Genomic DNA, 72,089 nt, shown 5'->3' on the forward strand with positions numbered 1-72,089 from the left:
ATTCCCCACACACTTCTTAAATCAATCGAATTCAACCAATGTTTATAACCTCCTATGGCCAATCGGGAAACAAAGGAATCAGAATATATATAAATATTATGTCTGTCAATAGAATATGCAAATCTTCCATAACTGGCAATTTATAATAATATGATTCAGCATTTTTAACATTGTGCCCAGAAAAGAAAGCAGATGTTTCAGTATACGTTTTAACCGGACAGTGTTCCCATTGTGCATATTTCAAAATAGTCTTTAGGGTACTGGCTCTGGGAATTAAATTATGCCCACAATGATTGTAACAGAACACATCTCCATAGTTTTCTTTAAACTGGTACACATCTTCACTTTCAAAAATTATATAATACTCTAGATCAGACATCATAGCATCAACTGTTTTTACATCCCAAACATCAGAAACCACTCCAGGTGTACTTACATTAGTTAATGATAGCTTGAATACATATGGAATTTGAATGACCTCTGTAGGCCCCTATATATTGAATAATACTTTATCCCAAACAATCCCACCAGGAATTGGTGTAGCTAAAATATTCACTAGGGACAAGTCTCTGCAAATTTTCTGTGATGAAAAATGTGATTTTAAAACTTCATCCACCAGTTCAACTGTAGAGCGTACAGGAAGGTAATGTCCATGTATAAGAAGAAAGAAAACAATGTCAAAACCCATCCAAAAGAGAAAAGTAACTATAGTTAGAGAGAACCATAGATAGTTTGATGGACGAATGAAATAGTTATTTTTTAGCCAATGTATTAGCTTACGTGCTCTTTATAGTTCTGAGGCAGATGAGTATGTGAAGAAGTCAATAATGTCTGCAAAATAACCAGAATATGTGTGTGCAAATATTGGAGTTGCATTTGTGAAGAGGAGAAGTTGCGGGAGACTCCCTCAGTGGTGCATAGTATATTATGTCCTCTGCCTGGGTGTAATTTTTAGGATTTGACTCAGTTTCAGCAGAAATCAGTGTAGAAGTAGTTAGTGGAACCAATGAAAGTTCATTTTCCACCCTTCCCAAGCTCTGAGAGGTGTTAGCATTGTTGTTGATGACTTGCAGGGGAACATCCTGGTTTGTAGTGGGAGGGATTCGGATACTACCCAGTAGTCCCCTAGGTCTGTTGTGCAGGATCGGCCACATGGTGTAACTTGACATTATCAATGGAGACAAAGCGATTCTCTTTCGAACCAGGAAGTGGTGGTAATATAACAGTTCTGGTACCGTGTATTCCCAAGACTGGAACCGGTGCACAAATGTATTTTTTGCAGCAATCTTTTCACATACTAGATCCCCTAGCTTAGGAGTCCAGCCAGTAGATTTTACTGGTACATCCCTAATTCCAGGATAGCAGCACTGGCAGATGCGTTGTCATCACAGAATTGTTGTAACAACTGCAAGACAGAGACAAGCTCATTTATGTCAAAAGGTGTATCTGCTGCCTCCATATCAGGACCATCAAGATCTGGAACATACATTTGAGTTCCAAACAAGCACTCATATGAAGTACGCCCCTCCTGGGTCCTTCTGGGCAGATTAGCCTAAGTGCTCTCTGAACTCCATACAGGTGTGTAAGCCAACTACGGCCTGTACCTAATACTCTAGCTATTAAGGATTGTTCTAAATCTCGGTTTTGTTGCTCCACAACACTATTTCCCTTGGGATGAAATGGAAATGAGTAATGCAGGTGGACCCCTAAAGAAGCCATGGCATCCCTGTAAGCCCTAGAGGCAAAAACAGGGCCCCAGTCTGAGTGGAAAGCCGCAACAGCACATGTAGTAATAAAGACTTGCAAATATTCCGCAACAGCAGATGTACCAATAAAGACTTGCAAATATTTAATAACAGTTTGAGCGTCAGCCGAGCATTGTGGCCAAACCCATAGAAAACTGGAGCATGGGTCATCAGTGACTAAAATGTATTTGTATGCACTGTCTGGTGTCAGGGGACCGCAATGGTCCAAGCACATACATTGTAAAGGTTTGTTGGAAATTAGGAGGGGTGTCTGCGATGGGCGATTAACACTGAAGCCTTTAATTTGTTGGCAAATCTCACAGCAAAGGACATACTGTTTGGTCTGTTTGTAAAGACCTGGTCACCAATAGTGTGATAGTAATATTGAAATTGTAACCACCACATCAGCATGTGCAGAAGCAACTCCCTCATGCGCTGCTTTCACTTACTCTGGTCTTTATTGGGAATCAGACTGATTCCCACTCTGGGAGTTTTACTTCTACGTCAAACATGCCTGCCATCCGGTAGGAGTATTTAACAGAATAGGCTTTAGGCAAAGGTGTGCCATCAGCTAAAGCTTTTACAGCTGCTAGTGTTTCATCATCCACTATTGATCTAAAATGAGTTACTGCTGCGACAGAAAACATAGCCACTGCCTACTTTGCTGCTTCATCAGCCAAAGTGTTGCCGTCCACGTGTATTCCAACACGTTGGTGTCCTACTGTACATACAACATGGACGTTAGGTCGCGTTTCTTTCAGGTCCGCTACTTTCCCTCACAGAAGTCTACGTTTAATGGTATTTCCTTTTGGATCTCTGAACCCATTTTGTCGCCTGTAATCCATGTGTTCATTGAAAGACTGGACACAGTATTACGAATCACAATCAGCGTCATGTGTTCAGGATCTGTATGTTCCAGTGCCATCACCAGAGTCTTGAGCTCCTCAAGTTGTGCGGTACAGTATCCTAGAGTCTGTGTGTAATCATTTTGTGAATGGAACTTGCCATCCTTCATGTATTCACGCACAACTGCACAAGAAGCTGAGTATTGGTGTTTGGTGCCTATAGCAGGTTGAGCTGAACCTTTGGTATACAAGATGGTGTGATATTTTTCAGTAGGTAGTGTATTTGCTGGAACAAGATACTCAAGTTCATATTGTAGGAATTCTTGGGTCTGCAATTTGGAGTCAAAAACGTAATCAACATCAGTGGCCATCAGAGACATGGCCCATTGAATCCAACATGGATGTAATGCTTTAGCATTAGAAACGCTTGCTTTGGTAACAGCCTCAAGGGCTGCAATAGGGGATACGACAAATATGCTCTTCCCCTGGGCCAGAGGTCTCTCTTTAAGGACCACCATCTGAACAGCAGTGAGAATTTTCTCAGTGGGAGCAAAGCGTTGTTCAGCTGTGGAGTATAAGTGTGCTCTGTATGCACTTGGGACTGTTTCACCCTCATTGAAAGTCACATAGGTGAAACCAGTGGCACCAGCAATTACACTGATGACCAAATGTGTTTTGTTGTCCCTTGTATGTAGGTGTTTTGCTTCAAGTATGTCTTTTTGTAATGCTCTGAGAATGCTTTTGTATTGTGTTTGGTAGTTGCATTAGTGCGCATGTTCCTAAAAATTGGGGGGCAAGGCTCTTGACTTTATCCAATAACTCGTATCCCAAAAATAGGACACTGAGAAAGACAATTTTTTTTTCTTGAATTTGTAGCCGGTTTCAACAAATCCTACAACAATGCGGGCTACCTGTCTTAGATGTTGTTAAGTCCCTACTTTCAGGCGCTATGTTGTGGCAGAAGAACCCATTGGATATATCCAGGGTTGTTTTGAATTTTTTCCCACACAATGTTGTTTATCAGGGCTGTGCTGTGTGCATTTTGTATAGCAAATATCTTTCATTGACTGTTTAAATGTCTGTAGTCTAAGACCATTCTATATGAGTCGTCGGGTTTAGCGACTGGAAATAATGGATTATTCATTGATGAGTCCGAGGGTTCAATGACACCCTGGTACTCTAATTGATTGAGGATCTCCCTCACTGGGGCTTTTGCATCATATTTTATTGGGTATTGAGGTTGAGGCTGAGGTTGCGATTTGATTGGTATGACGTGCTAGGCAGAATCTTTGTTCCACCCTACATGACTGTGGTATAATGCAGGTACCTGCACCACTGCCCAATCAACAGCATACATTTCAGCAAGCTTTTTTGGAACAATGGGGGAGAAGGACTTTTCAATAACGTCCTCCCCATATGGAAGATCACAGACAAACACTGGTAGCCAATCTTTTTCGGCCAGCAATATATCATTAATAGAAATGTCGCGGTCCCAAAAAATTGTGTCAATCATGCGTTCAATGTCCCCCTCTAACTGAATAGTTACTTTATACACTCTATCGGGTATGGAGATACTCATGCCCGCAGTTTCTACTTGCAGTTTTCATCAGTTTCTTTCACCTCCAGATGCTCTAGAAGATCCTGGTGAACTATTGTGACTTCTGCTGCACTGTCCAGCACTGCCAGTGGCCATTTCTTGTTCTTTAGTAAAGCCCTCTTCTTGAGTGGCATTTTAAATTGCAATTGCTGCCTCTTTTTTCTTTTTAAATTGGGGTTTCTGTTGTGGAAGTTTCTCTTCTTTCTTAACTGAAACTTCAGTCGAGTGTTGTGAGCCCTTTCTCGGTTTCACCTACTCGATTCATTGCTCTGACTGACCACGTCTCTCACTGCGTTTTTCAGGTGAGTCCTGAAAGGAACGAGATTTGCGTGTATCAGTATATTGATATCTGTCAGGCATTTTTATATTATCCCCATTTCTAACGTCATATCTGTTTTGTGTGGTCTTCGTATGCGGTGATCGTCCACTTTCTTTTTTAGGTGTTTGTTGTTTTTTATCTCAGTATTTTTTGGAGCCCTCAGGTGCTTTTTTGGCAGTATCCTTATTGAATCTACCTTGTAGCTATGGTTTTGTTGGTCTGGCTCCCAGACTATCTCGACCAATACTAGAGTAGGTCTCAGTGATAATCTTTGGCAGCTCACGTTCTTGATCCTGTCCTCCTGACGTCACAGAGCCGCATGCGCACTGTTAGTGCAACTGCTTTTCTTTGAAGGTTGCCTAATTTGATTCAGGACATTTTGGAAAAATTGCCCATTAATTGCACCCCATATCTAGAACCAGAGAAGCCCCATATTCATCTTGAATTTGTTTCAACACCTCTGGTAGATTGGCAAGTGTTGATGTACCATGTGCGGTAGTATATAGGGTGGCAAATACCGTGCCCCATGTATTGCAGTTTTCAATTGTGGGGAGTATTCTGAATGACAAGCACATTGTCAGAATTCTATGTTTATCCTGAGGTCCCGTATGGTAAAAGACTGCTTCCAGTGAAAAGGACCTGACCTAACAGGTAGTATTGTATGGGGTAGGTGTGTAAGAATGGAATGTTTGTGTGTTCCCATCTGCTGCTGGAAAGGTGACCCAAGAATAAAATAATTCTGTTCTGTAGGCTGCATGGACCTCAACAATAAATGTAACTGGCCCCCCTGGGCCGTAAGGTTGTGTGGCAATAAATATGCAGTAAAGGGTGGTCTCATATTTACTGCAATTGCTTCCCGTTGGGGGTTCACCATATTACTGATATTTAAGTGTTCAGAGATCAGGATACCAACTGGGGATTAATCCTTTTAAGGTTCAAGCTTGAACAACCTACAGCTCAAGATAGATCCTACCTACCTAGCTGAGAAGGAAATCCTCAATACCAGGGATGTCTCTGTATATAGTATTGAGGTATGTTTTGCCTTTAGTGAGACAGAGATACTTAGGAGGACCTGAATATTAGTGCCTGACCAAACGTTGCTGGCACCGTATCGTTTAGGTACACATTATGCTAATGAGGCTACTGGATTTGGGCCTTCAGATTTCATGGATTACGGGTACTAAGTACACTTCCGCACCACGTGACACCTGTTGGCCTTAAATGGGTTTTCCGGCTAACCAGCAGCGCCTCATCTCTGGCTAAGATGATTGTGGCAACTGAGCACATGGCAAGATGGACTACTCAGGGAATCATGGTTAATTAGATCACATCCCTTTCTTTCAGCTACCAAAACTATCACTCAGGCAAAGACAACAGAGGCAGAATGTAGTTCAATGAGCGTTTATTGAAATAACTGCATCTTATATAAAAAAAATATGTATAGCAATAACTAGGATGATAATTCACAACAAAAGCAAGCATGAGACTAGAAGTGTAAAACACAAAACAGTCCTACCGTACTATCAAAAGGGGATGGATTTATAATCCTCCTGCCTACGCTAAGTATGAGCATTGCATACTAAGCCTTTGGGTTACCCCTTGGGAGAATATCACCCCTCAATACTGGAGAAGAGGCTTGTAGTCTAGGAAAACACCATCCCCATATAGCTCAGGGGTTCAGCCATCTAAACAGGTAGCTGTAGCGAAGCTATCAGCAATCAGCATACAGTCGTGGTCATCTGGCTGGAATCTCCCTCTAAAGTGTTTGGGACAAAAGGGTGTTTTTATAATAAAACAGCTGACATTCTAAGAAATAGTCCCCACTTCTGACTGTGTGTTTTCTGTGAATGTTAGAGACACAGCATACCACGTTTGTCGGCAACCCCATCTGACTGTAGCCTTGGAAAGAGCACAGAGTCTCTACTAAGAACACAATGTTTCCCTAGGCGAAAGGACAATGCGATAGAAATATTAAAACAGCTCTGCAAAAGTGTGCACTTGCTAAAAAATAAGAAAATGTATCTAGGTGAAAGTGCATAGCTTCAGGCCTAGGTAGCTAAAATCACATGTATAAAATATGGGTAAAATAACTGAACAACACAGTAAGCTGGTTGAACCTTTGTGGTTTAAACTACAATTCATGATATAGGAAATCTTTGAGATACACTTTACACTAGACTTCCTGATGATTGTGCTGAGAATATCTGCAAACTCAAAGACTCTTTGTTCTATTTCCAACCCTAGATACTGAAATTATTCTGATGGATTGGAAATCGGCATCCATGATTTCATTCAAAAAAATGTGGTCCTTGCTATGTGCCACTAGAAGTGTGGTTAACATAGTGGATTTGCAGTTACACTTATTTTGTAGCTCAAGACAATTACGAGACATCTTTGATGAACACCTATAGAAATGCAAACCATTATAAGCAACACTCTTCTTTACATTGTAAGATTATGGTTGCTGATCTATGATGGTGACCACTTGCTCAGACCCACTGTGGGTACACAAGATACATAATGCAAATTTGTACGTTTTATCCAGATTTAGGATCTTGAAGGTCCTGCTTACCAGAATATAATGTGGTTACCTGCCTCTCCCTCTTTCCTCCTCCTTTAGTTCCTGTCTGACTTTCTTTCTGTCTTTATTTTGATGTAAACTTCTATTTGGGTACTTCATTCTTAACAATCATCGGTAGACTATGCTTGCTCTCTATAATAGTTACCATAAAATGTGTAATTCTTTAATATCCAAGTATTTTCTTTATAGTTCTTTATCTTATATTTGTTCATTATTAGTGCATAAGCTTCAAAGATCAGACTTTTTTCCTTGAGTGTACTCCCCGAAATATACCTGTCCATTCGAAGTGTAGCCTTTTTTCAATATAAATTTTTTTAAAAAGCTGTCAAAATTTTAAAAAGTAGTTTTTACTGTCTTTCCAATTGTGTTGACGCTTTCCCAGGGGCGTCTCCTCTACTATTGCAGAGGAGCGTTGCCCCCTGCCAGGAGTAGGAGCTGCAAAACTTTCACAAGAAAACAACAATAAACTGTGTTTATTATCGTTTTCTTGTCAAAGGTGGGGGGCACGGGCTGTGAAGAGCACTGAGGGGAAGTGCACAGAAGTCCCTCTCAGTGCACATGTATGTTTGGCCATCCGTCTTGGGCCGACCAAACACACATGCACACTGGGTTTCACTCCAAACCAGCAACGCAGACACTGCGTTGCTGGATTGGAGACAGCAGGCAGAGACTTTCACTATACCTCGGAGCACCCTGGCTGGGTGCTCCATCCAATCCTAATGCTGCTTTCATGCTGCCAGTAGCATGAAAGCAATGTTAGAATTGGATGCAGGGCAGGCTGAAAACCTGTGCCTGCACTTCAGTCTGCAGTCAAGGACCGAGGATCAGCGCGGCAAGAAAGGTAAGTTTTTATTTTTTTATTATTATTATATTTTGTTTTTTTTTTGTGTCTCCCCCCACACCACACGCCGCGTGTCCCTTTTCCCTCCCGCCAGCTGACACTACGCGTTCCAATGTGTTCTGGGAAATGTAGTTCTCAATTAATTTAGCTGCAATGCAAACTAAAGGAGGAATAAGACAGTGAGGATTTTCCACATCCAGAACAGATTATACAATTGGGCACATGATTTGAACTGTGACAATCAATACTAATGCACAAGTTTTATGATCAAGTTCAAAAAGACTGTTCATTAATTTACACTTATGGTATACCCATTCTCAACATATTTGTACCAATAAAACATTGTATAACACAATAATAGGCCATGCAAATTTCAAAGGATTTTTTAGGACCCATCTTTATATTTCAATATGCAAACTAGGGGCTGGACTAGTGTTCATATACTATTCTATTATAAATTTCTTCCTTTCCTTATTTACTTTTTTAACTAATAACTTGACATTAAAAGGAAACATAAACCGCATGCCTTTGTTTTTTAATTACATAGCGAACTTGACAGGAATGGGTAGCTTTCAATGATTGAAGATTCATTTATGTCTACATAGTATTTTGCCTTGAAATATTAAGACTAAGTGAGGAAAAGAGATATATAGATATTTTTCATAAATGCACGACAGTTTGTTAAACCCAACACACATTCTTGCTTCAGCTGTCACTCCAACTAAACATTATGAAATGCAAATTACCTCAAATTCCATTAGAAATCCAGTGAAAGGAAAATTAATTTGTCTAAAATGATAAACTGACAACATTAGTTCTACACCTGAATTTAAATTATTATCTAATTAATATGTTTAAAATGACAATGCCTTGCTGAAATACAAATTATTGTAGGATAAAATGAGTTTCTTATTTATGCATTCGAAGATTATATTTCAGCAAAGATCTATGCTCTTCATTAGATTACAAGCATTAAGCCACTGTTTCCTAAGGCATCCACTTTATTACAAAGCTGTGACTTTGTTCCAAAGATTTCGCTTAAGAAATTGGCCTCTGACAGAATATTCTGGACAATACATTGCCATAGAAAGGACAGGAAGGGAATATTTTCCAGTATTTGTGAACTTTGTGATCTTGCACAACGCTACACGGTTTCTAAGGGTTGCGTGGTTACGGTTACCACCCAATCGTTTCACGTGCGTCACACGTAGTTGCAGTGAGGGCACGTGGACACTGCACAACGGGGCTGCAAATAACAAATGAGCAAAGGGAAACGAATAGAGAGGCAGAACAGTGTTCTTCTGTCAGAGTTAGATGGACTGCGCTACTGCCAGCTAATCAAGCCTGGAATATTCCTGCGGGTACTGCAATGTTTTATCCACGATCCATTTATGAGTGATTTGCGAAGGATAGTAATGTGCCTGGTGTTTGTGCCTGGCTTTTTTTATTGGACTATTTCTCTTTATTTAGACCTGTGAACCGTATGGGTATTTTCCAATGTTATGGAAAATTGTTCAGTAAAATTATGTTTTGATGCGTTTTTATTTTTCCCATCCATAACCGCCCTGGTGGGAGTTGGGGTACCAGGGTGATGGCCTTCCTCCAGTCCATAAAATAAACTTTTCCCATTCCTTGAACTTTGAGTGATAGTCTAATGTATTCCGGAAGTTGTAGTCTTGTTCAGGACTGGAGGCAATGTCCCTCTAGACTTAGCGTGAGGTGGTCACCACACTTGATGCAGTGTCGAACTATTTTTTACTAGTATTTTAGTTCCCAGTAGAGCTTATTTTGCACGTGATCGTACAAAGTGACATGGCTTATTCTTTTAATTTTCCTAACCACCGAAGTTGGATTTGTGCTTACAATGGGCTACAGAGACGTATCCTGATTGACTTTTCCTAGATTTCGGTATGTTTGGATGTATGTGGGATTTCTCTAGTGTAAAATTAGCTGAAAGTCAGTGGAACGATCATATCAGTAACATTTTTTCCTTCAGTCTGACACAACAGCTTCTGATGACTTTTGCATTGCGACTCTTTTAAAGGTTTAAGCTCTACAAAAAAATGCTTTTTGCAAAAGTACTATTAGAAATGGGGTTTCTGGTTGGCTAGGGTATGCACCTCAGCCAGGCAGAACTTACCCACTCTAGTCAGGGCAAGGGAGTTACACGTCCAAGATAACCCCTGCTCACCCCCTTGGTAGCTTGGCACGAGCAGACAGGCTTAACCCGGAGGCAATGTGTAAAGCGTTTGCACAACACACACACACATGTGACGCAATACCCCCACCACAAAGGAAACACAACACCAGATTATATGAAAATATATTGTATTGTACACAACGTAATTATTAGACCAACCTCACATAACAGTACTATCCTGCTACCTTAGCAGTTGTCAGAACGTTACACATTAGTTACTCTGCAAACTAGCAGTAGTCACACATAACACACAGGTTACTCAGTATTCTGCAACATAAGCAGTAGTCAGGAAACACGTTATCACATTAGGACACTTGTCATAAGAATATCATAAAACGCCCATAATAGGAACATTAGAAAATCTATGGCAAGTTAAGCAAACATATTAGCAAGTCATGCCCATAAAAGGAACATGTGCACACATATGTAAAAGCATCCTAGAACAGGTAGGCAATAAATCACAATTAGCAAGGTCTGTAGAAAGAACTTGGATTATAATACTATTGGTCCGTTTAAAAGTACCTGGTAAAGGATAGAGGAGGCACTTCCAGTGCCTAAAACAACTATTGGGCCCCCCAGCGCTCTTCTGCGCAAAACGGGGGCCTCCCTAAACCTGGCAGATAGAGAGGGGCGGCACGCACCCTCTCTGACTCCTTGACGGGCCCCTTCTGGGACCCGTGATCACTGGGGGGCCCCCCGGGCCTCCACCGGCCCTCCTGAGGGGGGCCCAGGTCAGGGAAAACCTTCAAAGGGGGAGGGGGGCGCCTCGCGCTCCCTCTTCTCGGAAACGCGGGCCCCTCCAAGGGACCCGCTAACTCCTGGGGTCTCCCTGGACCTTCGTGGGTCCTGCCACCATGGGAGACCCCGAAGTTGAATAATCCTGGCCCGCGAGGGAGCCAACACGAGCGGTAGGGGCCAGGGCAAGCCTCCAGTGAGGCTGCGGCCCGGCGCTGGATAGCAGGAGAGTCCTCCGGGACTCCTGCATGCGAGGGAGAGGCGTCCTCCTCTCCCTCGACGTCGCGGCCCAAGGTGGGGCCTGCTGGTGCCCCGCGGGCGCTCAGAAAAGCGCGCGTCCCCCGGGAGCACGATAGGAGCGGACTAGCTCCTTCCTTCACTTCTCCCAGTGCCCCGGGGGCACTAAAGTCAGCGCGATCCTCGCGCTTGAACAAAAAGCCCTGCTCAGGCTGCGGCGGTGATTCCCAGCGCTTTTCACAGCGCTTAGGAAAATTATGCAGCCTGGGCTGCGGCGGTGATTCCCAACAAAGCGCTTTCCACAGCGTTTAGGAGAATTATGCAGCCTGGGCTGCGGCGGTGATTCCCAACGAAGCGCTTTTAACAGCGCTTAGGAAAAGTATGCAGCCTGGGCTGCGGCGGTGATCTGGGCTCAAAATAAAGCGCTCTGCACAGCGCTAAGGCCAAATCTGAGGCCCGGGCTGCGGCGGTGATCCTCTGCAGCAGCTATAAGAAAGAGCGCTTTTCCTAAGCGCTAAGGCAATGCTGTAGGAGATCGGTGCAGGGGTCAGGGGCCACAGCACCCTGCCCCTGGGAACAATAATCAAGGAAAAGGTACAGGGCTGGTGGGCCCAGCTACAGGCCAGCACAAGGGGTGCAGATGGTGGCAGTTCCTCCTAGTGACCAGGCAGGTCACAGGTCAGCACAGCAGCAGCAGTCCAAGGCGGTTTCCTGGTCAGTCCATTCATCAGCGTTCTGTGTCCAGTTTCAAGTTCCAAGAATGTTCAAATTGTGGGGAAAATTCCCCTGTACTTATAGTCCTGTTTTACAGTGTTTTACAATGATAGGGAGAGGAGGTTCCAGCCAGTTACAACTGGTTCTGGGAGTGCCCCCTCTCTCCTTTCAGCACAGGCTCCAAACATCAGTGGGGGCTTAACGACCCTATTGTGTGAGGCCAGGGCACAGCCTTTACAAATGTAGGTGTGCCCCGCCTCTCCCTTCTCTCAGCCCAGGAAGACTATTCAGTATGTAGATGCACCTCAGTGACACCTCCACCCTCCCTGGGTACAGGCTGTCTGAAAAGTATGCACAAAGCTCCAACTGTCACTCTGCCCAGACGTGGATTGGAGTCAAGCTGCAAAACACCAGAATCATAAGCACAGATAAATGCGCACTTTCTAGAAGTGGCATTTCTGTGATAGTAATAAAAAATACACCCACACCAGTAAGCAGTATTTATCATCACCATCACAACCATACCAAACACGCCTACGCTACCCCTCATAAATCAGACAATACCCCTTACACATAAGGCAGGGCATTTCTAATGCAATCCTATGAGAAGGCAGCACTCACAGCAGTGAGACACCAAGTTAGGCTGTTTGTCACTACCAGGACAGGCCATGCAATATGGCACATGTCCTGCCTTTCTACATACATGGCACCCTGCCCATAGGGCTAGCTAGGGCGTACTTTAGGGGTGACTTACATGTAGTAAAAGGGGAGTTCTGGGCCTGGCAAGTAAATTTAGATGCCAGGTCCCTGTGGCAGAAAACTGCACACACAGGCCATGCGCTAGCAGGCCTGAGACAGGTTTGAAAGTCTACTTCAGTCGGTGGTGCAAGCAGCGCTGCAGGCCCACTAGTAGTATTTAATTTACAGGCCCTGGGTATAGAGATACCACTGTACAAGGGACTTATAGGTAAATTAAATATGCCGATTAGGTATAAGCCAATCATACCAACTTTAGATGGGAGAGCACCTGCACTTTAGCACTGGTCAGCAGTGATAAAGTGCTCAGAGTCCTAGAGCCAACAGCGAGAGGTCAGAAAAACCAGGAGGAAGGAGGCAAAAAGACTAGGGATGACCATGCGTATGGCCAAAAGTCCAACACAACCCCCTACCAGCCAAAAGCCAGGGGAGAACAATCAATACCTTGATGTACTTCCCTGATTGGGGCGATAGAACAAGGACCCAGGCCCACAACAGCAGGGGCATGTTCCAGTTCTACGCCTTCCTGACTCCACTGGGATCTCTCTGTCAATGCGTCCCAGGCAGCCTAGACCAACCCACGGGGATTCTCTAACTGCCAATGGCCAGAACCAGGCCCCAGGCCATCTAGGAGGCTCTGGTCTCTCAAACCATAATGAGTGGGGGGCGGTAGCCCCAGGTGCAAAGCAACCTGTCTCCACTCCATTTCTGATCAGTTCAGGGGCTCTACCCTGCCACTGATCCACCAACCTAGGGTCCGCACCCATAGGTTCTACAGGGGCTAGAGGCAAGGCTCTCCTCCCTCTACCCCTCCTTCTAGGATCCCGCCCTCCTCTCCTCGGAGGGGTATCACCAGAATCCACACTTGCCAGGGTGCTGGGTACAGCAGCCCTGCACAACTTTCTCGCCAGCCCAGGATCACTACCTGGCGACTGACCACCCAACCTAGGGACGACACCCTTGGGTTGCACCGGGGTCCGGGGCGGGCTTCCCCCTCCCTGAACCCCACTTCCAGAGTCCTGCGTCCCCCCAGCTCGGGAGAAGCCACCAGAAGTTTCACACGGGGGGTGAGCACACTAACCGCCCCCCAACCAGATCAGAGTTTACCCCCTGAACCTGTCTATCTAGTCCAGGGATGACACCCTTAGACTGGACCATTGCCCAGCGAACCAGGACTTCCTTGGGAGCACACCTACCCCCTACCAGATCAGAGCTTACCCCCTGAATCTGGCAATCCAACCCAGAGTCACTACCCTGCGGTTGAATCACTGCCTGGCGCACCAGGACTTCCTTGGGAGCACACGTACTCCCCATCAGGTCAGAGTTTACCCCTGAACCTGATCATCCAACCCAGAGTCACCACCCTGCGGTTGAATCATTGCCTGGCGCACCAGGACTTCCTGGGGGGCACACCTGCCCCCTACCAGGGAAACACTTTCCCCAAGGGCCACACAAGAGTCTGGCTGGCGCAGGTCTCCTGACCTCTGCCCATCGGACAGAGTCTGGATTCCCCCCAGCCCAGAAATGGTCTCACCAAGGTCATTCCTGGGGGGCTCTGCTCTCAGAGCTGACCCCTGACCCTCCAGGTTCTCCACTGGGGCCCGCAGCCCCCTCTCAACCCTATGCCTGGTTTCCGCCTCCTCCGCTGTAGAGCGAGACTACCAGACACCAGGACCGGCGGAACGCTATCACCAGCCACCCGCCTAAGTCCTAATGACAAAATGGGATCCTTCTGAACAGCTGGCCCTACGGCACAGGTTAGTCTCACCTCCTGGCGTTCACTCATGGAACCTTCCAGGACCTGGGACGGTATCTTGGGCACCTTGGGCCTCAGCCCAGCCCCATTCCCTCTCCTCAGAGACGGGACATGGGGTCCCTCACCCATCCCAGTCCACTGGGACCTACCTGGGACACTCCATTCCTTTCCCACCACACCTTGTTGGGAAACACCTAGACCACTCTCATTAGGAACACCCCCTAATGCCACACCAGACCCTCTGGTACGCAACCAGAAGTCTGCCTCCTTTGCGAGCTCCCTGGGGTCAGAGAGCTCACACACTGACAAGTGTTGGCGTAACTCTGAAAAACAACAACGAAACAGGTGCTCTCTGAGAATCAGATTAAACAGCCCTTCAAAATTGTTTACTGTGCTACCCTTCACCCATCCATCTAGTGCAATGCAGCAATCCTCCACAAACTCCTCCCAAGACTGGTGGGACAGTTTCTTACCACCCCTAAACCTTTTTCTGTATTCCTCAGGGGAAAAACCATACTTCACAATCAGTGCGTTCTTCACAGCGGAGTACCCCTCCCTGTCACTCTCTTCTAGAGTCAGTAGGGCATCCCTCCCTTCCTCAGGAATAAAACTCCCTAGGCCAGTTCCCCAATCCTTCTCAGGGATCCTGCGCTCTACCAGAGCCTTCTCATATTCCTTTAACCACTGACGTATGTCACCCCCCTCTTGGAACCTAGGTACCAGATCTATGGGTATGTGAGGAACATCTTTGCTACAGCACTGTACATTGCTGCCACCACTGGACTCCACCTGCAGCGCTGGTGAGTCCAGAACCTTCAGACTGCGCTCTAGAGCGAGTCTTTCTCTGGCAAAGGCCCTCTCTGCCTCTGCCATTCTCTCCTGTAATAAGGCCTTCTCTACCTCAGCCCTTCTCTCCTCAACAGCTAGGCGCGCTAACTGCAACTTCAGGTCCCTCTCTTCCCGCCTATCTCTTAGCTCATCAGGCGTCAAGGAATGAGAGGTAGCCCTGCTTCTTACACCTGACCCAGCAAGGGACTCCCTATCACTGGGGCCTTCCCTGTCAACTGGCGTCCCCAACCGGTCATTCTCACCCTCCTGATCAGTCTCTCTACCACTCTCTAGGGATGAGGTCTGGGAGCCCTCCCATTGGGAACCCTCGCTACACTCAGGATCCTCTGGGTACCCCCTAAGCACACTCCCTCCCTGGGTAAATGTCACAAACCTTTCAAAGAAATTCAGAGATCTCCTGAGGTCCCCTTCTACAGGCAGCCCTCTCTCTCTACAGAACCCCTCTAATTCCTCCTGTGTGTAAAAAAGCAGGTCCTCTAAATCAAAGGTAAGCCCCATCTTGAAAAGGTACAAGTAACTCAACTGTGACAATCACAATACCCAAGCGTGAGAACTGAAAACAGGAAAAATGACCAAAGAGAGAAAGTTAAGAGAAGCCAAACATGTGATGGTCTAAACGCAATCCTTGTAGTGAAATAATGAGACAGAATGGTATTGTGCAAGCGCAAGTCCAATCCTCACCGCTGACTTCCAATGTTAGAAATGGGGTTTCTGGTTGGCTAGGGTATGCACCTCAGCCAGGCAGAACTTACCCACTCTAGTCAGGGCAAGGGAGTTACACGTCCAAGATAACCCCTGCTCACCCCCTTGGTAGCTTGGCACGAGCAGTCAGGCTTAACCCGGAGGCAATGTGTAAAGCGTTAGCACAACACACACACACATGTGACGCAATACCCCCACCACAAAGGAAACACAACACCAGATTATATGAAAATATACTGTATTGTACACAACGTAATTATTAGACCAACCTCACATAACAGTACTATCCTGCTACCTTAGCAGTTGTCAGAACGTTACACATTAGTTACTCTGCAAACTAGCAGTAGTCACACATAACACACAGGTTACTCAGTATTCTGCAACATAAGCAGTAGTCAGGAAACACGTTATCACATTAGGACACTTGTCATAAGAATATCATAAAACGCCCATAGTAGGAACATTAGAAAATCTATGGCAAGTTAAGCAAACATATTAGCAAGTCATGCCCATAAAAGGAACATGTGCACACATATGTAAAAGCATCCTAGAACAGGTAAGCAATAAATCACAATTAGCAAGGTCTGTAGAAAGAACTTGGATTATAATACTATTGGTCCGTTTAAAAGTACCTGGTAAAGGATAGAGGAGGGACTTCCAGTGCCTAAAACAACTAATGGGGCCCCCGGCGCTCTTCTGCACAAAACGGGGGCCTCCCTAAACCTGGCAGATAGAAAGGGGCGGCACGCACCCTCTCTGACTCCTTGACGGGCCCCTTCTGGGACCCGTGATCACTGGGGGGCCCCCCGGGCCTCCACCGGCCCTCCTGAGGGGGGCCCAGGTCAGGGAAAACCTTCGAAGGGGGGCGCCTCGCGCTCCCTCCTCTCAGAAACGTGGGCCCCTCCGGGGACCCGCTAACTCCTGGGGTCTCCCTGGACCTCCGTGGGTCCTGCCACCATGGGAGACCCCGAAGTTGAATAATCCTGGCCCGCAAGGGAGCCAACACGAGCGCTGGGGGCCAGGGCGAGCCTCCAGTGAGGCTGCCGCCCGGCGCTGGATAGCAGGAGAGTCCTCCGGGACTCCTGCGTGCGAGGGAGAGGCGTCCTCCTCTCCCTCGACGTCGTGGCCCAAGGTGGGGCCTGCTGGTGCCCCGGGGGCGCTCTGAAAAGCGCGCATCCCCCGGGAGCACGATAGGAGCGGACTAGCTCCTTCCTTCACTTCTCCCAGTGCCCCGGGGGCACTAAAGTCAGCGCGATCCTCGCGCTTGAACAAAAAGCCCTGCTCGGGCTGCGGCGGTGATTCCCAGCGCTTTTCACAGCGCTTAGGAAAATTATGCAGCCTGGGCTGCGGCGGTGATTCCCAACGAAGCGCTTTCCACAGCGTTTAGGAGAATTATGCAGCCTGGGCTGCGGCGGTGATTCCCAACGAAGCGCTTTTCACAGCGCTTAGGAAAAGTATGCAGCCTGGGCTGCGGCGGTGATCTGGGCTCAAAATAAAGCGCTCTGCACAGCGCTAAGGCCAAATCTGAGGCCCGGGCTGCGGCGGTGATCCTCTGCAGCAGCTATAAGAAAGAGCGCTTTTCCTAAGCGCTAAGGCAATGCTGTAGGAGATCGGTGCAGGGGTCATGGGCCACAGCACCCTGCCCCTGGGAACAATAATCAAGGAAAAGGTACAGGGCTGGTGGGCCCAGCTACAGGCCAGCACAAGGGGTGCAGATGGTGGCAGTTCCTCCTAGTGACCAGGCAGGTCACAGGTCAGCACAGCAGCAGCAGTCCAAGGCGGTTTCCTGGTCAGTCCATTCATCAGCGTTCTGTGTCCAGTTTCAAGTTCCAAGAATGTTCAAATTGTGGGGAAAATTCCCCTGTACTTATAGTCCTGTTTTACAGTGTTTTACAATGATAGGGAGAGGAGGTTCCAGCGAGTTACAACTGGTTCTGGGAGTGCCCCCTCTCTCCTTTCAGCACAGGCTCCAAACATCAGTGGGGGCTTAACGACCCTATTGTGTGAGGCCAGGGCACAGCCTTTACAAATGTAGGTGTGCCCCGCCTCTCCCTTCTCTCAGCCCAGGAAGACTATTCAGTATGTAGATGCACCTCAGTGACACCTCCACCCTCCCTGTGTACAGGCTGTCTGAAAAGTATGCACAAAGCCCCAACTGTCACTCTGCCCAGACGTGGATTGGAGTCAAGCTGCAAAACACCAGAATCATAAGCACAGATAAATGCGCACTTTCTAGAAGTGGCATTTCTGTGATAGTAATAAAAAATACACCCACACCAGTAAGCAGTATTTATCATCACCATCACAACCATACCAAACACGCCTATGCTACCCCTCATAAATCAGACAATACCCCTTACACATAAGGCAGGGCATTTCTAATGCAATCCTATGAGAAGGCAGCACTCACAGCAGTGAGACACCAAGTTAGGCTGTTTGTCACTACCAGGACAGGCCATGCAATATGGCACATGTCCTGCCTTTCTACATACATGGCACCCTGCCCATAGGGCTAGCTAGGGCGTACTTTAGGGGTGACTTACATGTAGTAAAAGGGGAGTTCTGGGCCTGGCAAGTAAATTTAGATGCCAGGTCCCTGTGGCAGAAAACTGCACACACAGGCCATGCGCTAGCAGGCCTGAGACAAATTTGAAAGTCTACTTCAGTGGGTGGTGCAAGCAGCGCTGCAGGCCCACTAGTAGTATTTAATTTACAGGCCCTGGGTATAGAGATACCACTGTACAAGGGATTTATAGGTAAATTAAATATGCCGATTAGGTATAAGCCAATCATACCAACTTTAGATGGGAGAGCACCTGCACTTTAGCACTGGTCAGCAGTGATAAAGTGCTCAGAGTCCTAGAGCCAACAGCGAGAGGTCAGAAAAACCAGGAGGAAGGAGGCAAAAAGACCAGGGATGACCATGCGTATGGCCAAAAGTCCAACACAACCCCCTACCAGTCAAAAGCCAGGGGAGAACAATCAATACCTTGATATACTTCCCTGATTGGGGCGATAGAACAAGGACCCAGGCCCACAACAGCAGGGGCATGTTCCAGTTCTACGCCTTCCTGACTCCACTGGGATCTCTCTGTCAATGCGTCCCAGGCAGCCTAGACCAACCCACAGGGATTCTCTAGCTGCCAATGGCCAGAACCAGGCCCCAGGCCATCTAGGAGCCTCTGGTCTCTGAAACCATAATGAGTGGGGGGCGGTAGCCCCAGGTGCAAAGCAACCTGTCTCCACTCCATTTCTGATCAGTTCAGGGGCTCTACCCTGCCACTGATCCACCAACCTAGGGTCCGCACCCATAGGTTCTACAGGGGCTAGAGGCGAGGCTCTCCTCCCTCTACCCCTCCTTCTAGGATCCCGCCCTCCTCTCCTCGGAGGGGTATCACCAGAATCCACACTTGCCAGGGTGCTGGGTACAGCAGCCCTGCACAACTTTCTCGCCAGCCCAGGATCACTACCTGGCGACTGACCACCCAACCTAGGGACGACACCCTTGGGTTGCACCGGGGTCCGGGGCGGGCTTCCCCCTCCCTGAACCCCACTTCCAGAGTCCTGCGTCCCCCCAGCTCGGGAGAAGCCACCAGAAGTTTCACACGGGGGTGAGCACACTAACCGCCCCCCAACCAGATCAGAGTTTACCCCCTGAACCTGTCTATCTAGTCCAGGGACAACACCCTTAGACTGGACCATTGCCCAGCGAACCAGGACTTCCTTGGGAGCACACCTACCCCCTACCAGATCAGAGCTTACCCCCTGAATCTGGCAATCCAACCCAGAGTCACTACCCTGCGGTTGAATCACTGCCTGGTGCACCAGGACTTCCTTGGGAGCACACGTACTCCCCATCAGGTCAGAGTTTACCCCTGAACCTGATCATCCAACCCAGAGTCACCACCCTGCGGTTGAATCATTGCCTGGCGCACCAGGACTTCCTGGGGGGCACACCTACCCCCCACCAGGGAAACACTTTCCCCAAGGGCCAGACAAGAGTCTGGCTGGCGCAGGTCTCCTGACCTCTGCCCATCGGACAGAGTCTGGATTCCCCCCAGCCCAGAAATGGTCTCACCAAGGTCATTCCTGGGGGGCTCTGCTCTCAGAGCTGACCCCTGACCCTCCAGGTTCTCCACTGGGGCCCGCAGCCCCCTCTCAACCCTATGCCTGGATTTCCGCCTCCTCCGCTGTAGAGTGAGACTACCAGACACCAGGACCGGCGGAACGCTATCACCAGCCACCCGCCTAAGTCCTAATGACAAAATGGGATCCTTCTGAACAGCTGGCCCTACGGCACAGGTTAGTCTCACCTCCTGGCGTTCACTCATGGAACCTTCCAGGACCTGGGACGGTATCTTGGGCACCTTGGGCCTCAGCCCAGCCCCATTCCCTCTCCTCAGAGACGTGACATGGGGTCCCTCACCCATCCCAGTCCACTGGGACCTACCTGGGACACTCCATTCCTTTCCCACCACACCTTGTTGGGAAACACCTAGACCACTCTCATTAGGAACACCCCCTAATGCCACACCAGACCCTCTGGTACGCAACCAGAAGTCTGCCTCCTTTGCGAGCTCCCTGGGGTCAGAGAGCTCACACACTGACAAGTGTTGGCGTAACTCTGAAAAACAACAACGAAACAGGTGCTCTCTGAGAATCAGATTAAACAGCCCTTCAAAATTGTTTACTGTGCTACCCTTCACCCATCCATCTAGTGCAATGCAGCAATCCTCCACAAACTCCTCCCAAGACTGGTGGGACAGTTTCTTACCACCCCTAAACCTTTTTCTGTATTCCTCAGGGGAAAAACCATACTTCACAATCAGTGCGTTCTTCACAGCGGAGTACCCCTCCCTGTCACTCTCTTCTAGAGTCAGTAGGGCATCCCTCCCCTCCTCAGGAATAAAACTCCCTAGGCCAGTTCCCCAATCCTTCTCAGGGATCCTGCGCTCTACCAGAGCCTTCTCATATTCCTTTAACCACTGACGTATGTCACCCCCCTCTTGGAACCTAGGTACCAGATCTATGGGTATGTGAGGAACATCTTTGCTACAGCACTGTACATTGCTGCCACCACTGGACTCCACCTGCAGCGCTGGTGAGTCCAGAACCTTCAGACTGCGCTCTAGAGCGAGTCTTTCTCTGGCAAAGGCCCTCTCTGCCTCTGCCATTCTCTCCTGTAATAAGGCCTTCTCTACCTCAGCCCTTCTCTCCTCAACAGCTAGGCGCGCTAACTGCAACTTCAGGTCCCTCTCTTCCCGCCTATCTCTTAGCTCATCAGGCGTCAAGGAATGAGAGGTAGCCCTGCTTCTTACACCTGACCCAGCAAGGGACTCCCTATCACTGGGGCCTTCCCTGTCAACTGGCGTCCCCAACCGGTCATTCTCACCCTCCTGATCAGTCTCTCTACCACTCTCTAGGGATGAGGTCTGGGAGCCCTCCCATTGGGAACCCTCGCTACACTCAGGATCCTCTGGGTACCCCCTAAGCACACTCCCTCCCTGGGTAAATGTCACAAACCTTTCAAAGAAATTCAGAGATCTCCTGAGGTCCCCTTCTACAGGCAGCCCTCTCTCTCTACAGAACCCCTCTAATTCCTCCTGTGTGTAAAAAAGCAGGTCCTCTAAATCAAAGGTAAGCCCCATCTTGAAAAGGTACAAGTAACTCAACTGTGACAATCACAATACCCAAGCGTGAGAACTGAAAACAGGAAAAATGACCAAAGAGAGAAAGTTAAGAGAAGCCAAACATGTGATGGTCTAAACGCAATCCTTGTAGTGAAATAATGAGTCAGAATGGTATTGTGCAAGCGCAAGTCCTATCCTCACCTCTGACTTCCAATGTTAGAAATGTGGTTTCTGGTTGGCTAGGGTATGCACCTCAGCCAGGCAGAACTTACCCACTCTAGTCAGGGCAAGGGAGTTACACGTCCAAGATAACCCCTGCTCACCCCCTTGGTAGCTTGGCACGAGCAGTCAGGCTTAACCCGGAGGCAATGTGTAAAGCGTTTGCACAACACACACACACATGTGACGCAATACCCCCACCACAAAGGAAACACAACACCAGATTATATGAAAATATACTGTATTGTACACAACGTAATTATTAGACCAACCTCACATAACAGTACTATCCTGCTACCTTAGCAGTTGTCAGAACGTTACACATTAGTTACTCTGCAAACTAGCAGTAGTCACACATAACACACAGGTTACTCAGTATTCTGCAACATAAGCAGTAGTCAGGAAACACGTTATCACATTAGGACACTTGTCATAAGAATATCATAAAACGCCCATAGTAGGAACATTAGAAAATCTATGGCAAGTTAAGCAAACATATTAGCAAGTCATGCCCATAAAAGGAACATGTGCACACATATGTAAAAGCATCCTAGAACAGGTAGGCAATAAATCACAATTAGCAAGGTCTGTAGAAAGAACTTGGATTATAATACTATTGGTCCGTTTAAAAGTACCTGGTAAAGGATAGAGGAGGGACTTCCAGTGCCTAAAACAACTAATGGGGCCCCCGGCGCTCTTCTGCGCAAAACGGGGGCCTCCCTAAACCTGGCAGATAGAGAGGGGCGGCACGCACCCTCTCTGACTCCTTGACGGGCCCCTTCTGGGACCCGTGATCACTGGGGGGCCCCCCGGGCCTCCACCGGCCCTCCTGAGGGGGGCCCAGGTCAGGGAAAACCTTCAAAGGGGGGCGCCTCGCGCTCCCTCCTCTCAGAAACGCGGGCCCCTCCGGGGACCCGCTAACTCCTGGGGTCTCCCTGGACCTCCGTGGGTCCTGCCACCATGGGAGACCCCGAAGTTGAATAATCCTGGCCCGCAAGGGAGCCAACACGAGCGCTGTGGGCCAGGGCGAGCCTCCAGTGAGGCTGCCGCCCGGCGCTGGATAGCAGGAGAGTCCTCCGGGACTCCTGCGTGCGAGGGAGAGGCGTCCTCCTCTCCATCGACGTCACGGCCCAAGGTGGGGCCTGCTGGTGCCCCGGGGGCGCTCTGAAAAGCGCGCGTCCCCCGGGAGCACGATAGGAGCGGACTAGCTCCTTCCTTCACTTCTCCCAGTGCCCCGGGGGCACTAAAGTCAGAGCGATCCTCGCGCTTGAACAAAAAGCCCTGCTCGGGCTGCGGCGGTGATTCCCAGCGCTTTTCACAGCGCTTAGGAAAATTATGCAGCCTGGGCTGCGGCGGTGATTCCCAACGAAGCGCTTTCCACAGAGTTTAGGAGAATTATGCAGCCTGGGCTGCGGCGGTGATTCCCAACGAAGCGCTTTTCACAGCGCTTAGGAAAAGTATGCAGCCTGGGCTGCGGCGGTGATCTGGGCTCAAAATAAAGCGCTCTGCACAGTGCTAAGGCCAAATCTGAGGCCCGGGCTGCGGTGGTGATCCTCTGCAGCAGCTATAAGAAAGAGCGCTTTTCCTAAGCGCTAAGGCAATGCTGTAGGAGATCGGTGCAGGGGTCAGGGGCCACAGCACCCTGCCCCTGGGAACAATAATCAAGGAAAAGGTACAGGGCTGGTGGGCCCAGCTACAGGCCAGCACAAGGGGTGCAGATGGTGGCAGTTCCTCCTAGTGACCAGGCAGGTTACAGGTCAGCACAGCAGCAGCAGTCCAAGGCGGTTTCCTGGTGAGTCCATTCATCAGCGTTCTGTGTCCAGTTTCAAGTTCCAAGAATGTTCAAATTGTGGGGAAAATTCCCCTGTACTTATAGTCCTGTTTTACAGTGTTTTACAATGATAGGGAGAGGAGGTTCCAGCCAGTTACAACTGGTTCTGGGAGTGCCCCCTCTCTCCTTTCAGCACAGGCTCCAAACATCAGTGGGGGGTTAACGACCCTATTGTGTGAGGCCAGGGCACAGCCTTTACAAATGTAGGTGTGCCCCGCCTCTCCCTTCTCTCAGCCCAGGAAGACTATTTAGTATGTAGATGCACCTCAGTGACACCTCCACCCTCCCTGTGTACAGGCTGTCTGAAAAGTATGCACAAAGCCCCAACTGTCACTCTGCCCAGACGTGGATTGGAGTCAAGCTGCAAAACACCAGAATCATAAGCACAGATAAATGCGCACTTTCTAGAAGTGGAATTTCTGTGATAGTAATAAAAAATACACCCACACCAGTAAGCAGTATTTATCATCACCATCACAACCATACCAAACACGCCTACGCTACCCCTCATAAATCAGACAATACCCCTTACACATAAGGCAGGGCATTTCTAATGCAATCCTATGAGAAGGCAGCACTCACAGCAGTGAGACACCAAGTTAGGCTGTTTGTCACTACCAGGACAGGCCATGCAATATGGCACATGTCCTGCCTTTCTACATACATGGCACCCTGCCCATAGGGCTAGCTAGGGCGTACTTTAGGGGTGACTTACATGTAGTAAAAGGGGAGTTCTGGGCCTGGCAAGTAAATTTAGATGCCAGGTCCCTGTGGCAGAAAACAGCACACACAGGCCCTGCGCTAGCAGGCCTGAGACAGGTTTGAAAGTCTACTTCAGTGGGTGGCGCAAGCAGCGCTGCAGGCCCACTAGTAGTATTTAATTTACAGGCCCTGGGTATAGAGATACCACTGTACAAGGGACTTATAGGTAAATTAAATATGCCGATTAGGTATAAGCCAATCATACCAACTTTAGATGGGAGAGCACCTGCACTTTAGCACTGGTCAGCAGTGATAAAGTGCTCAGAGTCCTAGAGCCAACAGCGAGAGGTCAGAAAAACCAGGAGGAAGGAGGCAAAAAGACTAGGGATGACCATGCGTATGGCCAAAAGTCCAACAAGTACCTTTTAATGTTTTATTGAATTATTAAAAAGAAACGAGTGCAGTACAGCATTGTAGATGTATCCTGCTAACAACTGTTTTGCTTGATCTACAAAAGTTCTCTGATAAATGAACCTCAGGTAGGTAACATTTTTGTAGGAATTAGAACTTGACAGAAGATCAAGCCAGGCCTGGAAAAGAAAAGTCTGTTCTACCCTCTGTGAACAGTAGGTCGTTCGGCCTTCCATCTATGAAGTTCTGAGAGGTCCCTTAGGAAAGTTTTACTTTAACCCTTATAAGTAGGTAGACACCAATACAATGGATTGTCTTGCGCAGTACTTCTGAGAATCTGGGTACAGACACTGCGGCACATTACCATGTTTTAGTCAATCCAAAAATACCAAAATATCACAATACATTGATATCGTTCATCAGGAGATACAGCCACAGAGAGGAACAGTCTCGATTGCCCTGCATTTGAACCAGAAATAACCTTACATCCTCCTCAGATCGAGTCCCTTCTCCAAGCGTGGAATTTTGCCTATAGAAAAAAACAGAATAAGCACTTAGGTCACAGGGTCAAATGCTACCTGAAAGCAGATTGACTTAACACATGTTGAGCTTCAAAGGCCCAAGAAAGGCAATGAAAAATCCTAGAGATAGATTGTCAGTGCATGCTAATGAGTATTTCTAATGTGCTTGCCTAAATTCTGGCCATGGCTGAAGAATTCATGGAGGTACATAAACCAATTGATGCTAAATCTCAACTGGTTTCTCAAAATTATTAAATTTTTGGTTTTAAAATAAAATAAAATACAAGCACAAAAATGCGTTTTTCAGTACAGGGAGTGCAGAATTATTAGGCAAGTTGTATTTTTGAGGATTAATTTTATTATTGAACAACAACCATGTTCTCAATGAACCCAAAAAACTCATTAATATCAAAGCTGAATATTTTTGGAAGTAGTTTTTAGTTTGTTTTTAGTTTTAGCTATGTTAGGGGGATATCTGTGTGTGCAGGTGACTATTACTGTGCATAATTATTAGGCAACTTAACAAAAAAATATATATACCCATTTCAATTATTTATTATTACCAGTGAAACCAATATAACATCTCAACATTCACAAATATACATTTCTGACATTCAAAAACAAAACAAAAACAAATCAGTGACCAATATAGCCACCTTTCTTTGCAAGGACACTCAAAAGCCTGCCATCCATGGATTCTGTCAGTGTTTTGATCTGTTCACCATCAACATTGCGTGCAGCAGCAACCACAGCCTCCCAGACACTGTTCAGAGAAGTGTACTGTTTTCCCTCCTTGTAAATCTCACATTTGATGATGGACCACAGGTTCTCAATGGGGTTCAGTTCAGATCAGGTGAACAAGGAGGCCATGTCATTAGATTTCCTTCTTTTATACCCTTTCTTGCCAGCCACGCTGTGGAGTACTTGGACGCGTGTGATGGAGCATTGTCCTGCATGAAAATCATGTTTTTCTTGAAGGATGCAGACTTCTTCCTGTACCACTGCTTGAAGAAGGTGTCTTCCAGGAACTGGCAGTAGGACTGGGAGTTGAGCTTGACTCCATCCTCAACCCGAAAAGGCCCCACAAGCTCATCTTTGATGATACCAGCCCAAACCAGTACTCCACCTCCACCTTGCTGGCGTCTGAGTCGGACTGGAGCTCTCTGCCCTTTACCAATCCAGCCACGGGCCCATCCATCTGGCCCATCAAGACTCACTCTCATTTCATCAGTCCATAAAACCTTAGAAAAATCAGTCTTGAGATATTTCTTGGCCCAGTCTTGACGTTTCAGCTTGTGTGTCTTGTTCAGTCGTGGTCGTCTTTCAGCCTTTCTTACCTTGGCCATGTCTCTGAGTATTGCACACCTTGTGCTTTTGGGCACTCCAGTGATGTTGCAGCTCTGAAATATGGCCAAACTGGTGGCAAGTGGCATCGTGGCAGCTGCACGCTTGACTTTTCTCAGTTCATGGGCAGTTATTTTGCGCCTTGGTTTTTCCACACGCTTCTTGCGACCCTGTTGACTATTTTGAATGAAACGCTTGATTGTTCGATGATCACGCTTCAGAAGCTTTGCAATTTTAAGAGTGCTGCATCCCTCTGCAAGATATCTCACTATTTTTGACTTTTCTGAGCCTGTCAAGTCCTTCTTTTGACCCATTTTGCCAAAGGAAAGGAAGTTGCCTAATAATTATGCACACCTGATATAGGGTGTTGATGTCATTAGACCACACCCCTTCTCATCACAGAGATGCACATCACCTAATATGCTTAATTGGTAGTAGGCTTTCGAGCCTATACAGCTTGGAGTAAGACAACATGCATAAAGAGGATGATGTGGTCAAAATACTCATTTGCCTAATAATTCTGCACTCCCTGTAAATAACACCAATAGACATGCAATGTACAGAAATCTTTTATTTAATTCATTTTTTTAATTTAATCAACCAAATGCATCCAAAACATTTAATTAAATAATATATATAATTCAGAGAATACAACTTTACTATTCCAATAACTATTAAAAAAGAAAGCACGCCCATTAAATATCTGCCTCTTCAATCAGACGTTCATATTAATAACACGTTTCACACATCAAATTATTAATTTATTTTAAATCTTACAAACTAGACATAAAGTTCGAATATTTTGCTTTTCATTTAAGATGTCCTGAATTCTTAATATTGCTTGTTAGCAACAATAGAAGTAAAAATGATTTGTATCTATAGTTTCTCTAAAGAGTCAACATACACAATAATAGTGATTCAATACAAAATGACAGTATATCTGTATGGGATTGCATATGCTTCATCTAATAATACATTTGAATGACAGTTTAAAATAGCAGGGGATTTTTACCATATTCACAGTATCTGATACAACATAAGCAAATATTTTTTTAAATAAGTGCACTGGTGTGTGAAACAATAATTGAAATATTAGGGAAAGACATATTCTACCTTCTTATTGGAACTTCCTACCCCTTTCCACCCCAGTTGTACTATGGCTTCCCTTACCTCATTTATAAGTCTGCCAGAAATCAACGCAGTAGCCAAGCATATTTACCCCATTAATTTAAGCTTATCCCGAGTTATATTACTTTAATGACCCTCAATGGTCCAATCCCTAGTATGTGTCTCTGCATACCTGCTTCAGGGATATTAATGTTACCTTTAGTGGAGTGCCATCAAATCAGTGATCCATAGGCAATATTTTGGTCCTCTTAGCCAAGTAAATGTTTCTTATTAGTTCAACTAAAATATATTACTGTACCTGACAAAAAATGAATGATGCCTGTTGGACCTGGCCCTTGTGGCACGTTCATCCCCTGACTTTTTTTCTAATCCATCCTATCTTTTCTGACCTCTCGCTGTTGGCTCTAGGACTCTGAGCACTTTATCACTGCTGACCAGTACTAAAGTGCAGGTGCTCTCCCATCTAAAGTTGATATGATTGAATTATACCTAATTGGCATATTTAGTTTACCTATTAGTCCCTTGTACAGTGGCATCTCTATACCCAGGGCCTGTAAATTAAATGCTAATAGTGGGCCTGCAGCACCTGTGTGCACAGTTTTCTGCCACAGGGACCTGGCATCTAAATTTACTTGCCAGGCCCAGAACTCCCCTCTTACTACATGTAAGTCACCCCTAAGGTAGGCCCTAGCTAGCCTTATGGGGAGGGTGCCATGTATGTAGAAGACAAGACAAGTACCAGTTTGCGTGGCCTGTCCTGGTAGTGACAAACAGCCTAACTTGGTGTCTCACTGCTGTGAGTGCTGCCATCTCATAGGATTGCATTAGAAATGCCCTACCTTATGTGTAAGGGGTAGTCTGATTTATGAGGGGTAGCATAGGCATGTTTGATATGGTTGTAATGGTGATGAGAAATGCTGCTTACTGGTTTAGGTGTATTTTTTTATTACTATTACAGAAATGCCACTTCTAGAAAGTGAGCATTTCTCTGTGCTTATGACTCTGGTGTTTTGCAGATTGACTCCAATCCATGACTGGGCAGAATGACAGTTGGGCTTTGTGACTACTTTTCAGACAGCCTGTACTCAGGGAGGGTGGAGGGGTCACAGAGGTGCATCTGATTACTGAATAGCCGTCCTGGGCTGAGAGAAGGGAGAGGCGGGGCACACCTGCATTTGTAAAGGCTGTGCCCTGGCCTCACACAGTAGGGTCGTATGCCCCCAACTGATGTTTGGAGCCTGTGCTGGAGGAGAGCAGGGGCACCCTCAGAACCACTTGTAACTGGTTGGAACCTCCTCTCCCCTTGCTTTGTAAAAGACTGTAAAAACTGAGTATAAGTACAGGGGAGTTTTCCCCCACACTTTGGAGACTATTGGAGACATTTTGGAACTGGACACAGAAGTCTGGAAGACTCAGCAGGAACTGCCATGGACTGCTGCTGCTGTGCTGACCTGTGACCTGCTTGGTCACTGTGAGGAACTGCCTGCATTCCCCTTGCGCTGGCCTGCTGCTGGGCACTGTCCCGTGTGCTCCTTCTTCCTGAACTCTCCTCGCCAGGGGCAGGGTGCTGTGGCCCCTGACCTCTGCAACTGTGTGAAGAACGAGGAGTGCTTCAGTACCTGAAAGAACTAGCGCTTTGGAAAGCGATTCACCTTTTATAGAACCAGCGCTTTGGGAAGAGCGCTACACCTTTATTTTCCTCAGCGCTTGAGAGCGCTTACTGTGCTGCCTTTACAGAAATCACCACCACGACCCGTTCTGTGTTTGATACAGTGCCAGAGACGCACTACTCTTTGTGCCCCTGGGGCATGAGAAAACAGAGGAAAAAGAAACTCGGAGCAAGCGTGCTCCTAGTGCTGCCCCCGGGGCGAGATCCGCTCTGGTGAGCCCCCCTGGGCCACCAGAGGGCCCTGACTTAGGGCCGATCACCGCTGCGGCCCGGGTGAGCCGCTTTCCCTCTGTGAGAAGAGAAGTGGGGGGGGAAAGGCCCAACAGAGGCTCCCCTCCCGCTGAATCCCCTGAGTGCACGGGCAGGGGAGAAGGAAGCCTCTCCCTGCCCCACTGGAGCCCCGAAGGAGTTTCTACCAGACAACGGGTGGGGCAGAAGCCTAGCTGGAGGCTCCCCCTCACCACCGGTCTCATTTCGCGGCCCCTTGTTGGCCAGTGCCATTGTGGTGCCCTCCCCCTGAGTGGAAGGGCCAGTGAAGGCCTGGGGGGCCCTTAGAGATTGCGGGCCCCAGGTGGCGCCTGTTACGGATCGGAGGGGGTACGTGATGCCCCCCTCTCCCCAATTGCCTTCTCGGCTTTGGCCCCCCTCGTGAGGGTTGGTGGAGGCCCAGGGGGCCCCCAGAGATTATGGGCCACAGGAGAGGTGCCCCCTCCTCCATAACTCATTTTTGCTGACTTTGCCCCCCCACCCCCCGGGAATGTCGGTTGAGGCCCAGTGGGCCCCCAGAGATCGCAGGCCCCAGGAGGGGCCCATCATTAATACAGAGGGGTGCGTGCCACCCCCCTCAACCCCAGAATTAGTGAGAGGCCCCTGTTTGACGCAGAGGAGCGCGGGGCCCCATTTTTCATTCTACAGACACTGGAGGTGCCTTCATCATGGAAACCAGGTACTGCTAAAAGACAAGAGGTGAGGTGAGCGCGTTTTTGCTGCGGTTGCTGTTTGGAGTGACCTATTTTTTTAATATTGCTTGCACTGTCTGTATTTTACTGTTTTTATAATCTTTTTCTTTAAAAAAATCATTTTACCTTGCTGCACTTTGTTCACCCGTTTTATCAGGGGTGACTCGGGTTGCGGGGAGATTGGTGGGGGTGCTTTTTCCCTTTCTTTGCTTCAGAAGTTAGGGTCTGTTAGAGGTCTACTTCCGCGTGCTGAACTGCCTGCTTGGTTGGCGGTCCGGACGCCGGGGGTCACGAGAGCTTTGTTCTCTCGACCCAGTGATATATTTCCAGCTTCCATTCAGCTTCGGTGTGCCAAAGGCAAGCCCGCCTGCGCCCATCCGTGCCCGACAGGAACCGACGACCAGGGACTCTGCCCAATTTGCCAACATGGGCTCCCTTTACGTGCATACCTCCTTTCGCTTGCAGGCAAAACCTGTTCCGTAAGAGGGATTATGAACACGCCATTAGTTGAAGTTGGAGTTCCTGTCATTGGCAGATTTCAGCTCCTCAAACCTTAGAGGAGGCTAGCGATCAGAACTCAGGGCTCTCCAAGACAGGAAGTAAACCTCTTTGTGACAAGATGGGCAGCCGGAAACCTCTAAGTTATGCCCTGATCAATGCTTGTACATTCCCTAAACATAAAGTAGAAATCAGGGAGATGATAGGCACTCATAACATTGACTGCCTATTTATCACAGAAACTTGGGCAAATCCAGACTCAAACCCTGACTTTATTGAGGCTTCTCCCTTAGGCTATGCCTTCCATAGATTAGACAGGACATCTGGAAGGGGAGGCGGATTGGCAATTATCTGCAAGTCAGATCTCACATGCTTATGGACTAACTCAAACCCCGCCTCCTCTGGGACATGCAAAGCGATGTCCCTCAAAATTTCTCAGCATAATTTGCTACTCTTGGAAGGCTTACTGATCTATCGTCCTCCCAGATCACCATCTAAATTTCTTCAGATCTGGACTGATCTATTAGAACCCCTGGCCATGTCTTCTAAAGCCATCATTCTAGGGGACTTTAACATTCATTTTGATGAGATTCATAATCCATTTGTTACAGAATTCACTAATCTCATGATGGCCCTGGAGTGGGAACTAAAGGTATCTTCTGCTACTCATGTAGCAGGACACCTAATTGACTGGGTTTTTTCCCGTTCTAAGGACAGCTAGCATTTAGGAATGCCACGTTAAGCTGGACTGACCATTTTTTACTTGCTTTTAACTTCATCATTGGCCAGCCCCTCCAGTCACCTAAATCCAGCAGTATTCTGGTCAAGCACTGGAAACAGGTCAAAAAAGAACAGTTAGGGCCAGCTTTGTAAGATGAATGGAATAGGACAAACCAGCTGTCCTTATCTCCTCTAGAGAGGTTTAATCATGGCATCTCAATTGCCATGGACTCACTGGCTCCCCCTAAGGTTTTTGTACCACGCATCATTAAGAAGCCGAGTCAACCTTGGTTCACTAAAGACCTCAAATTGTTTCAAAGGAAGTATCGCCAACAAGAGTGACGCTGGAAACTGAATCCAACTCCAAGAGAGAAAGGTATACTGAACACCGTGCTCAAAAATGATAAAGAAGCTAGTTTTAAAGCCAAATCTGAATTTTTTACTCTTAAAATCAAAGAGGCCTCTAACGCCCCTAGAGAACTTTTTAAAGTAATTAAAACCCTGTCTTCCACCCTACACGATCATATCTGGAGAACTCACAGGAATTCTGCAACAAAGTAGCTATGTACTTTGAAAACAAAATTTTACATATTCATGCCAATTTCAATACCTGGGAGGTAGAAATGGGCCATTCCATTACGGCTGATACAGGCTCCAGGGCCAGTCATTTCACCCTATCCACCTTTCAACTTCCACCCCCGGATCGCATAAGGAAGCTGATCTTGGAAACGAAATCTGGTTCTCCTCTGGACCCATGCTCCCCTGCCATTCTTCACTTGGCCCCCGACTTAATTTCCTCAGCCCTAGTTCCTATTTTTCATGAGGTCCTCACCTCGGGTGCTTATCCTGCATCATGGAAGGAGGCCACAGTAATCCCTTTGAAAGGAAGCAAAACGGCAACAGCCAGGATCTCAATAATTTACGGCCTATTGCCTTGCTCCCTTTCTTGGCTAAGATATTTGAAAAACATATTAATTATAAACTAGTGACATTTTTATCAGAATTTTAAGGTTTTGATGCCTCCCAGCATGGATTTAGGAAAGCTCACAGTGCTGAGTCAGCCCTTATTACTTCCTCGTATTCTATTCGGAGAATGGTGGACGAAGCTCATGGAGCTATTTTGATTTTGTTAGATCTGTCTGCGGCCTTCAACACTATCTCTCCGCAAATTTTGCTAACCTGACTGCATCAAGCAGCCATTAGAGAGAAAGCTCTCAAGCTCCTAGAATCTTTTTTGACTAAGAGATGGACCACAGTCAGCTGTGGAGATTTCAGTTCCCCGGCCTACCTACTACCCTGCGGTGTTCCCCAAGGCTCATCACTCAGCCCCACCCTGTTCAATCTATATGTCGCCCTGCTTACCAATCTGATCCGATCATTTGGCTTCATACCTTCTTCCTATGCTGATGACACCCAATTGATCATCCCAGTCAATGAAAACTGGGAGGAAGTGGTGGATCGTTTTAATAATTGCATGCAGGCAGTCAACAACTGGATGAAAATGAACTGGCTTAAACTAAATGGTGACAAAACTGAGATACTTTGTTTTGGTCCTGGTCGTGAACGGTGGAACCCACGGTGGTGGTCGACTGATTGTGGCACTCTTCCAGTTCCCTCTAAAGCTATTAGAAATTTAGGGATTATGTTTGACAACCGCCTCTCTTTCAAATCTCATGTCAATCACATGGTGAAAACATGCTTTTGGACCTTAAAAATGTTAAAGAAAGTCTTCCCCTAGCTGCATAGGGAATGGAAAATTACGGTCACTTTAGCACTGGTAATGTCTAAAATGACTATGGCAATGCTTTGTTGCTCAATATAGACAAACTGTCTCAGAATAAGCTACAAATGATCCAGAATATGTCTGCCAGAGCTATCCTGAACCTCCCCTGATCTGCCTCTGCCAGCGACAGTTTAAATCAACTCCACTTGCTGCCAGTGGCCCAGCGTATCTTCTTCAAAACGCTATGCTTAACGCATAAAGCGGTTCATGGAATTGGTTCTAATTATTTAGTTTCTAAACTCTATTGGTACAGATCCAAGCGGCCCCTTCGATCTTCAGGAGCCTATAGAAGCCACATTCCTCGCACCAACAAAGTAAAATGGGGAGACAAAGCCTTTGCGGTAGCTGCAGCTAAGTGCTGGAATTCTCTCCCCCTGACATTTAGGAAGGAACACAACTTTCAGGAAGCTAGTTAAAACTTGGTTATATCCAGGTTAATTCCCTGTCCTTATCTCCTTCTCCCGCGTTCTCTGTGCCTTCTCCTCTTTTGTTAGCGCTTCGATGCTTAGGCCGGAATCACGCTTTACAAATACAAAATACAACTACAATATATACAACAAAAGTTCTTTTTAGACACTTTATTGATTTATATGTTGCCTACCTGTTTGATGATGTTTCATATGTGTATGCAAATGTTCCTTTTATGGGCATAACATGCTTATATGTTTTTCCGACTTGCCATACGTTTTATAATGTTCCTAATATGGGCGTACAAGTGCTTTGGTGTAATAAAGTGTTTCCTGACTACTGCTTATGTTGCAGAATACTAAGGCCCTCATTACAACATTGGCGGTAAATGCCACCTACCGCTGTGCTGACGGCCGCCAACATACCGTGACAGTGGCGGTATACCGCTATGGGTATTATGACCCACAGAGAGATCCGCCATTATACAGACACCCACACAAATCCACCAGACCACATAATCTGAGCCACAGAACACCATCACCCATACACCATCCACGCACCTCACAGCACACACCACAACACATCACCCCACACATCCTCACACATACCACTCACACCACATCCGTGGCACCCAAAAGACACCCCAGTTTTTCAGAAGAGGAGCTAAGGGTCATGGTGGGAGTAATCATCCGGGTAGAGCCACAACTATTCGGATCACAGGTGCAGCAGACGTCCTTTGCAAGGAAGATGGAGTTATGGCGGAGAGTCGTGGACAGGGTCAATGCCGTGGGACAGCACCCCAGAACAAGAGATGACATCAGGAAGAGGTGGAATGGCCCATGGGGTAAGGTGCGCTCCATGATTACAAGATACCAGGTAGCCGTGCAGAGGACTGGCGGTGGACCCTCACCTCCTCCCCCACAACTAACAACATGGGAGGAGCAAGTCTTGGCAATAATGTATCCTGAGGGCCTCGCAGGAGTAGCAGGAGGACTGGACTCTGGTAAGTCAAATCTTTACTACTTTATCCCCCACCCTACCTGCATGCCATCACAAACTCCTACCCCTACCCTCACCCCCATCACTCCACCACCTCACAAACACCCCATTATCACAACCCACCCATCCCAATACCAAGCCCTGCAACACCTATGCGTGGACACCCATCACAGACCTGCATGGACACCCATCACTAAAGCATGCCCTTTAGAGAGAATCACCTAGCCCACAAAATCACCATGCACACAAGGCAAAGCTGACAGGGCAATCACAACCATACAGGGAAACACACCCATGCACAAGATGGCACATGCAGATATAATAACACTGCATTTACATACCCACTGGACCCCCACTCAACATCAGCGGAGAGGAGGTGCCACCAACATCCAGTCCCCCCACAGAAGAGGCCCACAGTGATGACAGCAGCTCTGCACGCCTGGATCACGATAACCAATCTGGCCCATCAGGAACCTCAGGACAGTCGGTTACCCAGGCACAGTCCCATACCACCACAGACCCTCCCCCTCAAGAAACACCAGCTCAGCACCCACCCAGGACACGTCAATCAGCAGTGTGTCCACAACTACAGGGACCCCAGGCAACCCCACAAACCCAAGACAATCAGGAACCTGGGGTCAGTGGCAGTGGGCACACGGTTCAGGGGACATAGGCATAGGACAACAGGGAACCTGGGAGAACTGCAGTGCAGTGCAGGCCCAGGCAACCCACTCTCCACGAGGCACATGCAGTGATCCTGGGAGCATACCACCATTTCCAGGAGACCTTGGGCCAGATACTGGCCAAGTTGCAGGAGACCCAGCGGCTGCAGGATGGATAGTACCTGGGGATCAGGGAGGACCTGAAGGACATCCACATCATCCTGGTCACCATTGCAGGGGTGCTGGCTGACATGGCCAACATCCATGATGGAGGCAGTGGCACACCAACGGGCCCCTGACACTAGCCAAACCGAAGAACAGCCCTCCACCTCTGCTGGCAGTAGTAGACAGGAGGCCCGCCACTGGAACAACAGGCCACCAGCATCCCACCCCCTACAGAAGGAGAACCACCCCGCAAACGGTCGCTGTGATCCAGAGAACATTGCCAAGACTCTGCCAGGAAATAAGACTCTCCTGCTGGTCACCCTTGTGTCCCACTCTCAATCAATCAAGCAATCAATTTTCTTAAGCGCGCTACACACCCGGTAGGGTCTCAAGGAGCTGGGGTTAGGGGGGGTGGGAGTTACTGCTAGAAGAGCCATGTTTTGAGGTGCTTTCTGAAAGTTAGGAGGTCCTGGGTCTTGCGTAGGTTGGTGGGGAGGGAGTTCCAGGTTTTGGCAGTGATGTGGAAGAAGGATCTGCCACCGGAGGTGGTGCGTTGGATGCGGGGGACTGTTGCGAGGGTGAGGTCGGCAGAGTGGAGCTGTGGAAGTTGATTCGTTCGTTGAGGTAGCCCGGTCCGGTGTCGGGGAGGGCTTTGTGAGTGTGGATTAGGATTTTGAAGACGATCCTTTTGTTGATGGGCAGCCAGTGTAGGGATCTGAGATGGGTGGAGATGTGCAGTGGCATTCTGGATGCACTGGAGTTTTCTCTGATACTTGGTTGTGGTCCCTGCGGAGAGGGCGTTGCTGTATTCCAGTCTGCTGCTGATGAGGGCGTGGGTGACCGTTCTGCTGGTTTCTAATGGAATCCATTTGAAGGTCTTGCCTAGCATGTGGAGAGTGTTGAAGCAGGATGATGATATGGCGTTGATTTGCTGAGTCATTGAGATAGATGAGTCAAGTATGATGCCGAGATTGCGTGCATGGGTGGTGGGTCTTTGGGGTGGTCCTAGGGTGGCGGGCCACCAAGAGTCGTTCCATGCTGTCTTGTTGGGACCGAAGATGATGATTTAGTTTTTTTCTGAGTTACATTTGAAGTGGCTTGCTGTCATCCAGTTAGAGATGGCGAGGAGTCCGGCATGTAGGTTCTTATTGGTGGTAGATGGGTTCCTCGTGAGGGAGAGGATGAGCTAGGTGCGTCGGTGCATGAAATGATGTTGAGGCCAGGGGGGCAGACGATGCTGGCGAGCGGAGCCATGTAGATATTGAAAAGGGTGGGGCTCAGGGTGGGGTAACTCTGCTACCTGTCCTCCTTGAACTGCCATTGCTCCCCTTGCTATGCCCCATTAGACATTGCACCTGTGATACAAAGAAACGGGACTCTAACTGGACATTCCTCCACCATCACCCAAGCCCATTGCACAGCCACCTCAACCTCTTAGCACTTAAATAAACACCCTTGGAACAAATACAAGTCTGTGGTCTGACAATTGATTGAAAAATGTATTAGTTCAACAATCTGCAAACATTGCAATTCATATGTACAGTTATATATACATTGGTATGACCTGTAGTGGGCAGCAGTAAACACACCAGGAGCCAGAGTGGGTCAAAGAGATTTGAAAATAGAGATGCCAAAGGGTACAGTAAGTGGCCATAGACATAGGGAAATCATGCTGCCATGTCCAGTGTCCAACACTAAACTGCAATGTAAAGTGAAGTTACAGTGTCTTACCTGCTTGTCACTGGAAGTACCGCTGTATGAGAGAATGTCTGTTGTACACATATTCATCCTCTGCCTCCACTTCCGCACTGTCTACAGGCTCCACCGCTGCCACAAGATCATCTCCAGGCTCATCCTCCTGCAGAAAAGGCACCTGGCATTTCAAGGCCATGTTGTGCAACACGCAACATGCAACATGCAACGATGATCTGGCACACCTTCTTGGGTGAGTAGTACAGGGATCTACCAGTCAGATGGAGGCACCTGAACCCGGCCTTCAGAAGACGAAGGTTCTTTCAATTCGCCTTGTTCGCCCATGTACCTTATTGTAACATTTCTCTGCCCTTGTCCTGGCATTCCTCACTGGGTTCAGTAGCCATGAGAGGTTGGAGTAACCAGAGTCACCTGCAAATATTGAGGGATAACTGTTAGCCACACTCACCCTCAGGGATAACCCCATACCCGGTGCCTCTGGAGTTGAGCCATCACATATATGATGCTTCTATTCCTCAAGATAAAGGCATCATGCACAGAGCCAGGATACTTGGCATTCACATGGGAGATGTACTGGTCCACCAAACACACCATCTGCACATTCAGAGAGTGATAGCTTTGTCTATTCCTGAACACTTGCTCCGGGGATGTCAAATGCTACATGGGTACCATCAATGGCACCAATGATGTTGGGGATATGTCCCAGGGTATAAAGGTCAGCTTCACTGTGGCGAAATCATCCACCTGGGGGAATACGATGTAGCTGCGCATGTGTTTCAGCAGGGCAGACAACACTCTGGTCAACACGTTGGAGAACATTGGCTGAGACATCCCTGATGCCATGGCTACTGTTGTTTGGAAGGAACCACTAGCCAGGAATTGGGGCACTGACAGGACCTTGCACTACAGAAGGGATACCTGTGGGGTGGCGGATAGCTGAAATCAGGTCTGGCTCCAATTGGGCACACAGTTCTTGGATTGTGGCCCGATCAAGTCTGTAGGTTAGGATAATGTGTATGTCCTCCATTGTCACCAGGTCCACCAGGGGTCTGTACACTGGAGGATGTCTCCATCTCATATTCATCCTCAGCGGTTGAAGTCTAGGGAGGAAAATGGTGAGCAGAGGGTCATATTCACACATCTATTGAAATAATGATGCATATCTTCATTTACAGAACCTGTATGTGAATCCAAGAGTCAATTGATGTGCCAATGTCTGCTGTGACACAGTTAGGTGCCATGGCCTGTGCCCCCTGAAATGGCAGCTGCCTGACCTTTGAGGAGGGACAAGTGGAAATGAGGTAATTCCGCTGGTGTTGTGCGCTGTTGCAGTTGGTGGTCAACGACCACCGTGCAACTTTGCATTGGCTAACATTAAGCCCTATGGGTTCCAGGAGTCAATGGTGATGTACGCCGGCGGTGACGGTACGCACTGCCGCGGACATGACCACCATTTTCTATCTGTTCACTCTCTTGCTACCTGACCTTCAACAGGAGAGGACATACACTGCAAGTGCTGCTGTAACTTGTGTCTGGAAGCGACAATGGCTTATGTGTCTGGGGAAAGGGCCCCTGCCTTCACTTTGGAGGAGTTGGAGAGACTGGAGGATGGGGTCCTACCCCAGTACACTTTACTCTATGGACCTCCTGACAAACAGGTGAGTACACTGTGAGCATGATGAGTTGGCCATGAATGTATGGAGTGCTTTGTATGCAAGCCACATGTATGAGGGAGCTGAGGTGTCCTGAGCAGAGTGCCGCATGTATGGTGGTCAATGTATGTGCTTAAGGGGATGGGAGGGATATGATGGGCGATGAGTATGACAGTCTGGACGGAATGACTAATCCCTTTTCTGCTGTATTTTTCTTGCAGGTCAGTGCCCATCAGAAAAAGGGTATTTGGTGTGCCATCGCCAAGGTGGTGTGGACCCTGAGGGTCTTTGACAGGCAGAGCACCCACTGCCGTAAACGGTGGGAGGACCTGCGCCGCTGGGCAAGGAAGATGGCTGAGGCCCAGCTGGGGCTGGCCTCCCAACGAGGAAGGGGTGCCCGTCATACCCTGAACCCCTGATGTACCACATCCTGGCGGTGGCCATCTGGAGTTTGATGGGCACTTGAGGGCATCACAGCACCCACAAGGGGGTGAGCACAAATTCAGAGTCATGACTTTGCGTGCGTTAAATCAAATCAAATCAAATCATTAGCATTTATAAAGCGCGCTACTCACCCGTGCCGGTCTCAAGGCGCTAGGGACAAATGGGGTGGTTATCGCTGCTCGAACAGCCAGGTCTTTAGGAGTCTCCGGAAAGCGGGGTGGTCCTGGGTGGTCCTGAGGCTGGTGGGGAGGGAGTTCCAGGTCTTGGCCGCCAGGAAGGAGAAAGATCTCCCACCCGCCGTGGAGCATCGGATGCGAGGGACGGCGGCGAGTGCGAGGCCAGAGGAGCGGAGGGGGCGGGTGGGGACGTAGAAGTTGAGGCGTCTGTTGAGGTATTCCGGTCCCTTGTCGTGGAGGGCTTTGTGTGCGTGGGTGAGAAGTCGGAAGGTGATCCTTTTGCTGACTGGGAGCCAATGCAGGTGTCTCAGGTGTGCGGAGATGTGGCTGTTGCGGGGTACGTCGAGGATGAGGCGGGCTGAGGCGTTTTGAATGCGTTGCAGGCGATTTTGGAGTTTGGCGGTGGTCCCAGCGTAGAGGGTGTTGCCGTAGTCCAGGCGGCTCGTGACGAGGGCGTGGGTCACGGTTTTTCTGGTGTCGGCGGGGATCCAGCGGAAGATCTTGCGGAGCATGCGGAGGGTGAGGAAGCAGGCGGAGGACACGGCGTTGACTTGCTTGGTCATGGTGAGAAGGGGGTCCAAGATGAAGCCAAGGTTGCGGGCGTGGTCTGCGGGGGTCGGTGCGGTGCCGAGGGCCGTGGGCCACCAGAAGTCGTCCCAGGCGGACGGGGTGTTGCCGAGGATGAGGACTTCAGTTTTTTCAGAGTTCAGCTTTAGGCGGCTGAGCCTCATCCAATCTGCGACGTCCTTCATACCCTCTTGTAGGTTGGTCTTGGCGCTGGCGGGGTCCTTGGTGAGGGAGAGTATAAGTTGGGTGTCGTCGGCGTAGGAGGTGATGATGATGTCGTGCTTGCGTACGATGTTAGCGAGGGGGCTCATGTAGACATTGAAGAGTGTCGGGCTGAGTGATGAGCCTTGAGGTACGCCGCAGATGATCTCAGTGGGTTCTGAGCGAAATGGAGGGAGGTAGACTCTTTGGGAGCGGTTTACGAGGAAGGAGGCGATCCAGTCCAGGGCCTGGTCTTGGATCCCGGTGGAGCGGAGGCGGGTGATTAGGGTGCGGTGACAGACGGTGTCAAAGGCAGCCGAGAGGTCGAGAAGAATGAGGGCGACTGTTTCACCGTTGTCCATCAGGGTTCTGATGTCGTCTGTGACTGAGATGAGGGCGGATTCAGTGCTGTGGTTGGTTCGGAATCCGGTCTGTGTGGGGTCGAGCAGGTTGTTGTCTTCCAGGAAGGTGGTCAGCTGTTTGTTGACGGTCTTCTCTATTACTTTGGCTGGGAAAGGCAGAAGGGAGATGGGGCGGAAGTTTTTCAGGTCGCTCGGGTCAGCCGTAGGTTTCTTTAGTAGGGCGTTGACTTCGGCGTGTTTCCAGCATTCGGGGAAGGTAGCAGAAGAAAAAGAAGAGTTGATGACGGTCTGGAGGTGCGGGGCGATGATGTTGTCGGCTTTGTTAAAGATGAAGTGCGGGCAGGGGTCCGAAGGGGCGCCGGAGTGGATAGAGTTCATGATGGATTTGGTTTCTTCCGTGCTGATGTGGGTCCAGTTGTTGAGGGTGATGGTCGGGGATGTGGGTTCGGTGGTGTTAGGTTGGGTCTGGTGTCCGAAGCTGTCGTGGAGGTCGCTGATCTTGCGATGGAAGAAAGTGGCGAGGGATTCGCATAGATCCTGTGAGGGCGTGACGGCGTTGGCGTTGGCGCTGGGGTTGGAGAACTCCTTGACGATGCTGAAGAGTTCTCTGCTGTTGTGGCTGTTTTTGTCCAGTCTGTCGGTGAAAAAATTCCTTTTGGCAGTGCGGATCAGGTGGTGGTGTTTGCGGGTAGCGTTCTTGAGGGCGGTCATGTTGTCAGCGGTGCGGTCCTTGCGCCAGGCTTTCTCAAGTGCGCGACAAGTTTTCTTTGATTCTTTGAGGGTGTCAGAGAACCAGAGGGGTTTCTTGGTGTTGTTCTGTCGCTGCGAGCGTTTGAGGGGAGCAAGGTTGTCTGCGCAGTTGGAGATCCAGTTTGTGAGGTTGAGGGCTGCGACGTTGGGGTCGGTGGTGAGGGTGGGTTGGTTGGCGGCGAGTGCGGCAAAGAGTTGCTCTTCAGGGATCTTGTTCCACTGTCGGCGAGGGATGGGTTGAGTGCGGAGGTGGCGGGTCTCGCGTCGGAATGTGAAGTGGACGCAGCTGTGGTCGGTCCAATGAAGGGCGGAGGCGTGGCTGAAGAAGACGTGTTTGCTGGCGGAGAAGATAGGGTCGAGTGTGTGTCCGGCGATGTGGGTGGCAGTGTTCACCAGTTGTTTGAGGCCGAGGTTGGCGAGGTTGTCGAGCAGGGTGGTGGTGTTGGGGTCGTTGTTTTGTTCCAGATGGAAGTTGAGGTCGCCTAGGAGGATGTAGTCCGGTGAGGCGAGGGCGTGCGGGGAGATGAAGTCGGCGATGGTGTCGCTGAAAGGGGCGCGAGGTCCGGGAGGACGGTAGACGAGGGATCCTCTGAGGGTGGTCCTCGGGTCGGTGCGAATCTGAAAATGCAGGTGTTCAGCGGCAAGAGGGGAGTCTTCAGTGGAGGTGGTGACGCTGATGGAGTCTTTGAAGACGATGGCGATACCTCCTCCTACTTGGTTGGTGCGGTCTTTCCTGGAGATCTTGTAGCCTTCGGGGATGGTGGTGGCGATGTCTGGAGCAGAGGAGGCATTCATCCAGGTCTCCGTGATGAAGGCGACGTCCGGTGCTGTGGAGTCTAGGAGGTCCCAGAGTTCAACGGCGTGTTTGTGAACGGAGCGAGCGTTGACTAGGATGCACTTGAGGTGGTTGATGGCGCGTGGGCTTGTGGTCGTAGTTGTTGCGTGGTGGAAGATGCGTTTGCAGGAGTTGCAGGCGAAGGGTCCATGGGTGCGTTTGGGGTGAGCTTGGAAGCAGGTGTTGGAGCGTCCTGGGTTGAGGGCATGGAGGGTGGTGGGGTCATAGCGGATCATCGGGGCTTGGGAGCGCTGGGGACCAGGGGTCATGGCGCTGGGCGCGGGCCAGGCGCGGACGGGTGCAGACGGGCTTGCCTCTGGCGCGCCTCTGGCGCGCCTCTGGCGCGCCAGCGGCGCACCCGCTGCGCGGTCGCGCAGCGGCCGCCATATGAGGTAGGAGGGGGGGGAGGGGTCAGCTGGGGGCGAATGGGAGCTGGGGGCGTGCAGGAGGTCGCGGCGGGAAAGCGCGAGGGAGGGGGGGACAGGTAGAGTGAGAAGAGCCGGGGGAGGGGGGTTTAAGGGTGGAGGGGGGAGAGTGTTAGGAGGTTTAGGAGATTAGGGAGAAAGATAGGTGTAGGGTTGTGAAGATAGGGGAGGGGGGGTTGTAGAGGTGGGTGAGGGTGAGAGGTAGAGTGAGGGAATAGGAAGATAGGTAATAGAGGGGGTGGCGGGAGGGGGGGAGAGATAGAGAAATAGGTAGAGAGAAAAGGTAGATAGAGAAATCGATAGATAGGGAAAAAGATAGAGAGATAGGAAGATAGGAGGAGGTGGAGAGTGAGGAAGTTGGATAGTGGGATAGAGAGATGGAGAGATAGGTAGATAGGAGGTGTGAGGGAGGTAGAAAGTGAACGGGTTAGATAGGGGAGATAGAGGGGGGGATGCGAGTGGGGGAGGGGAATGAGGCAGGAGCAGGAGGGCAGGCGCGGGGAGAAGAGGACGGAGGAGGCAGAAGAGCCGAAGGCAGAAGACAAGAAGACAAGAAGAAAAGAAGAACAGAAGAAAAGAAGAACAGAAGAGCAGAAGACCGGAAGGACTGAAGACCGGAAGAGCAGAAGACCGGAAGAGCAGATGACACACAGAAGAACACAGAAGAACACAGAAGAACAGAGAGGAGTACAGAAGAACAGAGAAGAATACAGAAGAACACAGAGGAAGACAGAAGAAGACAGAGGAAGACAGAAGAACAGAGAAGAATACAGAAGAACACAGAGGGAGACAGAAGAACACCGAGGAAGACAGAAAAACACAGAGGAAGACAGAAGAAGACAGAGGAAGACAGAAGAAGACAGAGGAACACAGAAGAACACAGAAGAACACGGAGGGAGATACAAAAAACGAAGAAACAGAGTGCAGAATACCACAGCAGAAGATGAGGAAGAAGAGAAGAGGAGAGAAGACGGGGAGAAGAGGAGTACAGAAGAAGAATAGAGACGAGGAGCGAGGAGGAAGAACAGAGAAGAAGGAAAGAGGAAAAGAAGCAGGAGCAGGAGAGAGGGTGAGTAGCGCGGGGCAGAACGAGGGGCTGGGAGGTGGGGGGTACTTACTGTGGGGTGGGTCTCAGGAACTCAGGAACCTGGAGGAGCTGCAGCGGCAGGGGGAGCGACCTACCCTAATGTTTTACCTGGGTGGGGATGTGGACTGTAGGTGCCCCTAGGCCAGGGCGAACATGGCAGGGTGAGTCCCTTTTTGAGCAGGCTCTGAAGCACTCCAATCCCAATGGTATTAGTGGGCATCTCCTAATGGTCAGGGCCCTGTTTGTTCCAGGTGTGCAGCTGATGGCGTTATGCTATGTACCATATGGGCTGGTGACTAGCTTTGTAACTGGTAGTGCATTGCGTATTGCATAGGGCTGCTCCCTGTTTTTTGTGTACGCCAATTGTAGTGTTGTTGCTGGCATTAACCAAGTGTATCCTCTGTCTCTCCCCCCCTTTTTGTTTTGTCACCTTGTCCTTGTGTGCATTAGCATCATCTGGCGGAGGAGCAGAGGCACCTGTGACAGAGGGAACTGCATCCCACATGGGCCTGGAGGCTGAATCCACAGAGGGTGAGGGCACCAGTGGGACTGAGGGCTAGGGGAGCACCACGACGGAGACAGGAGGGGACACTAAAGACAGCGACTCCTCCTCTGATGGAAGGTCCCTTGCGGTGGCGGAAACCTCTGTACCCACCCCAACAACAGGTGCAACCGCCACCCCCCTACCAGCACCGCCCTCCCAGCATCACCTCAGCGTGTTTCCTGTGCCCGCTCACCTAGGAGGGTGGGCATTTCCTTCACCCCAGGCACCTCAGGCCCTGCCCCAGTCAGCCCTGCTGGCCTCAATGAGGAGGCTATTGACCTCCTGAGATCCCTCACTGTTGGGCAGTCAACCTTACTGAATGCCATCCACGGTGTCAAGAGGCATTTGCAACAAACAAATGCATACCTGGAGAGCATTCACTCTGGCGTGGCAGCCCAACAGAGAGCATTTCAGGCTATGGCCTTCGCACTGATGGCAGCCATTGTCCCTGTATACAGCCTCCCCCTCCAACTTCCTCTACTCAGTTCCAATCCCTTCAACCCCAGCCTATCCCAAGCACACCTTCAGACCAGTATTCACTCAAATCAACACACAGAAGTGGCTCAGGCAAACACCAACATCCACTGCCTCCACTGTGTCCCCCTCCTCCTCGTCATCCACCTCCCTCCCAGTTGCTTCTCCACTCACACCTGCATGCACTACATCCTCATCCACTACCTCCATCACCAGCACACTCATCACTACACACCGCTCACTGTCAGTCACCACCCCCACATCCATGCACACGTCCCTGTGCCCTCTCCCACTGTATCTGTGACCCCTCCCCCCAAAGGACACAAACGCAGGCACACACCCACCCAACAGCCATCCACCTCCCCACAGCATCCAGCTCATGCACCTGCACCCAAACACAGCAGAATGACATCTCCTACAACCACTCCCTCTTCCTCCACTCCCAAACCTTCACCCTCTTCCAACCCAATGTCGCTAAGAAGCTCTTCCTAGCAAATCTTGACCTCTTCCCACCCCTCCTCACCTGTCCTTCACCTCGGGCCAGGGTGGCCAAAACCCAGCCCAGCACCTCGGCCACAAAATCCACAACCGCTGTGGTGTCTGCAGCTGTCAGAGGCTCAAAGGGGGCACCCGTCAGCCAAGCCAGTGTGCCACCAACCCCTGCCAAGGGCAAGAACATTCCGCCACCTGGCAAGGTGAAGAAGGGAACAGCATCCAGCAAGGGGAAGGAGCCACAACCACCCAGCAAAGCCACCTCAAAGACTCCAGCTGCCAGACCCAAAGTGACACCTCCCTCTGCCAAGGGCAGGAAGGGGCACAAAACACCAGCCAAGGCACATCAGCCATCTGAGCCTGCAGGTGAAGGCCTGGTGGCTACCAGCACAACCACTATTACCGGGGCCAGCACCGCCACAAGCACCGCCACAAGCACCACTACTGTCAGCAGCAGCTGCCCCAGTGGGCAGCAGTCCAAGGCTGCAGGAGAAGGGCTGGAGCCTCCCCCCACCACTGGCAGCACCAGCACCTGCACCGCAGCCAACACCACCAACTGCACCGCCTCAAGCACCCCTGCAAGCACCGCCACCTGCACCACTGACAGTAGTACCACTGCCAGCGGCAGCAGCCCCAGTGGGCAGCTGTCCGAGGCTGCAGGGGAAGGGCTGGAGCCTCCCCCCACTACTGGCAGCACCGGCACCTGCACCGCGGCCAACACCGCCACCTGCTCTGCCGCAAGCACCGCCACCTGCACCGGTGACAGTAGCACCACTGCCAGTAGCAGCAGCCCCAGTGGGCAGCCGTCTGAGGCTGCAGGAGAAGGGCTGGAGCCTCCCCCCACCACTGGCAGCACTACCACTAGCACTGGCACTACCAACACTGTGCAGCCATAGCCGGCGGCGGATGGACTGTAGCCCTCCCTCCATGGACTATCATGCAACCTGGTCACTGCAAATCTCGTGGCTCTGACACCCAGGTGAGGGACTGTGACCTGGCACCCCCCATGTGCGGCATCACTGGGCACCAAGCCCCCTCCAGAACCAGTGGAGAAAGACATCCACTCACCCTATCCTTGGCAGGATGAAGCACACTGGGCCAAAGCCCCCTCCAGAACCAGCAGAAAAAGGCATCCACTCACCCTATCCTTGGCAGGATGAAGCACACTGGGCACAAAACCCCCTCCAGAACCAGTGGAGAAAGGCATCCACTCACCCTTCCTTGGCAGGATGAAGCACACTGGGCACCAAGCCACCGCCAGAACCAGTGGAGAAAGGCATCCACTCACCCTGTCCTTGGCAGGATAAAGCACACTGGGCACAAAGCCCCCTCCAGAACCAGTGGAACATGTCACCACTCGAGAGACTGTGGCTTTGCACTCCCCACGACCAAGCAGTGGGCAAACCACCCACTTGAGAGACTTGAGAGACTGTGGCTTTGCACTCCCCAGGACCAAGCAGTGGGCAAACCACCCACTTGAGAGACTGTGGCTTTGCACTCCCCAGGACCAAGCAGTGGGCAAACCACCCACTTGAGACACTTGAAAGACTGTGGCTTTGCACTCCCCAGAACCAAGCAGTGGGCAAACCAACCACATGAGACACTTGAGAGACTGTGGCTTTGCACTCCCCAGGACCAAACAGTGGGTATGGTTCCCCCTCCAGGAGTAGTGGCGTAGAACCATCTACCGGCTGAGGTTCCTCCTTCCCCCTGAGGTGAGGTTTTCGACCTGATGCCCCTGCAGTGTTCTCTCCGTTTTGACTCACCCTGTACTTGGCAGGATGAAGCACACTGGGCACAAAGCCCCCTCCAGAACCAGTGGAACATGTCACCACTCGAGAGACTGTGGCTTTGCACTCCCCAGGACCAAGCAGTGGGCAAACCATCCACTTGAGAGACTGTGGCTTTGCACTCCCCAGGACCAAGCAGTGGGCAAACCACCCACTTGAGAGACTTGAGAGACTGTGGCTTTGCACTCCCCAGTACCAAGCAGTGGGCAAACCACCCACTTGAGATACTTGAGAGACTGTGGCTTTGCACTCCCCAGGACCAAACAGTGGGCATGGTTCCCCCTCCAGGAGTAGTGGCGTAGAACCATCTAACGGCTGAGGTTCCCCCTTCCCCCTGAGGTGACTGTGTGTTTTCGACCTGATGCCCCTGCAGTGTTCTCTCCGTTTTGAGGCAGAAGTCAATTGTGTGCTTGGCCTATGTGTTATAGCCCAGTGGGACATGGCCTATTTTTGTGTGGACATTGTCCCTCATTTTGTATATAGTGTATACATTCTACATACTGTTTATTTATTTATGAACGTATTTCTCTAAATTTCTAATATTACACTTGTTGTTGCATGTGTTTGTGTATATGGTGTTGGGGTGAGGGTGGGGGTGGGGGTGTTGCGTGTTGCATATGTGTGTCACTCTCTTTTTCCTCCCCCCTCCCTTGTGTACTAGGTGCAGTACTCACCGTGGTTGTCATCCCCAGCATTGGTACTTCTGGTATATGAGAATATACACAAGCATGGATAACACCTGTAGTTCGGCTCCATGGCATCCTGGTTCTTCCTTGAATGTCGAGAGATGAGTGGTTTCCCTTCAAAGTACTGTTTCTGCCGTGCTTTGACGGCGTTGGTACCGCCCCGGAAAAGCTGGCGGATGGGCGGGTTCTAATGGGGTGGGCAGTACATTGTCTTCTGCCTGCCTGTTGGCGGTTACCACAGCAGTGTTTGTTGCTACCGCTATGGCGGTCGGAGTGTTAAAGTGGCTCTATGTGTTTGCGGTTTCCGCCGTGGTCATTATTCCATTTTTGTTACCGCTGGCCTGTTGGCAGTATTACTGCCACTTTAACACCGACCACCAGGGTTGTAAAGAGGGTCTAAGTAACCTGTGTATTATATGTGACTACTGCTAGTTTTGCAGAGTAACTAATGTGTAACGTTCTGAGAACTCCTAAGGTAGCAGGATATTACTGATATGTAATGTTTGGTCTAATAGTTGCATTGTGTACAATACAGTATATTTTCATATAACTTGGTGTTGTGTTTCTTTTGTGGTGGGGATAGTGCATCACGTGTGTTGTGAAAACACTTTACACATTGCCTCCGGGTTAGGCCTGATTGCTTGTGTCAAGCTACCAAGGGGGTGAGCAGGGGTGAGAAACATCCTTTTTTACGACTTTTTTTTTCCGAAGGTCGTGGTTAACGAAAGCGCAGCAATGCTTTTTTTAACCACGACTTCGGTTTTTTGTGCCTTAACCACGTATGTTCTGAACAACTAACATGCGTGGTTAAGGTACAAAGAAGGGACTTGGCGAAGGTAAGTGTGGGTTTAGGTTTTGGGGAGGGGGTGGGGGGTCAGGGGGTTTTAGGTTTTGGGGTGGGGTTGGGGGGGTGGGCCGTTTTTGGTTTTGGGGAGTGGGTGGGGGGTCAGGGGGTTTTAGGTTTTAGGGTGGGGTTGGGGGGGTGGGGCGTTTTTGGTTTTGGGGAGTGGGTGGGGGGTCAGGGGGTTTTAGGTTTTGGGGTGGGTTTGGGGGGGTGGGGTGTTTTTGGTTTTGGGGAGTGGGTGGGGGGTCAGGGGGTTTTAGGTTTTTGGGTGGGGTTGGGGTGGTGGGGTGAGGGATGTATGGTGAATGGTGTCTATTGCTAATGATTTTATCAGGAATGCCTTTACAAAGAAATATCGTTGTTAAGGCATTCGTGGTAAAATCATTAGTAGTAGCAACGAGGTCGGTGTTCCGACCTCGTTGTTAAGGCAGTAGTTTTTTTTGCAGTCGTTGTTTCGTCGTACAGTCAGCAGGGGTTATCTTGGACGTGTAACTCCCTTGCCCTGACTAGAGTGGGTGGGTATTGCCTGGCTTAGGTGCATATTCTAGTCAAACAGACACCCCATTTCTAACATTAGTCATCAGCGGTGAGGATAGGACTTGCGCTGGCATACTACTGTTATGACTCATTATTTTACTACAAAGTTTGCATTTAGACCATCACATGTTTTGATTCTCTTAACTTTCTCTCTTTGGTAATTTTTCCTGTTTTCAGTTCTCACGCTTGGGTATTTGGATTGTCACACATATGTGTATTGTAAAAAAAAAAAATAATTTGGGCTAACCTTTGATTTAGAGGACCTGCCATTTTACAAGCAGGAGGAATTAAAGGGGCTCTGTAGAGAGAGAGGGCTGCCTGTAGAAGGGGACCTCTGGACTTCTCTCAATTTCTTTGAAAGGTTTGTGGCATATGCCCAAGGGAAGAGTGTTCTTTGGGGGTACCCAGAGGATCCTGAGTGTAGCGAAGGTTCCCAATGGGAGGGCTCCCAGACCTCATCCCTAGAGAGTGGTGGAGAGACTGATCAGGAGGGTGAGAATGACCTGAAGTTGCAGTTAGCGTGCCTAGCTGTTAAGGAGATATGGCCTGAGGTGGAGAAGGCCTTAGTGCAGGAGAAGATGGCAGAGAGGGCCTTTGCCAGAGAGAGACTCACTGTTGAGCACAGTCTGAAGGTTATGGACTCACCAGCGCTGCAGGTGGAGCCCAGTGGTGGCAGCAATGTAGAGTGCTGTAGCAAAGATGTTCCTCACATACCTATAGATCTGGTGCCTAGGTTCCAAGAGGGACGTGACATACGTCAGTGGTTAAAGGAATATAAGAGGGCTCTGGTAGAGTGCAGGATCCCTGAAAAGGATTAGGGGACTGGCATTGGAAACTATATTCCTGAGGAGGGGAGGAATGCCCTACTGACTCTAGAAGAGAGTGAAAGGGATGGGTACGCCACTATGAAGAACACACTGATTGTGAAGTATGGTCTTTCCCTTGAGGAATACAGAAAGAGGTTAAGGGGCTGTAAGAAACTGTACCACCAGTCTTGGGAGGAGTTTGTGGAGGATTGCTGCATTGCACTAGATGGATGGGTGAAGGGTAGCACAGTAAACCATTTTGAAGGGCTGTTTAATCTGATTGTCAGAGAGCACCTGCTTCATTGTTGTACTTCAGGGTTATGCCAACACTTGTCAGTGTGTGAGCTCTCTGACCCCGGGGAGCTTGTAAAGGAGGTGGACCTCTGGTTGCGCACCAGAAGGTCCGGTGTGGCATTAGGGGGTGTTCCTAATGAGAGTGGTCTAGGTGTTTCCCAACCAGGTATGGTAGGAAAGTCTTGTGTCCCAGGTAGGTCCCAGTGTAATGAGAGGGGTTAGGGATCCCATGTCTTGTCTCAGAGGAGAGGGAGTGGGCTGTGTCCCAGGATGTCTGAGACCCGGTCTCATAGCTTGGTTGGTTCTATGAATGGATGCCAGGATGGGAACCTAGCCTGCACCGTTGGGCCAGCTGCTTAGAGGGATCCCATCTTGCCAGTAGGACTTGGGCGGGTGGCTGGTGATAGCGTTCTGCTGGTCCTGTTGCCTGGTAGTTTCACTCCAGAGTGGAGAAGGCAGAAATCCAAGTGTAGGGTTGAGAGGGGGCTGCGGACCCCAGTGGAGAACCTGGAGGGTCAGCTCTGAGAGCACAGCCCCCCAGGAATGACCTTGGTGGGACCATTTCTGGGTTGGGGGGAATCCAAATTCTGTCAGATGGGCGAGCCAGACTCTTGTGTGGCCCTTGGGAAAGGTGTTTCCCTTGTGGGAGATAGGTGTACTCCCCAGGAAGTCCTGGTGTGCCAGGCAATGGTTGAACCGCAGGATGGTGACTCTGGGTTGCATGATCAGGTTCAGGGAGTAAACTCTGACCTGATGGGGAGTAGGTGTGCTCCTAAGTAAGTCCTGGTTCTCTGGGCAATGGTCCAGTCTAAGGGTATCATCCCTTGACTGGATGGACAGGTTCAGGGGTAAACTCTGACCTGGGTTAGGGGGCGGTTAGTGTGCTCACCCCGGGTGAAACTTCTGGTGGCTTCTACCGAGGTGGGGAGACACAGAACTCTGGAAGTGGGGACCAGGGAGGGGGAAGCTCACCCTGGACCCTGGTGCAACCCCAGGGTATCCTCCCTAGGTTGGGTGGTCAGTCGCCAGGTATTGATCCTGGGTTGGTGAGAGAGTTGTGCTGGACTGCTGTACCCAGAACCCTGCCAGTTATGGATACTGGTGATACCCCTCCTAGGAGAGAAGGGCAGAATCCTAGAAGGAGGGGTAGAGGGAGGAGAGCCCCCCCTCTGGCCCCTGTGGAACCTATGCATGTGGACTCTAAGTTGGTGGATCAGTGGCAGGGTAGACTCCCTGAACTTATTGGAAGTGGAGTGGAGACAGGTTGCTATGCACCTGGGGCTACCGCCCCCCACTCATTATGGTTTCAGAGACCAGAGGCTCCTAGGTGGCCTGGGGCCTGGTTCTGGACATTGGCAGCTGGGGAGCCCCCGTGGGTTAGTCTAGGTTGCCTGGGAAGCATTGACAGAGAGACTCAACTGAGATCAAGTTTGCTTAGAACTGGAGTGTGCCCCTGTAGGGGCATGCCAGGGTCCATGTTCTACCACTCCTATCAGGGAAGCCCATCAAGGTATTGATTGTTCTCCCCTGGCTTTAGACTGATGGGGGGTTGTGTTGGACCGGGCCCTTGTGGCAGGTTCATCCCCTGCCTTTTTGCCTAATCCATCCTATCTTTTCTGAACTTTCGCTGTTGACTCTAGGACTCTGAGCACTTTACCACTGCTGACAGTGCTAAAGGTCAGGTGCTCTCCCATCTAAAGTTGGTATGATTGGCTTATACCTAATTGGCATATTTAATTTACCTATAATTCCCTTGTACAGTGGTATCTCTATACCCAGGGCCTGTAAATTAAATGCTACTAGTCGACCTGCAGCGCTGCTTGCGCCACCCACTGAAGTAGCCTTTCAAACCTGTCTCAGGCCTGCTAGCACAGGGCCTGTGTGAGCAGTTTTCTGCCACAGGGACCTGGCATCTAAATTTACTTGCCAGGCCCAGAACTCCCCTTTTACTACATGTAGGTCACCCCTAAGGTAGGCCCTAGCTAGCCCTATGGGCAGGGTGTCAGGTATGTAGAAGGCAGGACATGTGCCAGGTACTTGGCCTGTCCTGGTAGTGACAAAAAGCCTTCTGTGAGTGCTGCTATGAGTGCTGCCTTCTCATATGATTGCATTAGAAAGGCCCTACCTTATATGTAAGGGGTATTGTCTGACTTATGAGGGGTAGCGTTGGCATGTTTGGTATAGTTATAATGGTGATAACAAATGCTGCTTACTGGTGTAGGTGTATTTTTTATTACTATTCCAGAAATGCCACTTCTAGAAAGTGAGTATTTCCCTGTGCTTATGACTCTGGTGTTTTGCAGCTTGACTCCAATCTACATCTGGGCAGAGTGACAGTTGGGCTTTGTGCATACTCTTCAGACAGCATGTACACAGGGAAGGTGGAGGCGTCACAGAGGTGCATCTGCATACTGAATAGCCTTCCTGGGCTGGGCTGAGAGAAGGGAGAGGTGGGGCACACCTGGATTTGTAAAGGTTGTGCCCTGGCCTTCACACAATAGGGTTGTTTACCTCCAACTGATGTTTGGAGCCTGTGCTGGAGGAGAGAGGGGACACTCCCAGAACCAGATGTAACTGGTTGGAACCTCCTCTCCCCTTGCATTGTAAAACAATGTAAAAACTGAGTATTAGTACAGGGGAGATTTCCCCATTACTGAAATGTGATGTTTGGTCTAATATTTGCATTGTGTACAATACAGTATATTTTCATATAACTCTGTATTGTGTTTCCTTTGTGGTGGGGATAGTGCATCATGTGTGTTGTGTGTGTTGTGCAAACGCTTTAAACATTGCCTCTGGGTTAGGCTTGATTGCTCGTGCCAAGCTACCAAGGGGGTGAGCAGGGGTTATCTTGGACGTGTAACTCCCTTGCCCTGACTAGAGTGGGTGGGTTCTGCCTGGCTTGGGTGCATACCCTAGCCAAACAGAAACACAATTTCTAACAAGGCCCTTTACAATATACTTAGGGATTTTCCAACTGCTCAGAATCTACCATATTTGCTAATGTACACCTGATGTGTTTTATACATGGGAAAAATGGAAGCTATTATGGTATAAGTGGTCTGTTAGTGGTCATCCAAAAAAAAAGACTGAATTTGTAGACAGATAAATTCCGTAGGGCAAGATCCGATTGGTAGATTTTTAGACTAATTTGCTTGATGTGATGCCCTTAGCGGCAAGGGTGAGCCCAGATGTGGGTCTGGTGATCACTGTGCCACTGGAACCAAGCTAAAGGGGTCATTACAACCCTGGCGGACGGTGTTAAAGATGCGGTAATACCGCAAATAGTCAGACGGACAAAAAAAGGGAATTATGACCCTGGCGGAAACCGCCAACAAAGACAGCCACTTTAACACTTCGCCCGCTACGGCGGTACAGACAAGCAGCGCGGCGGTCACCGCCAACAGACAGGCAGAAGACAATGTACCGCCCACAGTATCACAACAGGCCAATCCGCCACCTTTTCCGGGGCGGATTCACCGTGGATAAAAACATGGCAGAAACAGCTATTGCTATGGGCAAACGCTCACCTTCTACACATCCCACGAGGAACGACGACTCCATGGACCCAGAACTCCAAATACTACGTGCCCTTGTCTTTCTGCTCCTTCACGACCAACAGCGGCGTAGACGCAGAAGATACCGGTGAGTACAGCACCTACGACACGGGGGGAGGGGGAGGCAAAAGTTAGGGGGACACCCACCAAACACCCCCACCCCCACCCTCGCATATTACAACATACACACCAATGCAGTCACAAAAATCACAGTAATAACCCACAATTCCCCCGGAAGAATGCAAAGACAATGCGAATTTCGGTCAAACTTTGTAATGTGCCAATATACATGTCATACAAAAATATACAAATATATGTATTATAAAATCACTCTTATTTACATATATACAATCCGAGAAGTTGTGCAGATATGTACACAACAATGTCCGTGCACAAACAGTCCAAAAATGCATGGGCGAGGCCCACAATAGATATCTGACCAATATTGGAGAGAACACTGCCAGGGCATCAGATAGAAACACTACAGGCACCTCAGGGGGAAGGGAAGTGGGGGGCACCTCAGCCACATGAATGCAAAGCCAGATCCACAACGGGGCTCCATGCCCATTGATGTATCCTGGGGAGTGCAAAGCCACATTCTCTCAAGTCTCTACAGTGGGTGGGTAGGCCACTTTTCAATCCTGGGGAGTGCAAAGCCACAGTCTCTCAAGTCTCTACAGTGGGTGGGTTTCCCACTGTCACATCCTGGGGAGTGCAAAGCCACAGTCTCTCAAGTCTCTACAGTGGGTGGGTTTCCCACTGTCACATCCTGGGGAGTGCAAAGCCACAGTCTCTCAAGTCTCTACAGTGGGTGGGTTGCCCACTGTACCATCCTGGGGAGTGCAAAGCCACAGTCTCTCAAGTCTCTACAGTGGGTGGCTTGCCCACTGTCACATCCTGGGGAGTGCAAAGCCACAGTCTCTCAAGTTGATGCAGGTCCATACTGGTACTGGGGGGTGACTGGTGGCCAGACTGGATGAGTCTCCCCATGAAAGGTAGTGTCCTGTCACTGTCCCAGCTGCACATGGAATAAGGATGCCTGATGTGGTGGGCCATTCATTCCTACCCGGTGCATTGCCCTGTTCAGCAGTGCTATGACATGGAGGTCTTTGCCCTCTTCAGCAGTGCTTTGACATGGTGGTCTTTGCCCTGTTCAGCGGTGCTTTGACATGGTGGTCTTTGCCCTGTTCAGCGGTGCTATGACATGGCGGTCTTTGCCCTCTTCAGCGGTGCTTTGACATGGCGGTCTTTGCCCTCTTCAGCGGTGCTATGACATAGCGGTCTTTGCCCTCTTCAGCGGTGCTTTGACATGGCGGTCTTTGCCCTCTTCAGCGCTGCTATGACATGGCGGTCTTTGCCCTCTTCAGCGGTGCTATGACATGGTGGTCTTTGCCCTCTTCAGCGGTGCTTTGACATGGCGGTCTTTGCCCTGTTCAGCGGTGCTTTGACATGGCGGTCTTTGCCCTGTTCAGCGGTGCTATGGCATGGCGGTCTTTGCCCTGTTCAGCGGTGCTTTGACATGGCGGTCTTTGCCCTGTTCAGCGGTGCTATGACATGGCGGTCTTTGCCCTCTTCAGCGGTGCTTTGACATGACGGTCTTTGCCCTCCTCAGCGGTGCTATGACATGGCGGTCTTTGCCCTCTTCAGCGGTGCTTTGACATGGCGGTCTTTGCCCTGTTCAGCGGTGCTATTACATGGCGGTCTTTGCCCTCTTCAGCGGTGCTTTGACATGGCGGTCTTTGCCCTGTTCAGCGGTGCTATTATATGGCGGTTTTTGCCCTCTTCAGCGGTGCTTTGACATGGCGGTCTTTGCCCTCTTCAGCGGTGCTATGACATGGCGGTCTTTGCCCTCTTCAGCGGTGCTTTGACATGGCGGTCTTTGCCCTTTTCAGCGGTGCTATGACATGGCTGTCTTTGCCCTCTTCAGCGGTGCTATGACATGGCGGTCTTTGCCCTGTTCAGCGGTGCTTTGACATGGCGGTCTTTGCCCTGTTCAGCGGTGCTATGACATGGTGGTCTTTGCCCTCTTCAGCGGTGCTATGACATGGCGGTCTTTGCCCTGTTCAGCGGTGCTATGACATGGCGGTTCTGGTACGGACATTGGTGTGTGGCATGACGATTTCCACATTGGACATTGGTGTGTGGCATGACGATCTCCATACTGGACATTGGTGTGTGGCATGACGATTTCCACACTGGACATTGGTGTGTGGCATGACGTTCCATCATTGCCCAGCGGGGCTGTGGCATCCTGGCCTCGCTTGGGCTGTGACTCCGGCGGTGGTCTCTGGACCAGTGACGATACTTGAGCCCTCCTGGGCTGTGACTCTGGCGGTGCTCTCTGGACCAGTGACGATACTTGAGCCCTCCTGGGCTGTGACTCTGGCGGTGCTCTCTGGACCAGTGACGACGGTGCTGGCGGTTGTGTCTGGACCGCCGGAAATGATGGCGCACTTCTCCGCCGTGACACTCACAACAGGCTGGGCAGACTTCCTCTGGACCTTCCCCACCTTTTTTGGAGTTACAGCTGACTCACCAATCCCATTTCACTTGTTGTCCCACCAGGAGTCTTGACACAGTCCCATCGTCCACTCTCCAGTTTTGGAGCCTTTACAGGGGGTGGGCTGCCAGTGCCTTGGCTCCGGGTCCTACTGCCTGCCCTGGTGGACGGTGCACTCCAAAAACCTTGAACAGGCACCACTGGTACTGGAGGATTTTTGGCTGAGGCGCTACGACGGGACTGATGAATTGGAGGGGGGGCGGGGCAAAGAGGTCAATTTGACAGAGGGACAGTTTCTGACGAACACTGGGATGGGTAGCTGGAGGGGGTCTGGGAGTGGAGGAAGAGGAGGTGGTTGTAGGAGGTGTCACTTTAGCTGTTTTGGGTGCAGGTGCAGGTGCAGGTACTGGAGGCTGTCGTGAGGTGGATGGATGTTGGGTGAGTGATTGCCGGCGTTTGGGTACTTTGGGAGGGGGCGTCACAGACACACTGGGAGAGGACACAGAGGACGTGTAAATGGCAGTGGAGGTGGTGAGTGCAGGTGAGCGGCGTGTGGTGCTGGGTGTCCTGGTGTGAGTCCTAGTGCCTGTAGATGTGGTGCATGCAGGTGTGTGTGTAGACGAGACTGGGAAGGAGGAGGGAGAAGAGGAGGAGGGGGACATAGTGGAGACAGTGGATGTTGCTGTGTCTGTATGGGTGTGATGCTTGTGTGAGTGCCTGTGGTGTGTGTGGTGCCTATGTTTGCTTGAGCTACTTGTGTGTGTTGACTTGTCTGCATGCTGGTCTGTAGGTGTGCTTGGGATGGGCTAGGATACAGGGGATTGAATCTGGGTGGAGAAAGTTGGAGGGGGGAGGCTGGACACAGGGACAATTGCTGCCATCAGTGCTGAGGCCAGAGTTTGCAGGGTTCGCTGAAGGGCAGCCTGACCAGAATGAATGCCCTCCAGGAATGCATTACCGTGTTGCAACGCCCTTTCTACACCCTGGATGGCATTCACAATGGTAGACTGCCCAACAGTGAGTGACCTGAGGAGGTCAATGGCCTCCTCACTGAGGGCAGCAGGGGTGACTGGGGCAGGGCCTGAGGTGCCTGGGGTGAAGGTGATGCCCACCCTCCTGGTTGAGCGGGCACGGGGCGAATGCTGAGAGGCTGCTGGGAGGGCGGTTGAGATAACACTGCACCAATCGCTATGTCAGAGGCATCTGCCTCAACGATGAAAGGTGCATCTGGCTGTGGATGTTGAAGTATAGGTGCGGAGCAGAAGGCCTGTTTTAAAAAGCAAAAAGCCTCCTCTGCCTCCTCTGACCAAACAAAAGACACACCCTTTCTTAGCAACCTTGTTATAGGTGACACAATGTGGGAAAAATGAGAGATGAATCTTCTGTAGTAATTAGAAAACCCAAGGAAGCATTGCACGTCTCTCATACTAGTGGGTACTGGCCACTCCTGAACAGCCTGTATTTTTCTTGTCGACATGCAAAACCCCTCGGGGCTTAAATCCACCCCCAAGAACTCAACCTTCTGGACATGGAACTCACATTTGCTCAGTTTGCAAAAAAGGCTATGCTGTCGCAATGCTTGGAGTACTAAAGAAACATGGTCAAAGTGGCGCTCCAGGGATGTGGAATACACCAGAATGTCATCTATGTAAACGATTACGAAATGGTCTATGTATTCCTTGAGAACATCGTTCAGGAAATACTGGAATGCCGCCGGGGCGTTACACAACCCGAACGGCATTACCAAGTATTCAAACAGGCCATACCGGGTTTTGAACGCCGTTTTCCACTCGTCCCCTTCGCGGATTCTGACCAGATGGTAAGCTCCCTTCAGGTCCAACCTTGTATAGATTACCGCCTCTTTCACCTGGTCCAGTAACACTGGTATGAGAGGAAGAGGGTATCTATTCCGTACCGTATTCTTGTTCAGCATTCGATAATCGATGCAGGTTCTCAACTCTTTATTAGCTTTAGCTATGAAAAAGAGTGGAGAGGCTGCCGGAGAACAAGACGGTCTAATGAACCCAATATCTAGGAAGTGATCCAAGTATTTTCTCAAATGCTTGGTTTCTAGGTCTGATAGAGCATAAACCCTACAAGAAGGAAGGAGAGCTCCAGGGATCAGATCTATCTTGCAATCATACATACGATGTGGTGGCAATGTCTCAGCCCGACCCTCGTCGAACACATCCTTGAACTTGACATAAACGGAGGGCAATATCACTGTTTTCTCCACCACTGTGGCCAACTGTAACCCTTGAGCCAACGCTACCGTTGGGGGATCGTCGTACAAGAAGCAGCTATTCTCACACATCGAGGACTGAAAACTAACCGTCTTGGTTTGCCAATAGATAAAAGGATTGTGTTTTCTTAACCAAGGCATTCCCAAAATAATTTCGTACTGAGGAGCCTCTATTATATTCAGCCTGATTCTTTCTTTATGTTTCGGAGATACCCCATTGAAGATCAAACCAATGTCCTCCGTATGTTCTGTGAGGGGCCCAGATTTCAGCGGAGTACCATCAACCGCCAATTTTTGAGTGGGGGAGTAGGAGAATCTTTTTTTTTGGTTTGAGGGGACACTCTCTTACATAATGACCCTTCCTGCCGCAATACATGCACAACCCCTGTACCCTCCTACTCTCCTTCTCAGATTTCGACAAGGGTGCCCGAACTGCTCCCATGTCCATAGGCTCCCCACCTATCTCATTGGGAGTAGAAGCAGATCGCACCTCCCTTTCTGGAATGCCAGGTCGCCTATCACCCGCTCTACGCTCTACCCCTCTTTCTGCTAATCTGTGGTTCAGTCTCAGGGTAAGATTTACAAGGTCTGTACAAGTGGAAGGCTGCGGATCTATTTGAGCGAGTATATCCTTCATGTCGTCTCGTAAGCCTTGATAATAGAGAGACATTCTCTTTTCCTCTGGCCACCCTGATTCCGCCACCAGTCTATTAAAGGTCGTAAGATAAGTGACCAGATCAGACCTCCCCTGTCTCAGCTCCAGTAATTCCCTATCAGCACTAAAAGTGGTTGTTCTATGATCAAACACCCTCTCGAAGGCAGTCCGAAAGGCATTCCAATCTGTTAACAAGGGGTCATCGTTCCTGACTAATGGCACGGCCCAATTAGCTGCGTCTCCAGAGAGATAAGAAATAGCGAAAGCTACCCTGGAAAGGTTAGAGGGAAAGGACGCGGGTTTACAAGAGAAATGTAGAGACAACTGAGTCAAAAAGGCCTGAATTTTCTTGGGGTCCCCCGAAAACCGTTCTGGGCTGGCTAAAGGGATAGGAGGGGAGACATTCACGGTTACCTGTGGTGTGGATGCTGAGACGTTGAAGGGATTTCTAGTAAGCTTTTCTACCCTTTCTTTTAAAGCCGCTGCCTCAGCCCTAGAATTAGCCAACTCTTGTTGTACTACTGCTAACACCTGTAATACATCATCCATAGATGCCATCTTTGCATCACACCGAGCTGGAGGAGCGTTATTCGTGGGTGCGTTATTCTGTCACGTTGTAGATGCTCCTCAGACTCGGTGCGATGCAAATGGGAGTCCGCCTCCTGACACCACCAAGTCACCGATAAAAACCACGGTGCATTGGAGTAATCAGGTGAGGGAAGGAAGGGGAAGGAACAGCATGGAAGGGATATCTGTAATGAGAAGAATACACAGCGTTAATATCACATTAACCTATCTATTCTCGCAATGTCTCGCTAAAGCACCAACGACCGTACCTGCCAATATCTCCTGAGGGCAGGATTAGTCCCACGCCTGTCTATGCTCCATCTGAATCATAGATGGATACCACAGGCCAACGATGAACACAGATAATCTCCTATGGGTTGTTCAACACCCACTCTTGTACAAGATAGACAAAAAATAGTGAGGAAACAAAACGAAGAGAGAGAAGAAAAAGAATAACGGAAAAACCCAACTCGGGCTCCTTTCGATAACTCAGTTAAAACACTGAGCCTCTTGTCATAGTCACGCAAATGGTAGAAATGACCCATTCTTTCTACCCCATGTGCTAAAAAGCAAAAAATGTCCCAGCAGTTCCATCCCCGTAAAAGTAAACATTAGCACAGCGTCACAGCAGAATAAAAATGTTCTCCAGCTCTGAAAACAACAGTTCCTGGGTATCGAACAGTTCAAGTACAGGAATGCCGTGCCTCGGATTATCTACAGTGTCTTGGTCGAATAGGATAGTGGGAAAAAAGGCGAGGGAATCCGGCACCAGATCGCCTCACCGCTTACCAACTCGAGACTCCCGACGATAACGGGAATATCCCAGACTTGAGGGAAACGAAAGAGCAGCAAGTAATCCACTGGAAGCCGAACGAGAATCCACCCTCGAGAACGCCTTCAACAAGAGCCCTCGTTGACCATCCGACCTTGATTCGTGAAACGAATAACGCACAACGCTTCCTGGATGCGCGTGGTTTTACGCAATCTCTTCCGGCGATAGACGTCATGGGATATGTAGTCCAGAAGTACTACAATATCCTGATCGTCAATGTAGGCGCCGCGGTTAACTCCTGACAGTAAGTTACTTCATAAATGAGAAGGACTTTAATTTATTAGATTCAATATAAGGATGCCTGGAATAAGTGGACCATGCTTAGGGATTTTCTTAGCCAGAATGATCGAATTGATGTCAGCTAGGACACCTGAGCCCATGTTACATGAAGTGACCTGGGGGTTCAATGGGCTTGGGCAGACACTTTTTGCATCCTTGTTGCCTTTTGGTATTACAGAATGGACAAGTGACTCTGTTCTGTAACACAGATAGCTGCGGTGCATAAGCAGCAGGTGCCAGTGCATAAGCAGCATCAATGCTACCTTATGTGGCATTCCCTCATTTTGATTTAAGTGGAGTCCCATACAAACGAGAGAAACATTTTGCTTCTGAATCTGTGTCATATTATGAAGCAGGTACTGAGATAAAGATGACTTTAAGAAGCAAACTGACTGTGTGCCACAAAGACGAGGTTGACTCCTGCAATGGGGTAAAGGAGGCTCCCATGGAGCACCAACTCATCTTTCTGAAGGCAGATGTTGTCACTCACTGTACCCACCTGCAGGGCAGCTCTGTCCCCCTTTCAAGTGTAGGATGGGTGCCAAATACACTGTGAAAGACTGGACAGACTTAAACCAGCCATTTTGCCTATCACTAAATGGCTGCACACAGGGCAACAACAAACTTGCAGCTGCCTTAGGGACCATAGGGGACGAGATGAGCCACAGCCTTCTGAAGTCGCAGAGAGACTTTGCCACATGGTATCCAACATGAGGTAATCCAGTTGTCTACTTTCTCCATATTTTTAGATAATGTATTACAGGCCTGAGATTTCAATGCGTGGCCGCTTGCCATGCTGATTGAATTTTCCAGAAGGATGCAGGTCCAATACCACTTATAGTACCAGGCACCAGACCATTAAGAGATACATGATAGTCAGGGATACATTTTGTAACACCATTATGGGATATTTTCACTTGTTCACGCTTGTTTGCTATAATCATTGTAGGATGAAGGACTCCAAACTCAAATGTCAAATTTCAATAATCAACTTAGGGGGTCATTACAACATTGGCGGTAAAAGCTGCTTACCGCCGTGCAGAAGACCGCCAACACACCGCTGCGGCCGAGGAATTCCGCCACAGCTATTACGACCCACATCTCGAAATCCGACAAAATTCAGACACCCACACAAGTCCGCCACACCAAAGGTCAGTGATAAACTGGCGAAAACAAAACCTCCACGTCATGCCAACAGAAATACGCCCATGCTATCACGACCCACGAATCCACGCGGCAGTCTTTCAACCACGGTATTCCATTGGCGGTACACACCGCCGCGCTCAAAATACACACACATCTCCAAAACACCACCACATTGGACAATTTAAAATACACACACTGAAGTACTGGGTTTTTCAGAACCCAGTGGTGCCAGGGAACACACCCTAAGACTTCGAGTCCTTCCTGTTTCAGACTACAGAAACACAGAGTCTTCTTGGTGAAGTCAAAGATCTTGTTTATTGGCTGCAGCCAGTAACAGGTATCCTAGAAGTACAACACGGTGTATATTCTCAGGAGACTGCTGCTCTTGAAAAGCTAACCTTCTCTTTTATACAAAATATTATGCTTTGGGCAAACATTCCTTATTTTACAGTTGACCATTCACATATTTTCACTACAAAGAAATAGCAGGGTTATGATGACAAGCCTATATTTCAGTTTGTCCAGCCCTCAATCAATTACCCAGCAAGGCTCAGTACTTTCATCAGATATCAACGGACCCCCAATATAAACAGGCACCTCCTCCTTGTAAAGCAAGTCATAAAGAAAGAAACAGGGACAGGTGCGTGTAAGATTAGGCATGGTTTGTGTGTGATGAAAGGTTTTATGATGTGTTGTGCCTTGATACTAATCTCATTCGGCCACTGGGAAAGAAACTGGCTGAACAGGTTTGGCTTCAGGCAGTGGAGTCAGCTTGCCCAGGTCACAGAGGAGTCAGCAAAGATGTACGTGTCCTTCAGACTCGTTTTCAGCATTAGACATTGGCCTATGTGAGGGCAATCACAAAATGGCTGTCGTTTAAATGGAACACGAGGGTTCAGGACGGAAACTCTGATATTCGGGTGATATCGTTACCCGAATATGAATACAATGCTTGTGCATACTATTCTAATCATTCTCGGTCTGTTGATACCAAAATCGTTGTGATACGACGATGTTTATAACACGGGTCCAGAATTTTCAGTACCACAGACCCTCCTTTTGCCCTTACATAGGCAATAACCTATACTCACGCTAATCTGAGTCCAGGTCTATATTCATAAAGTCGTTGAGATGTTGCTGTAGCATCATCCTATTACCTAGCTCGTCCCTTGATACAGGTTTCCTTACACACGATGTAGCACAGAGGCCACATATTGCAGGAGCACACTGTACACACAGACAGGACAGGAAAAGAATGGCTAAGATCATCCCAATGACTACCAGAGTCTTCCATCCCCAGGCGGATATCAGCTCCCAGAACCACCCCATCAATGACCAATCTCCTTTATCCACGTGAATAGACTCAGAGATCTTATGCAGTTTGGAAATGGCCTGGTAGACTGTCAGAGCGTTATCTGGGATGAAAACACAGCAACTTGATTGGATCACTTTACATACCCCACCTCGGTCTGCAAGTATGACGTCTAATGCGACCCTGTTCTGAAGAGTCATAAGGCGATCCGACTGGAGCTCAGCAGTCAAATTACCAAGGGCACCGGCGGTTTCAACTACCGTGGATTCAACCACCTTTGTCAATTGCCTTATGTTCCTGCTGTTAACCATAGGACCCCAAAACGGCAGAAAACCCTTTTCGAAATCTCCAAATTCTTGTCCTGTAGTGTCTTCTTTACTTATGACACCTCTAACTATCCTTGTCTTATGGTTATCTGCCAGCGGCCGTGTAGGTGGGAGGTAACAGGAACGAAACAAAACATGTGCCTGAGAAGTCAGGGGGCAACCATGTATAGGCTCTATTATGGCAGATGAAATAGGTACCCTTAGCTGATAAGAACGAAGGAGGAGTCTGAGACGCAAAAACATATGTTTCAGTGCAGATACTTTTCCCTAACTGAGCTCTGGGATTCTTGCCATTACCTTGCAGACATAGGTGACCCTGATGGGGTACAATCCAAATCGGGGAGGATCTCTTTGCTCGCTGGTTCCCACTCAGAGTAACTCCATATCCTGTTATGTTCCATCCAATATATGCTAGTGTCTCATCTCTCGGGATAGTCTCATAGGAAATATCTTCCCTAATCATATCTACTATACCCTTAGCTAGAGCACTATTCTTAGGATTATCTTTCACAGAACGTAGGGGGTTGGCTTCATACGCGTATATGAACACCGTTCTATATGCCCATACAGAACCATTATGGCTGAAAGGCAGGACCAGATAAGGGATACCTTTATCAGTAGTATGAGGCATAAGACCACACACCCAACAGTTAGTTGTGTTCGCTACTAATTGGTGTTGGTGTAGAAGCTGAATGAATGAATTGTTGACAAATTCTAATCTTCTGGCAGACTCGTGTTCAGGCAGGGGGTGAAAAGAATGCGAGGAAACAGTAGAAGGAGGTATGGGCTGTGTAATGGGTGCAAATGTCACTTGAAAAGAGAATAAAACATATCCTATTAAAAACGTCATTACACTAAGCAACATGAAAATACATAATATCAAAAATCGTTTCTTTGTCATTATTATACACATTCTGGCTTTAAAGTCCATCTGTCTGGCAGGTCTCTCATTCTTGAAAAACTCCATCCTCTCTAATTGCTGCTCGTGGTGGTAGGGTGTTCTATGCAAGGGAATGCTTCTGTCAGTCCAGGGCAACTCCCTTAGACCGACCAGAACTGTCGACCTAACGTCTTCAGCTCCACTCCAAAGACTTGGGCAACCACGACCCTACAGCTGAACCCGGATGGCGGTTCAAAAAGAAAAAAACAAAAATAAGAAAGTTTCTCAGATGAGAGAGCCGCACTTTTAAAAAAAATAGCAAAGGAACGGGAAAAAAAAATATTTGTCCTTTGTTCTTGGTCTCAAATTATAACAGCTTTTTCCAGGTACTGTCTGGTTCTGGAACAAGAGTTCAGGCTCTGTAGTGTTCAATCGAATTGACGGTGGCACAGCTTCTTGCAAATTATTGTCACTTTCTCGTTCAGAAATTGTTCCTTTATTGTTTACACGTGCATCGCTAAATGGCAAAAAACGAGGCACAGTCTCAGTCTCAGAGTTAGCGATCCCCTCCTGGTTCCACCGGTCGTACAGTGGAGGAAAAGGGACCCTCTTGCAGTGTACGCCGTAGATCCAGTTCTTTTTCCCTTCCACTCGAACAGCTGATCTTGTTGAGAGAAGGACGAGGTAGGGGCCGGTCCAACGGGGCTGGTCATTCTTTGTCCGCTGGAAGTTCTTGACCAGCACCCATGATCCAGGATCGATAAGATGTCCTGGAGCTTCAGAGACCTGAGGCAGAGTATCGTGAACCTGTTGGTGTAGAACACGCAATTTAGCCGTCAATTCATACAAATAATCAAGCAGTACAGGGTGTTCGATCTCACTGAATTTTGTTGGTCTTGGCACTCCCCTTATGTTGGCCGGGCGGCCGAACACAATTTCATAGGGACTAAGTCCCACTCGCGAATGCACAGTCATTCTTGTTGATAGGAGTGCTAGAGGCAGAGCGTCAGGCCATTTAGGACCAGAGCTCGCTTGTATCTTTGCCAATTTCAGTTTTAGCGTGCCATTATAGCACTCTACTAGTCCAGCTGATTGGGGGTGATTTGCATCGTGGAATTTTTGCTGGATACCTAGCCCCTCACATACTTTTTTCATCACTCGACCCACAAATTCACTCCCATTATCACTCCAGACCATTCTTGGCATTCCAAACCTAGGGAAGAATTCTTTGGCAAGGGCTTTAACTGTGGATAAGGCAGTGTTGTCTTTTAAGGGATATGCTTCTACCCATCTTGAAAAAGCACAAACAACAACGAGTACGTATTTCAGATTGTTGCACCTTTCCATGTGGATGAAATCTAGCTGCAAAACCTCGAACGGATACGTTGGAGGCGCAAAATGACCAGCTGGAGTTGGGGTTCCCCTACCAGGATTGTATTTCAGACACACCATGCAATTCCTGACCACATTCTCTGCACATTTAGGAATTCCAGCATTTTGCCATACTGGAGCCAACAACTTACAAATCCCTTTCACACTGATATGGGCCATTCCATGAGCCATTGTCACCACTGCAAGAACATACGCATCGGGTAACAACCATCGCTGATGTTCTGACAAGTCAACCTAACAACCATTTTCATCCAATTTACCCGTACTTTCTTTCCACACACTCAACTCTTTCTCTGAAGCTTCAGCTTGAAGAGACTTCACACCCTCTATCGTATCTTCACATATTCCAACGTCACCAACCCATCTTGCGGGGCCTGCAACATACATTCGATTCATCACATGTTTTGCTGTTTCTTTTGCGATTTCGTCAGCAAATGCATTGCCACGACCGACATCATCAGTAACCTTATTGTGTGCACTGCATTTCACAATCGCAATTTGTAATGGCAAGGTCAGTGACTCAAGAAGCTCATTCACCAACTGACCATGCTGAATTTTAGCTCCATGCGAAGTCAGGAACCCACGTTCTTTCCACAATCGTCCAAAACTATGGGCCACACCAAACGCATACTGGCTGTCGGTATATTTGGTCACTTTCATTCCTTTCGATAACACACACGCTCTCGTAAGTGCAATCAGCTCTGCTGCTTGAGCTGAATTATGTGGTATACGTGCAGCTTCAACAATCGTATGCAAAGTTGTGACAGCATATGCTGCAGTAGTATCACCATTCGGAAGCTTGAAGCATGAACCATCCACCCATAAGGTACCATCACACTTTACAAGAGGAGTATCTTTAAGATCTACTCTCCCTTTCGTTTCTTCTTCTGTCCTAAGAAAACAATAATGTTGTTCAACATCATCTGTCTCTACTGAAATCGGCAATAACGTGGCTGGATTCAACGTATTTCACCTCTTTATGTGCACATGACTCGCTAACAGTGTCAACTCGTAACCTGACAATCGAGCACTAGTTAAATGCTGTGTCTTGGTCCTGTTTAACAACGTGTCCACTGCATGTGAAACCATCACAATCAACATATTATTCATCACTAACCCAGCAGACTGTCGAATAGAAACAGCTGCGGCCGCTGTGGCTCTCAAGCAACTCGGCAATGCTTTAGCTACCGGATCCAAAGTTGACGAAAAATATGCGCATGGGCGCTGCTTGTCTCCAAAAGACTGTGTCAGCACTGACAATGCACAACCCTCTTTCTCATGGACATACAGTGTAAAGGGCTTACTGTAGTCGGGGGTACCCAACACAGGAGCCAAACACAGTGCATTACGCAATTCGGAAAAACTTTTCTGACAATCTTCAGACCACGGAACGGGGTTCGTGTATCTTTATAGGTCAATGCTACCAAAGGTTTGGCCAGCAAAGAAAAATTCGGTATCCATTGTCTGCAGTATGATGTAATGCCCAAGAAAGCACATACTTCTCTCTGTGTCCTTGACACACTCAATTTTGCAATTGCCTGAATTCTTTCTGAGGTCAGTTTCCTTCCCTCCTTCGATAAGAGATGACCTAAGTAGGTCACTTCTTGTCGACAATATTGCAGTTTTGAAAGGGACACTTTGTGATGTAAAACAGATAAATGACGCAACAACGACAAGGTGGCTTCTTTACAAATCTCTTCAGTATCTGTAGCGAGTAGCAAATCATCGACGTACTGAATAAGGGTAGCGCCGTCAGGTAAAACAATTGCATCAAGCTGTGTTTTTAAAGCCTGACTATATATTGATGGACTTTCACAGTAGCCTTGTGGAGCGCGTTTGAAGCGGAAACTTCGGCCTCCTAAACTGAAGCCAAAAATATCCCTGCTCTCCTCTGCAATCGGGATGCTGAAGAAAGAATCTTTAAGTCAATCACCGAGAACCAGGTGGCGGAAGCTGGAATCATAGTCAATAGGGCAGTGATATTAGGAACAACTGGAAACTGTGGCACAACTATTTTATTTACCTCTCTAAGATCAATCACGAGCCTGTAAACAGGTGGCTTAGAGGGGTCAGTACGTTTCAAAACGGGCAAAACAGGACTATTACAAACGTTGCCTCTTGTCTCTTCAATTACATCTTTTTCAATTAAATCATAAATGATCGCTAGCAATGCCTTTTCACCTTCACTAGAGATCTTGTATTGTTGAATGCGTGGTAATTTAAAATTGGCTTTCAATGTCACAACATAAGGCGGTATTTCCAAAAGACCCACGTCATTAGGACCAGTAGCCCAAATGGTATCAGGAAGAAACGACAATTCGGTAGGAAGTTTATCCTTCGACAAATACATTGGAGAGACCAATTTCCTACCCAGTGTAAGTTGTACTCCCGAAGGAGAACAATATAATGTTGCATACAATCTTTTCAACAAATCCAATCCTAACAAGTTTTCACCACAACCTGTCGTCAGAATAAGGGGTGCTTCCAATTCACAAGGTCGAACAGAAAGGGACATAGGACTAGAAATCGGGTTCCTAACCGGGGCGCCAGAAAAACCTACTGAAACATTCATCTCGCCAGACAAAGGTGCGCCAGGGAGTTTTGAGTGCATGATAGAACTCTTTGTAGCACCAGTATCCAACAGAAAAGGCTCCGACACACCTGAGGTAATCACCTTAACATAAGGTCTATTCTGATCTAATGGAACTAAAAAAACTCCCTCTCTTCGTCTATGGCTGTCCTAGCAATTATTACCTTCCAAGTTCTCATCTTCTGCATAGTAGTCGTCAGCATAGTACTGAGCCGTCCTACCAGACGCGTTATGTTGCTGGTCAAAACTATTCATTGAGTTTTGAGACGGAAAGGAACGCGTGTTCTGGGGAAAACGTTCACGTCCTCTACCTCTAGGAGCTTGTTGAACACCTCGACCTCTTGCGCCAGAAGCACCATTCGTACGCTGTATCAAAATAGGACAACTATACTTGAAATGACCCTCTTCTTTACAATATGAACACTGATTGGGACCTACAGGAACACGTGGTTGAGAAAACTCGAACCTTTGCGAGTTTCTCTGGAACTGTTGAGGTTGCTGATAGTTACTCTGACCACCACCTGGCGGATACTCCTGTTGCAAAAGAACCTTCGTTTTTAATTCTTTAGTTTTCTTGTCTGCTCTATCCTTCTCATCTTTATCCCTATTTTCGTAGTACTGTGCAGTAGCCAATATTTGTGCTGAAGAGGAAACGGCCTAAGAACTCTCTGAATCCTTCAATTTCTTACACAGCTCGGCAAGCAAATTGTGCACAAATTTGTCGATGAACAACTGTTGACCACCTTCTGTGCTCATATCTTGACCACTGTGGTCGATAAATGTTTCCTCAAACCTGGTGAAGAAATCAGACACTGTTTCATCTTTCTTCTGCTTACACGCAGACAATTTATCCCAATTCACACGCATCGCAGGCATTAAAGTCTTCATGTAAGTAATGATCCTAGCAGGCAGTTCTGCTACCAAAGGCTCAGGCTTGGCACCACCAACTTGTCTATCATTTGCAGCACTAATATTAGCCCATGAGTCACCTAACTCTTGCACATGATCTGTATGGCGAATCAATCCCCACAAAGGCTGTGGAACAACATTCCCAAATAACATGTCTATGTCGGCTAAATTCATAATGCATGAGTCTGCAGTCTGTGATAATTCCTTATAATACCCTGCAGGGTTTTTACGGGGATCAGGCAAAGTCTGCTTAAGGGCTAAAACTTCAGCTCGCTTCCACGGAACATGTACCCAAACACGCTGAAAATGAGCTGGGACAGCATCAATTTGATTAGCAACATCAGCCGCAACGGCGTCCTTCCATACCGGAGGGACTTCTCTCATTGGGTACTGTCGCACCTTTTTTTTAACAGAGGAGTCATGTTGGAACAATGACTGGGAAGGATCCTTATTCCTAAAGGACAACAACGTCGCAACTGCTTTCTCAACATCGGGACCCACAATCGTGCCCTTTTCAAACTCAAACCGTACACAGCACAAATCAGGCGGATTTGTTTCCAAATCATTATCCTCCAATTCCTCACAAAGGAAAGCACACATTTTCTCAAAAACGTATCTTTGTTTCGGTGCTCCCCATTGACGGAAGACATCCATAACAGACTCTACATCGTATCTTAAAGGGTAAACAACCCATTTACGCGCCATACGGTCAAACATTTCTCTCTCTTGAGAATTAGGCAGTTGAATACGCGACTGTTTACGCTCCGAATCTGGGGTTACACCAGACCACCCAAAGAGAGGAAATATAAGGCTGGCAACAGTATCTGTCATTCTCTGTCGGACAGAAGGAGAAGTTGATGAAAGAACAGGAGGAAAAACAGAGGGAGGCAAGGCAGACGCAGAAGCAGACGCAGAGGCAGTATCAGGAAGAACACCAGAAGAGGCAGTCGATGTAGTGCATAAAGTCGCAGGAGGTACAGATGGAGCAGGTAGCGAAGTCGGCGGCCCTTGAAGGGGCTGCGCCATAGTAATAGGAGCCAACTGAAGAGGAGCTGGCGGCTGTGGAAGAACCTGAGGCACAATAACCAGAGGTTACACAGCTAAAGGTTGCGGGGGTGCTGTAGCATTCTGCGCATAAGGGGGTGGCGAACTCAACAAGTGTGACATTGAAGGATCTTTCTCAAGTTCTTTTGCTGCATCTTGCTGAAGAAGCAGAAAAACTGGATAACATTTATCGGTCACCAATTTACGTTGCCTGTGCAACTGCTCATTCATCTGTTCTTCTTCATCATCTTTAAACTGCATGGCAGCTTGCATTATCGAGATACCCTCTTCCCTCTTATTTCTCTTTGCTAATTTAATTTCTTTCTGTTTGGCTTCCTTACGCCATAGGCGGAAAGAGTCAAACATCGCCGGCCGGGCTTTCTTCTTGAAAAGTTTAACCTCCAGATTATTCAGAATCTCTGTGTCAAAACTACCATATTGGGGCCATTTTAAGACACCATCTTTCCTGGTGTCTTGGATCCATACTTCATTATATGTGAGGGGGCCTATGCCATGTTTCACATAGAGTTCATAGGTTGGAGTTCCAATCGGAGGAACCGGACACGAGTCCTCCAATCGGGAATCCCTATTATAACCAAGACAAAACAAATTTCCATGTCTGCTAAGACCAGGCATCTTCGCTCTCTAGTCTAGCTTCAAACTTCAAAGGATTATCGAATACGATAGTCTCGTGAATACACGAATCCCTCGGCTTTGGTACTTGCAAGTTCCAAATCAAAGATCCCAAGGGGATACCAAACTAAGAACCAAACTAAGGACTGGGAGACGCTCCACTTATACTTAACTGAGGTATCGATGATGTCACCAGAATACTCGTTTATCGTTTCGCTCTACCAAATCATCAAGGGTCCAAAACAGGGCGATAGTCAGGGCAGCAGTCCTTCGTAGCCGTCGGGAAGCGGGGAACCTCGCAGCAAAGACTTTCGGACCACGTCGACATACCGGGGTCGATGAAGTGGCGGCCTACCTCCAGAATTTTCACACGAAACTCCTCACGAACCTCTGGCTTGGACTGGTACCGCTGAAATCGCCCCACGTTGGGCGCCAACTGAAGTACTGGGTTTTTCAGAACCCAGTGGTGCCAGGGAACACACCCTAAGACTTCGAGTCCTTCCTGTTTCAGACTACAGAAACACAGAGTCTTCTTGGTGAAGTCAAAGATCTTGTTTATTGGCTGCAGCCAGTAACAGGTATCCTAGAAGTACAACACAGTGTATATTCTCAGGAGACTGCTGCTCTTGCAAAGCTAACCTTCTCTTTTATACAAAATATTATGCTTTGGGCAAACATTCCTTATTTTACAGTTGACCATTCACATATTTTCACTACAAAGAAATAGCAGGGTTATGATGACAAGCCCATATTTCAGTTTGTCCAGCCCTCAATCAATTACCCAGCAAGGCTCAGTACTTTCATCAGATATCAACGGACCCCCAATATAAACAGGCACCTCCTCCTTGTAAAGCAAGTCATAAAGAAAGAAACAGGGACAGGTGCGTGTTAGATTAGGCATGGTTTGTGTGTGATGAAAGGTTTTATGATGTGTTGTGCCTTGATACTAATCTCATTCGGCCACTGGGAAAGAAACTGGCTGAACAGGTTTGGCTTCAGGCAGTGGAGTCAGCTTGCCCA

This window comes from Pleurodeles waltl, chromosome 4_2 (genome assembly GCF_031143425.1).
Source record: "Pleurodeles waltl isolate 20211129_DDA chromosome 4_2, aPleWal1.hap1.20221129, whole genome shotgun sequence".
NCBI lineage: Eukaryota > Metazoa > Chordata > Amphibia > Caudata > Salamandridae > Pleurodeles > Pleurodeles waltl.